The sequence below is a fragment of the Lygodium microphyllum genome, chromosome 21, assembly GCF_053477565.2.
Source record: "Lygodium microphyllum isolate KBCC chromosome 21, Lygodium_microphyllum_v1.1.10, whole genome shotgun sequence".
NCBI classification, from domain to species: Eukaryota; Viridiplantae; Streptophyta; class Polypodiopsida; order Schizaeales; family Lygodiaceae; genus Lygodium; species Lygodium microphyllum.
This window is the reverse complement of record NC_141155.1, coordinates 32908260-32980348: the sequence shown is the minus strand read 5'-3', so window position 1 is coordinate 32980348 and position 72089 is coordinate 32908260.

Genomic DNA, 72089 nt, shown 5'->3' with positions numbered 1-72089 from the left:
TATGGCAACATGTCAGTATGGAATGAAATTCACATTGATTTTGAATAGACCCTCAAGGTCACTTCCTTCAACTAAATCTTCCTTCAGCTCCCTATAATCCACAAGACATTCAACAATGCCTTGCAACTTCGATGACTTACTCCTAATTTTGTAGTCAAACTCCTACAAAGTTATTAGCCACTTTTCTAGGTGGTCACACAATTGCAACTTATTCAACAATAGCCTCACTCTAAAAATTGTGTCCTTATCCTGCAAGACCTCAAGAAGTCACTAAGCTCATTAGAAAGGGGATCTCCCCCTCCATTAACCTCAAGAACTTAACTTTCAAGCATATTTCTCCATGAGGGAAGTGACATAGTTGCAAAGGTAATCATGTAGCAAAAGCTAGTGACAGAATGACTTCAAGGCATCACAAATAGAAGACTATATAAGGAGCAGAGAGGAAGAGATGAGAGTTATAGATAGACCTACACGCACATCGATATATACAATCAGTTGTTACACAATGAAGATATCAGAAGATACTTAGTCAATACTATCCGTCTACTATTGTAGACGCCATGATTATCTAGTATGAGCCTTGTAGTTCTTCACAGTAGTACTCTATATGGTCCTTATGGTCAATCCTTGTATGTATTCATTGCTCGTCATTTATCTTTATTGTCTCCCAAGGAGACTATAGGCCATTGTATGGAGTTTGTAAATTGTAAGTTACTAAATATATGGACATTTTTTTGAATGTTCATTCTATGTAGTCACCTATTAAGGTATTTGATATTTTGTGAGTGATGCATATGCAATTTTAGCATATCTTTGTGCCGAGTTTGACTATATTAAGACTCTATAATCTCATAAAGAGCGTGCAGTCTAATTACACTAGATGATAATGATCTAGATGCAAACTCGATTACACATAGTAACCACGATGATCTTTCTAATGCACATAGGTCTACATGAGAACATGCACTTAGCACTCAACAAAGGATCTCCACCCCATTCTACACAATGGTCCAAGCTTAAGTAGTGACATTGGTCACTGTCTCTTGAGGGTACTATATTCCTCAGTGATGAGGAACTCCCAATAGAAAAGTCTACTCTATAGCCCCATAAACATAGCTCACAATTATGCAATCCCGAGATGTGCACCCAACTCCACCAATAGCTCTTTTGATGCCTCTAAAGATAGTAGGGTTGCTATTTGCGCCATCAAATTTAGTTGTCGTTTTACTCGTTTCGCCTTGTGGTATCCCAATTAGTACCAAGATGGCTGCGTGGGCATGGGTTCAATTTCTTAAGTTTTTTGGTTCATCAATCGCAGAATAGAATGCCTTTCTTTCACATTTTGATATGGCATATACTATCAATTTTCCCACCTAGATAGAGATTTCCCATAAGGTGGCCATATTCAAGTCAAGCATGCAAAAAATGATAGTTGTATGACTTGTAGTGAAAAATAATTGGGTAACTTTTGATGATACCAAGACAATATTCTGCTTGTAGTTTTAGCTAGACTAAGGTGATACCTATAATTTGGAGAGAGTCTACAATCTCAAGTAAGGAGATGCTACAATCCACAACTATCTAGCTCAATTTAAGATGCTAAAAGGAAGAAAGTCTCTAAACACACAACCTATTGGTGAAATGTTATACTCATTGTACATGCAAGATCTTTGAAAGTATTTCAAAGGCACTAAAGATTTTGGGTTGGTCCAAGTGATAAGATGATTGCATACATATTCACCAAAGGACTCAATGAAGCACAACTTGGAGTGAACTCAACTTCAATATTTGGAAATTAATATACTATGACATTGTAGTGCCATTGTATATACTTAGGCATGCACAATAATCCTTATTGATCATGTTTGTACATTTGTAAATAGGAACCCAGTCTTTTACCTTGTTCTCCCCAAGGGTTTTATCATCCGTAACTAGATACCTTTGTTTGAGTGGGGGTGTTGGAGCTATATATAGCTCATCCTATCTAGACTAGGTCTCACCTATATATATGTAGATTGTGATCAGTATGATATAGTCTTTGGGAGTGTATATGGTGTGTCTCTTATCTCTCTATCATGTCTCTACATATCTTCTCTCTCAACATTTCAACACATCTGAGGTTACACACTATTCTAAATAAGTCACAAAGTTGTATTGATTGTTGTCCAATAGTATTTCCCTTCTCGACTCCAACATAGGGAGTATCAAAGAATTCACATGATAAACACCTTGATTTATATACATAAAGAGCTCCCCCCCCCAAACAGAATGATATTGTGGCTTCTACAGCTCTCCTACACCCCAAGTATTGGCCCTAGATGCACCGTCTTATACATAAAACACAAACGTAATAGAGTCCTCTCATAATATAAACATAACGATCTAGGATACTAAATATATTCCTCACTTAAATGATTTCCCCAAGATATCGAACTACCCTACAACAAAGGGAAATCATTCACTTTCAACATCGGTCATCAATACCTAGGTATACAATTGCAATGCATCTAGGAATTTGTCTTGTGATACCATATATAGATTGCACATGCAAAGTATATGACACTCTGTGCTCAAAGAACTTAACTAAAAACGAGCCAATGTGAAGTGCACAAATAATCTTTTCATGATTTCTTTATAGTCGCATCTTGCTGCATTGCTAAGGAATAGTATTGAGCCATGCTATTAAACCTCTTAAAACTTATACAAACCATGGCCTAAATGCTAAGATATGAAAATAAATTATAAATTTAATTAAATATATTTCCATTTTAATCACACACCCCCTAATATCTACATTTAGATTGCTTGCACAAATGTAGGAAGATTTCATGGTAAATTTCCATAGAAATGACCTCTATAATATACACTTTAATATATAAGTAAAGAAAAGGTGAGGAAAATCCTCATACTTCACCTTTATTATACATTCACAAACACTATCCTGAATTGTTTGTAGAAAAAACTATTTTTTCTAGTTTCTCCCCTTCTTTTGACTATTTATCATGAGTTTTTCCATTTATTTCAATATAAATTATTGATTTTTTGAGTTTTTTGATTTGTATGACTTACATGAAGTATAATTCCTCAAAATATTCATTTTCATGCTATATGATCATCATTTGATCTACAAAAACAAAAAAAAAACTACTTTTCCATGAAATGCCATGTTTCAAGTATTACAGTTTTATTGTTTTTAATGTATGAAAAGGAAAATGAATGCATTTTTAGAATTGCAGACATTATCAATTATATTTCAATAATTTGAAATCATCTTTCCATCATATGCACTAATGATTCATTATAAAAACTAAAGAAAATTTTCTTACTCGAAAAATCACATACGTACGTCTCGTATTCTAATAAGGAAATGAAGCCATTGACACAATTTCCTAGCCACCATTGATGCATCCAAATTACTTGATCTATTTGCCATTACACTTTCAAACCATTCTTCATCATTGATTTGTCAAGTCAGCTCTCCCTCTATCTCTCATAAATAGCCATATGAACAAGGAACAAAGAAGAGAGAGAATAGGAGAGAGAAAGACTAAGTTTTGATATTGTTGATTACTACATCATTTTTCACACGGTCTAAGATGATTGTTTGTAAAGAATTGGAACACCTCAAGCCTAGGAGGATGTAGATGATCTCAATAGTCATAAAAAATCATTTTTTAAGGGGGACAAAGGGCCACCGAAAAAATGCACCCCCCTCCCATCACGTGATCTTTTTTGTAGTTTTTGGCCTCTAATCAAATACATTACCTTTTTGTCTTTCGCATTCCATTCTTTCCATGCATTTAATTCTTTTGCAATTGCAAGATTACTTAGATCTAGCTCCTTTTCTTCATCTGAAATGAACTTGTAAGAGCCTTTCCAATAAAAAAATTTGTCACACAAGACTTCCATGATGGATAATTGTTTTTGTTTAGCTTCTTTCTCGTGGGGTTTCCATTGTACATTTTTCACAAAATTGATACAAAATAATAATCAAGTGTGCTACAATCTTTTACAACAAGTGCATTTCAACACATTAAACAGTCTCTTTCACTAATTGCTCAATAGTATACATAATTTGTAGTCTGTTTGTAGATAAAACTTCTGTTTACTTTCTAGCATACACCTCCAAACTTAGAGATTTAAAATATATAACATGTGTAACCACTTTCGATAGATATAACCAAAATTGTAGTATGCTCTAAAATTGTTGTCCACAACCTTAAAGGTCTAAAACAGGGCGCAAAATCGCCTCAAATGGAAAAATATGAAAAACTTGAGATTTTTGCTCTTAGTTTTGCCACCATAGGCTCAATCTAAGAGAAAGAGTGGAAGAATGGAAGAGCTTTTTAGCTGTCGCTTTCTTGCTTGAATTCTTGCTTCTTCTCCTTCACTTTAGCCTTCAAAACTAGCCTTTCTCTGTGGCACTACTCTAATACTATATTAAGAATCATGTGATGGGGGGACTTGCTTGAGTTGTTGCGTCCAATACATACTATACCCACAAGAGGAAACTCACTCAAGAACACAAGAGAGATGGATGCTAAAAAAATTTCTTGCGAGTTTCTTATTCTTGTTTCACACATAATACAATGTACCCAGATTAGAGATAAGTTACACAACATAAAGAAAAGTGGCCTACTGAGTCAAACAATGCATACCTAACTATATTAATTGATGGTGCTATAGCTATGTTAGCTAAAAGCCCAGGGGGCCTACTAGGGTTTACCGTATGGTACCACGTGAGTGTAAGGAAGGAGGGTTATTTAAGGGAAGGAAGGTACATTTTATAAGGTAAGGTCCCATAAATAGGGGGTAGATAAGGGGTATTTTCATACATTTTTTGCACACAGGTGACGTCTCCTTCTTACTACTAGTAAATCCTGCATGGCTGTAGGTAGCTGCAACAAACTAAATATAATAAGTGGTAAGTTAGTGGTGGCTATGTGAGGATAGTAATGACCACCGATGTGTTAAGTGTAGATGTTTATACCCATCTAACCAAGTGGTCCATTATCAATGTCCACACATGTTGAGCTTGCCATCTTAACAAAGATGATTTCCATTATGCAATATGTGGTTCCGAATTTCCCATTTTCTATGGTGTAGTTTCTTGGCAAGTTCGCTAGCATGGACAACATATTTGTCTCATAGCACATATGGCCATTTCTCTAAATCAATTATACCATATTCCTAAATCAGTCTTCATATGGAATGAGATAGAAAATCTAGCATTCCTATATCTCCTACTATTACTTTCATAGTCTCAAATTCTAGCCCCTTTGGATTGGATCAACCATTCCATGTATTTGTGGATGTATTGGACATTGCAATCAATAGTATGATCATGCAGTGAATTCTCGTGGATGGTTTTAACCACCTTTTATGCTAGTAGATGACTCTCCTATGCTGATAAAAATAATCTTGAGAAAAACTATCCAATCACACTAAGTGAGAATGCCTTGGACTGATTTATTTAGTTGAGGAGTTTTGATATTATTTGCTTGGTCATTCATTTATTTTTCATGTTGATCATTTGGCCCTAATTTACTTATTCAAGCAATAAAATGTCACGGGATGGATACTCTTGCTTTAGGAGTTTGACTTTAAAGTGGTGCATACATTGGAAGCTCAGCATATCATTCTAGATTTCTCTCCCGACTAGATTTTGGAGAAGCTCATTCAAGTGTCAATGATGATTTCCTTGAAATTCAACTCTCTTCTACCACAATTGATAGTCAAGAATGTGATCCACCTAGCCCACATTAGACATGATACGAGGAAATGCTGATGTTCTTGGTGGACACAAGACAAGTCATGTGGACCACCTTCCAATGAACCAACACAAAGGAGTGGCTCTTCATAGAAAATGTTTTGAATCTCTGCTAGTCCAGCTTTATCATTGGACACTATCAAGAGTACTACAGCATGTGGTTTTGCCCATGGAGAAATATGATGTGCTTGAAGAAGCTCATCAAGGAGTTATAGGAGGTCATTTTGGAGGTGATGTTATTAATACGGAAATTTAGTAAGCATGATTATGGTGGCTTTTGGGAGCTCATGCTCAAATGCCAAGACCCATGGACTACTTATTATTGAAGCATTTCAAGTTGAGCACTAATGGCTACCTCTCACATAGCCGATGCGTATCTCTCTCTATAAGTATAGTGAGCTTACCTCCATGTCCTATCAAAATGCCTCCTCTCCCGAGCACTTGGTAACTCCACGATCAAAGTGCAAGATTCAAGCAAGCTCAATCCTCAAGCTCCATGCTCCAAGCTCCATTGCTATGAGCAAGACAAGAGAAGAGAAGAGAAGAGGGAAAGAGAGGAGAAGATGGAGAGCTTCTCCACCACAGTCCCTTACCCTCACACACTCACTCCCTCACACTCTCACACTCTCTCTCTCAAGCACAAGTTCAAGCAAGAAAGAAGAAGAACAAGAAGAGGAAGAGGAGAGCTACTTTTGGCCACACACAAGAATGAGCTTTTCATTCACTTTTCAACTTTATATACAAAACCCTAACCCTAATTCCCTTTTTGAGGTCATCCCCTTTTTTGTGTAAATCGTGGTGCGCCTTGCGCTCTTTTATAAAAATATTGACTTGCAATTTTTCTTGTGCACCTCTCTCCTTGATTTAGGACTTTTTTGCAATTCTTGTGTTTTCATATTTTTCTTGGCATGCCTTCATCTTTTGTTTCGCTTTTGCCTTCACCTTGTCTTCTGCTTTAGATTTTCTAGATTTTCCACCTTGTTCATTTGAAGGTTAACATTATCCCCTTCTAGATGAGTGCCACTCCCATGGCACTCTCGGTCCTAGGTAGCACGCTTTTGTATACACTGAAGACGTGGGAAGAGGGGACTACTGTGGCTTTCCTTGGAGGAGTTTTGGTGGTGGTGTGCATGAGGGAAGAGGGGACTACGGTGGCTTGCCTTGGAGGAGTTTTGGTGGTGGTGTGCATGAAGGTTGTTGGTGGCATATTGTTGGCTTGATTGGCTGGTGATAGGGTTATTGTAGTTGGTGATAGGGTTGTTCTTTGTTGGGAGTTCCACAAGGCTTGCGTGATGATAAAGGACAAGAGTTTAGAGTTAAGTAATGATGAAGAGCTGATGGTACTTTATGTTGGAGTCTTCAATACCTGCAATTGAAAACCTCTCATATGGTCTCTCCCTAGGGGTTAGTGCTAGTCTTCTTATCGTGCACAAGATGTAGTTTGATTAGTTTGGAAGACATGTCAAACTCTAATCAAGAAAAGAGTATTATCCTTCACTTAGGGACTCAAACAGTGTATAGATTGTGGTGCATATATTATGTGAGTGCACGTGCATACTTAGATAGTAGGTAGTTAGAGGACTGCTACTATGGTTCCTCGTAGCAATGTGTGAATGAAGCAAGGGTTCAATGGGGTGAAAACATTTGTCGATCTTGAGGAGAAGTACACTTGAAGGCTCGTTATGACATCATTTGTGATTTTGACAACATGAAATAGCATAATTGAGCTCATTGATGCCTTATATTTTGGTAGTTGGTGGCTACTTGTAGTGTTCGAAGAGTACGGTGTACTCTCCATGGTCTTTTGTGCCTTGCTCACCACTATTGATTGTGATGGTATTGAGATGGAGTGTAAAAAAGAATCATGTAGAAAGTTTAGGGTGACACGTCTAACCATAGGCAAGACAAGCTCCCTAGATATGTATTGCCCTTGATATGCCTTGAACAATTGTGGGCGATGTGTAAAGGGCTAGGGGACTAGGGACAGAGCTAGCTAACCAAGTTCACTAATGACATACCTAATTTGAGAATCCCTAGGTGCTATTCTGTGATCGTGGGTGCTTTTTTTTCTTTTTTTTTCTTTTTTGTTCTTTTTTTTTTCTCTCTTTTTTTTGGATAAAATGAATACAACAAATGCAATACATTGAGGCTATCAGTCTTTCATTTAAACTAAGAAATGTTAAGATCTAAAGGAGGTTGTGAAAAATGGATATTACAAGGATGATTGTGTTACTAGCCTCGATGCCAGAGATATAGTTGTTGAGATGAAGAGATACACTTGAGATTTCGCAAACCTCTTTGTAACATGTCAGACATCAGAACAATTGAGATAGCAACTACAGTGAGCCAAATGTAGAGTTTGGCCAAGAAAGAGAGAGTAGCCAATGACTATGCTTTAGGCCATTCTCAAATGCAATGTGTGCTTTACGTAGGGGTGATTTTCTTTTCTAGTGGGGCTTCCATCATGGCCCTTTGTTTCTTGGTATTTATATCGCTTTCTCCATAATGGTTCTTTGTGTGGTTGGTGGTCTTGTGGTGACATAGACATTGAACGCTTTTGTATAGAGACTTGTGTCGTCTTGTATTTACTTAGCAACTCGTGAGAGTACATAGAAGTCATATGCTTCAACCATAATGAAAAGGTGTAGCTCAAAAAGATATCACTTATCTGAATCGCATAGTGTTGACTTCAATGCATATCACCTACGCTTGATTATCATTACTTATGTGTGTGTTGGCTTTGTTTCTTCTGGTATTATCTATACACAGTCACAAAGCACATTGCTTATTTATGTGCATGTTTATGAATCCATGTCACTTTGTGAGGATAAAAACCAATGGTAGAACTTAATATTGTACTAGAGTGGGGCATACATATCCAATAATTGTGGCACCCTACTCAGTAACAATATATATTTTGCAAAATCGAGTAGCATGGTGCCTTGTCTGAGTCTACTAGCAACATGCAACTCCTCCTCACTGAGAATTGTATCAATCTAAGAGTTCTCTTTTCTATTTTGAGCTATGTCTATACCCCAAACAGTAGTCAGTACTCGAAATGAAGTTGGTGCCACATAGGTCGGTGGGTCTCTTTGAGATGGCCATTAGCCCAACTACTCCTCTGAGACTATCATAATCTTGATTTCAAGTTTGGCCATTGTAGCATGGTTTTCAAACCAACATTTTTCAAATTAACTTTAACCCTGTGATTGTCACTTTACTTGCTCTATCTCAAAGAGATTTGGCTGGCAAAGTGCTTCATTGAATGCCAAAGTTAAGGATAGTTCCCGTCGGCTTCCTCATGAGAGATGAGTTGCATGCGTTCATGTAGGATGTTGTCATAGTGCTCACTAAGATGTTATTGCTCTTCCCAAGATAGTAGATATGACAAATATTCCTCAAGCTGCTGACAAATGATTTTTAATACCGAGAAGTGCTTAAAACTAGCCAAAAATTACGAATATCAAGGGAAAAATAGACTTCATCGAAGGCGGCGGTGGCGATCAGGACAATTTTAAGAGGCAAATTGCGAAAGCGCTAGTGCTTATTTTCATGGAAAATAAAATGGTGGCAGATAGTCGAGCTGGAGTTTTCTTAGATGTAAAATGACATCAGGAATCCAACGCAAGTCGCGGATCTCCATTTCGAGATCGTTTGATCCCCCATTTAATCCCCACAAGGTTTGGGGTTGTGAAGCAACTACTCGATCTAGAAGCCAAAAAGAGCGCGAGAGGGCCCAGATTTGTAGATTTCGACATCATGGAGCCACTCGTCTAGATGGATCTCGATTCCGATGTCGTTTGCCCCCTCAAATCTGAAAAAACCACTTTGACGCGAGGGTGAATGCAAAAGCATGAACTAGTTAATTGTATTAGAGTTTAAAAGCTCTAACTAAAAGGGCTTAAGGCTAAAAATCCCACAATTTGAAAATGGGGGGGAGGGGGGGCGTCAATTTTTTGCGCCCCCTTTTTTCTCCCCAAATCATGGATTTTTGATTAGGTGAATCAGGAGGAATGCTCTTGGGCTTGGAATGCTTCTATCCTTCGCCCTCCATCGCCACAAACCCATCGAAGAATGATGCACTGAGTGAAGAGAACAAAAACCAATCTTTCTCTCTCCTCCCTCTCTCTCCTGCTTGCATAGAGGGAATTCGTGTGCAAGAATTCAAGAAGAGGAGGGGCTGAAGAATGCTTGTTCCGGATTGCTTCAAAATGAAGAGGAGGCTGAGGAAAGAGGTTCAGCATTGAAGAATGGTTGATGGTCGGTCTATGGGCTACTCATAATAGATATATTTCTATCAACAAGTACTAAATGGCAACCTATGGAAAGCTTAAGTGAAACCTTCCATGTGATTCATAAGGTGTTCAGAGACATTATCTATGCTGATCAGATTGTGGGTTCTTTTATTATGCATGTTTCGTGGTTTTGTGGAGGGGAGTCGGAATCAACTAGTGTGATTACCCTATCCAAAATCAACTCAATACATTGCTCCCTTATCCACCGCATATATGAGTTAGGGTAATCTTAGCACTATGAAAAAAAATGTAACAAGTTGGTAAACTAAAAAAGGGTCCCTAAAAAAATCAACAATATGAAACTTGAGACTTATATTCACTCCATCTATATTGAGTATCTTTGAATCTATTGTCCTGCAGACATTTGAAAAGCACTCTCTTTCCACAAGTATATGTATGGCTTTGCGATGGTACTTCTTGTTAGAGAGATATATATGGTTTTTTACGATCAAAAATATCCTCATATGTGGTGTCCAAGAAGGTAGTCACAAGCCTGTAGCACTGCAAATGGAAACATGTAACTAAAATAGACAATCAAATAAAATAAATAACTAACCAAAAAGCAAGCAGTATTCCATTCCACCCACATTCTTCCTTGGCCATGGATACCACTTAGAGAGTTCATGAGGATAATTTCTCTGGTGAGTGTATACGATGTAATGAAAAAAAAAAGGCAGTTTGTAATGGAATCAAAAGCTTTGAAAGACATTGCTATATTTGAACCAAATTTTGAAAAAAATTCCATTGATAACAGTGGATCAACAATACACATAATTTTAGAGATTTATTGGCTAAGAGATGCAATCAATGCCCTAAAGCTAATAGCAAAAATAAAGGCGTGTTATTTACAATCAATAGCACAATCATTCTATATATTAAAAATTTTGAGAGTCAAAATGCCTTACCTTATGCAACAATAAACTACAGAATCTATTAATTAAATATTCTTTTTACAACTAGCATGGACTTGTCCTCATGAGATATGCTAAGATAGTCCTCTTGCTCAGAAGTGCAAGAAACATTGATAACCATTTGCCCATACACCTCACCCATTCTCTTATAATTAACAGGGCCAAGTACATTGATTTTTCTCTTGAAAATATCATCCTCAATACCTTATTCTGCTAATCATATTAAAATTTTTGTTCATTAGGGTGATCTTATGAGCATGAGCAGCAACAATGTAAGCATAATTCATAAAGTCAATAACAAAGTCTTCAACGGCCTCCTAAAGAGAAAGAATCGCGGCACTACCATTTCTTTTGCAAACCAGTTTTAGTCATCATTCTTGAAAATCTATCAGAAATATCCTTGATTTGTTGGCTGATCAAGTACTCTAGGGGAGATTGGAACCTTGGCAGTTGTCTGCTTTGTCCTTGTCATTACTACTGCTTAAGAAAATAACAGGAAGAGTAATAAAAAAATATTCGCTGGTATGGTTGATACGACATGGAGAGGATAAGTTGATACAATGCGAGAGCAGCAAAGCCAAATCTTCACAGGGTCCTTCCTATTCCCGCCCTATCGTGGAGCAGCTGATACGGCGTGAGCGTGGCAAAGCATAATGTTTGGTACTATACTAGTATAACCCCCTTGTAATGACTTATTTTTTGTAAGATCTCGAATCCATAAAAAAAATTTAAAAAATTTTTATAAGGTTATTAGGCTCTGAAAAATAATAATAATTTTTTTAAGATTTTGTTGACCTCGTTTACTATTTTAAAATTATTTTTAAGCAAAAAATGGCCTAAAAATGACCAAAACAATCACAAAAAATCACCCAAAAATAGCATATCATGATACGGCATGAAAAGGGGGTGTTTGAGGACCTCAAACACCCCTTTTTCACGCGCCATATCAGGTTATCCACGATATGGAGCAAGAAGTATAGTACCAAATATTATGCTTTGCCACGCTCATGACGTATCAGCTGCTCCACGATACGACGCGAATAGGAAGGACCTTGTGAAGATTTGGCTTTGCTCTCGCATCGTATCAACTTATCCTCTCCATGTCATATCGACCATACCAGCGAATTTTTTTTTAAAACTCTTCCTGTCATTTTCTCAGGCGCAACAGTGATGACAAGGACAAAGCAGACAACTGCCAAGGTTCCAATCTCCCCTAGAGTACTTGATCAGCCAACAAATCAATCTAGATCCTCTTCTGCTCAAGGAAGTGAGCCTTCCAAGACAAGGAGAAAGAATATATATTGCATTTTATTATAGATTTATTTATAAAGTCATCTTTTTGTGGATTAAGGGGGAGCATCTTGTCATGCTTTGTAATCCAATGTGGCATTGAGGGGGGTTGGGGGGGTGGGGGGAGAGGGAAGGGGACGAGGTATTGAGAGTGTATACATGTGAATCTTCCTAATGCTATAGAGGATAAGACGAGCTGAGTGTGAATGTTCTTGAGGGAAAGGGGAAACCCTAACCCAAAAAAAGCACAAAGAAATCACAAAAAAGGCCATCATGGCTTATTTTTTGTGATTTTTTAATACTTTTTTTGGGGTTAGGGTTTCCCCTTCCCCTCAAGGCCACAAAAAAATAGGCCATCATGATATGGCATGAATAGGAGGGTTGGGTGATCATCACCCAACCCCCCTATTCAGGGCATATCATGATGGCCTTTTTTAAATGATTTTTTGGGGTTAGGGTTTCCCCTTCCCCTCAAGACCATTCACACTCAGCTCCCCTTATCCCTTACAACATATAAGGAGGATCCTCTTCTCCTTTTTTCCTTAAAATAGCTTTAAAATAACAAATGAGCTCAAAAATTTCTTAAAAACTTTCCAAAAATTTTTAAGTGTCTAATGCTTTTATGATTTTTTTTTGGATTTTTAAAATAGGTATAAGGTCTTATTAAAAATAAAGATTATAACATTATTAGAGAGTCACATGTGACTATTATCCTAAAGCTTAAAATTTTTTAGGCTATTTCTTTACTTTTTTTCTACCTATCATTACATAATTTGGATCCAAAATAGACTATCTTTTTGAATAGATATTGCATTAGTATATATTTGCTATAGATACTCTATCTTCTTTAAGATATTTAAAAATATATAAGAGGTATGAATAGTTATATATTTTTGAGATAATATATATTTTTAATAACTTATTTGCTAATCATTCTATCAGTTCACTAAAATATTTTTATTTTAGAGAGGGTATCTTCTTGAAGAGTTATGAAATATAGTTTATCTTTACTAAATAGTATATTCTATCCTTTTGAGCTATAGAAAAAGATTGGAGAGATATTGAATAATTATATCTATTATCATGAAATATAGTTCCATTAGGACATGGCAAGAGGTGTACAGGATGGCAGACAAGGAGGTGCTACAGCGAGTATCAGGGTGCACGAGAGGACTAGAGTTGAGGAGAAGAGAGATAGACGCACCAATACCTTCGGAGTGGCTTGCCCCCCTGATACGAGAACCGATAGAGGCCGGGGAGGTATGGGCAGCCAGGTTCTCTCCAGTAGGCATCCCTCTTCAGGTGGCAGGTAGAGTGGGTGGCACCCCTTAGCGGACCTTCTTTACCATTCAGGAGGGGGGACGTCTGGCCCTTGACAGAGGGCAACAGGATGAGGGGATTGCCACCCTTTCATGGAGGAGGATTCGGGTGGTGGGTCTTCAGGGGAAGACTTGGCGACTCGACTCCTATGTTTTCTAGATGGAGCTCAAGGAGTGGCACCTTTGGATCTAGGAGGGTAGACCACTTGATGAGCTGGAGTGGGACCAAGGAGAGTGGTTATGGCCAGCCTCTGCAGTTGCAAAAAAGCCACCCAGACTCCTAGAATACACTGCTAGGATTGGCAGACATGTACTGATGCAGGAGGATATAGACTGGGCACCGTCATGCAGCAGGCAATGGGCGAAGCACAACACCACAGAGCCCTTCTGACGGACCTTCTGGCACCATCTATGGGATAGCTGGAGGCCAAGGAGGGTGTCATATGTTTTATGGTTGGTGACACATGGAGGATTGGTGGTGGGAAGCTGGCTTGCCCAAATGCAAAAGGAGGGAGGTTGTAAGCGCTGCACGCAGCAGTTTCTAGAAACCCCAAAGGACTGCCTTTGGTCTTGTGAGGAGGTGCAGCTAGTGTGGATTCGAGCATGCCGTATCCTTTGACGTATAGCCCCCAGCCTCGAGTGTATTTCTTGGGGAGCTTTCTATTGGCAGGCAGTTAGCCAGGGCCGTCACCTTCTGTATGAGGCCGGGATGTAGGACACGATTTTCATGATCAAGGAAGGGTCACGTGTAGTGGTTGGTCTAGAAGCTCTACCTATCCAACAGGTACTGGAGCCCACAGTAGACTGCTCAGAGATATGGGAGATCATAGGGAGTCTTACTGGATGGCATATCTGGAAAGCGCGATGCCAGGTGGCCTTTGACAGTGAGAGACTCTCAGCACCTGCGACCTTAGTAGAGCTATGGACCTCCATCATTCACTCCCTCCGCGGACGATGGGATCAGGTGCAGGGCGAGTCCAGGGCACGTTAGGAGCTCCGTGGTCACTTCATGTGTACCTGGGGCGGCCAAGGCCTATTTTTCATGATGCAGGCTAGCAGTCCCATTTGGCAATATACCCCTCCCCCATGGCTTCTTGCCCCCATCCTCCCTAGACTGCCTTGAGACACTTGTATACATGATGTAGTGGTGACTTTGCATCAGCTCCAGTTTACTTTGTTGAGCATGAGCACTCTGTTGTAATCAATTTTTTGAGTAATATAATCAACCATATTCTACTGGAAAAAAAAAATCAGAGTTCTGAGAGAAAGAAATAGAGTCAACTCCTTTCTATTTCTTCTTACAAATCAAGGGAAGAGATCTTAAGAGATTTGCTAGGATATGATAGCATGAGTAGTATCATCCCATGACATCAAGCCACCATTTAGGTATCGAAATCTAATAGTGCTAATAAGAATCGCAATTGAGGATATTGAAACTTGAAACCCCATAGTGCTAATCATAGTTGAGGGTATGATGAGAAAAAGACTCCCAAGAGCTAATATCAAGTAAGAAGTTGTATCCTTCATATTCTTTGAAGCATCTTGCACACATAAAATCGTCTTAGTCCTAAAGTTGATATGATACACAATATCACTAATACTTCTATCTATTACTTGTTTAATGTTTTTTATATTTTAAGAGACTAAAAATTGAATAATAAACATTTTTAATCTATTACTAAGTAAATATTTTTGTCTCCCAGAGATCAAAGTACTTCCTTTCTTCTAATTATAATATATTATCATTGTCTTATCCATTAGTGCTTTCTAAAAAGTTGATATTACAACACTGTATAATGAAGATATTCTATTTTCAAGTGCCAAGATCAAGGTAAAAATTTTCACTTTCTATTCTATTAGCTTGAGGATTATCCTTAGTATATCTATCCCTACTAATTTGTATTAACACCATGGGACTCTTTTACCCATTTTCTTATGAATCAAATTGAAGAGATTGAAGAAAAAGCTTGGATTTAGTAAATCTTACATAATGGATGTCTTAGGGGTTGAAGTAAAGATTCGACTTGGATGTCCCAACCTAGTTGGGTCTATTGAAAACTAACGAGATGATCTCATCTCAGGTTCATGGAGGACCATATCTCTATAGCTCAATTAGCAAGTAAGTGGTATTGGTCCTCTGTGTAGAGACTCTTTTGATTGTTGATCACCTTCTCAAGATTTTGTGAAAGGAGATGAAGGGAGACCAATGCAGACTGCTGGTAAGAACCGAACGTGATTTTGGTGAGAAATTTTACGACAGAGTAAAATCTACTTTAAGAACTAAGAAACAAAGTGAAGAGGAGAGAACGATGATTCAAATGAATGCAGACAAAAAAAGAAGCATGATTTTGGTGGAAAACATGATAGTAGAATATTCAAAAAGAAAGAATAATGACCGAAAAGTGACCTCTAACATGAGTTAACGTCCTTAGGTATTTAATGGCTGACCTCTTAAATGAATAATAAATTCTCTCATTAATCATGTCTGAATGGCCAAATTGGAGGGTTCATTATTTTAAAACCTCAACTAATTAGTAACTTAATCATTTTCTTACAAGTGCCATTTTTAAAACATTTTTGGCCCTAATGAAATATAAAAAGTAGAACGTGCTGAGAGGACTAGACGGCAGTTGGAGATTGTAAGACACTATTCTCCTCAAAGGAGCAGCCCATTATGCATAAGTGGCAGTGGTTTTAGTAACCTAGGTGTTACGAGTAGCTCTTCGAGTGCAAGTGAAAGTCTTGGTACTTCCCTATTTCCAGTTAATCAACCCACAACAAGTGGGGGTGTAGTGTTGCCTACACAAACTCCTATTATCAATCCGGTTGTAGCCATGGCACAACCTATCGCATTTCTAGTAGGTACACCAGATTTACCAGCATTAGGAGCACCGTTGCCCATTTTCCATGGGTTAGTAGAAGAAGATGGAGAACTCCACATTAAGGAGTTTCAAACACTCATGTTCAACTATCAAATCCAAGATGAAGGAAACCTAATGATATTCTTCAACATGACGTTAAAAGGAAGAGTGGCAGTGTGGTGTCACGGTCTAGAAGCCCGAGCCATAGCTAGCAGTGCCCAATTCTTTACGGATTTCCGCAGGGAGTTTGCCCCTGAGAAGGGTGGACAATATTGGCTGCATGTTTTGAACGTAACACGCTAAGAGCCAAATGAGAATGTCCAGGCATATGCCAAGAAACTAAAGCAATTTCTTTCCAAACTTAACGCTTAGATTCCCATTCCAACGGCTGCACAGTTATAATATTTTCTACATAGATTGGATTTCAATATCCAGGTGCAGCTGAGTAGTGTTGCTTTGGCCGATATCGACACTACCATTACCCAAGCAGAAGGAGTAGAGTCGTGCTTGCAAGCGGCTTATGCAGCAAGGATAAATTGGAATGGTAATAATTTGGCCTTGACCAATGGTAGTCAAGGGGATCCCATGTTAAATACAAGTGGCAGAGGGAGTATTATGTCGATTTTGCCTATGTTACCAGCTCCTCCTAGCATGACTATGCCTATAGATAGTTAGGCGGCCTCACTAAATAGTGGTGGAAACCAAACATTGAATCCTAATGTTGTCCCAGTTGGTCAATGGCCAATTCCTAATCAAGTGGTTAGGCCCATGGGGCGACAGACTGACGATTGCAGCTATGAGTCGAGTGCTTCTAATGCCCTTGGTGAAGTTAAGGACATGATGAAATACTACACTGATATGATTTCTGAAGACTATCAACAAATAGCTGTGGATGTCAATTTTTTTAAGAAGCAACAGAATTTGATAGGGAGGCGGTTTTTTCGAGTGCGATACTAAGCAGAATTTTAACGTGGCTTAGCTCTACCTAGCGTATTGAAGTGGTCATCATTTGAGTTACACCCTTACAACGAATTACCTCTACTTGATCCAATTGTCTAGCGACAAGAGGTGATCTTTCCTTAGAAGAGATGCCAATCCTTTTCCTAAGAGATGTAAATAATTACAAAACATAACATTCTATGCGATTCACAGACTTTTCCTTCTATGCAACTAAAAGATTTTCAATGATCATTTCTTTTCCCTTCGCTAAAACTATAATGATACAACGGAACCAAGCTTTAATGAATGACAATTTAGGACTAACTCATATAGAAACCTACGTTGAGTTTTAACAAGAACTATATCTATAAACCTTTTTTCCAATGCATTGAATTCATAATTTAATATGAAATGCATTTTTTTTAAACAACTTCGATAAATAAGTTCATGCATGACAAATGTCATAAGACTATTGTTGACTTAATCCATTCAGCGGCACTTAACCCAACTTAAAATTGCAAGAATCCTCGCATGCAATAGGTAAGTTCATGGTTTCCTTTTCATGCAATGCAATTCTTTGGACAATATTCAATGGTGTCTAAAATTTAACTTTTATACAAATCACATCCATGGATTTAAATCATAAGTGCAACGTGCGACAAGCTCTATCCTTCTTAGCATGATCCCTCTTCTAATTTATGCATTTTACATTCAAGGAGATTGCAACTTGGAAGTGCAAGTATTTTTCAAATGCATGACATGCACTAACTTCATAAACGAATGGATAATTGTGTTAAAAATTTTCTAAAACCCATCGTGCTCAATGCATCCCTTTCATGCAAGAAATATAGTTAGAACCTGGGCATGACCACTCGCAGCGATGTCCATGTGTAAACTTGGGTTGGAGGCTCCCGCATGTGCACCTTGCGTCTTTTGTTTGGGGGCCATTGATGATGTAGAATCTTGACTCTGCAAACTTGTCCTTGCCTTTATCCGATCTATGAACTCCCTCCAGCCTTTGGCAAATCAGTCTCAAAATCCGACTACTCCCTCCCTTGTGTAGAAATTATCCTTACAAGGCATGGTTATAAAAATCCGGGGAAGGCCGTGTGCACAAGGCTTATGGAATCCTAACTTTAGAAGCTTCTATACTTCTATCTTAGAAACATGACGTGGAGAGAGAAGCTAATAGTGGAGGAGATGATGATGAGGATAATGATGAAGATGTTGATAATTAGTGATGATGATGGCGATGGGGTGGGTAAGCGGCAGCAGCGCGGCAGTAGGCGGCAACAAGCGGCTGTGGTGTGGCAGATGGCGGTGACCTAGGCAGCATGACTGCTTCCTTCCCTCTCTCTTCTCTCCCTCTCCAAGCTCTAGGGGGGTTTCATATAGTGTGTAAGGGAGGGGGGGGAGATCCACACACGTGGAGGGAGGCATGATCCCCTCCCCAATGTCAAGAATCGCGTGGTGGAGGGGGTTGTTCAAGATGCTGCGCTGAACACCCACAAAATGCACAAGGAGAAGCTCACTCAAGAGACAAGGAGAGAGATGGATACCAAAACGTTTTCTTGCTGATTTCTTCTTCTTCTTCCACACACTTTACAATGTTCACAAAGTATAGATAAGATACGACATAAAAGGAAAGTGACCTACTAAGTCAAACAATGCATAACCGACTACACTAGTCGACTGGCGCTATAACTATGCCAGCTATAAATAGGTGTAACAACCTGAATATAATAGGTAATGAGTCAGTGGTCATGTGAGAGTCATAATGACCACCGACGTGCTAAGTGTAGACGTGCGGACCCATCTAACCAGGCGGTCCATCATCAATGTCCGCATGTGTTGAGCTTGTCATCTCAACACTCCCCCTCAAGCTCAACTGTATCTCTGCAACTCCAAGTAAACTTCGAAACTTTTGAAGCTTCTCTGTACCCAATGCCTTCGTGAAGATGTCAGCTATCTGATCCTGTGTGCTGACATACACCAAGTCAATCTCACCTGCTAGTACCTTCTCTCTCACAAAGTGGTAGTGTACCTCAATATGTTTTGTCCTAGCATGGAACAGAGGGTTCCTAGCCAACTGTATACTGCTCATGTTGTCACAATAAATGACAACTGGACCTTCCACTTGCACATCCAAATCAGCCAATAGCTTTTGCAGCCATACTACCTCACATGCTGCAACAGCAGCACCTCTATACTCAGCCTCTGTACTCGACAAAGCAACTGTAGATTGCTTTTTCCTGCTCCATGCAACTGCTGCACTACCAAGAGAGAACATGTATCCACTGGTAGATCTTCTATCAGACATACTACCAGCCCAATCTACATCTGTGTATCCAAATACATGTACATCTGTACCTGCCTCATAGAAAAGTCCATAATGTAATGTGGACTTCACATATCTCAATATGCGTCTGACTGCATCCAAATGTGGCTTTCTAGGTACTTGTATAAACTGACTCACAAGACCAACAACGTAGCTCAAGTCTGCCCTTATAATGGTCATGTAGATCAAACTCCCCACTATCCTCCTGAACATAGTAGGGTCTTCTATCTCATCCCCAACATCAGCACTCAGCTTTACATTTTGCTCCAACGGGACTGAAAGTGGTTTGCATGCAGTCATACCATACTTGGACAACATATCCAAGCCATACTGTCTTTGGGACAGCCATATACCATCATCACATCTGATCGCCTCAATGCCAAGGAAGTACCTTAGCTCACCTAAATCCTTCATCTCAAACTTCATCTTCAAATAGCCCTTGACTTCAGCAATCCCACTATCACTATCACCTGTAATAATCAAGTCATCCACATAGATGACTATGATGACCAAACCTGCATCTCCCTTTCTCACATAAAGTGAGTAATCAACATCAGAAACATAAAAGCCAATATTGACAAGATACTCTCTAATCTTGTCAGACCATGCTCTAGGTGCTTGCTTGAGCCCATAGAGTGCCTTCTTCAACCTGCACACATACGTGGGATGCTCTAAATCTTCATAACCTGCAGGCTGATCCATATACACTTCTTCTTGCAAATCACCATGCAAGAAGGCATTCTTTACATCCATTTGCTACAACCTCCAACCTTTGGCTGCTGCCAAAGCAATCACACATCTGACAGTTGCCATCCTAGCAACTGGGCTGAAGGTTTCATCATAATCTATGCCATATGTCTGGGCATAGCCTTTTGCAACCAGCCTAGGTTTGTACCTGCTAATAGAACCATCTGCATTGTGCTTAATCTTATAAACCCACTTACATCCAATAGCTTTCTTTCCCTTCGGCAATGATACTAGATGCCAAGTCTTATTGGCCTCTAATGCAGCCATCTCCTCATCCATTGTTGCATCCCAATGAGCATGACCAATAGCCTCCTCAAAACATGTGGGCTCAACATCCTCAACTAGTTTCACCATATAAGCATAATGGTGAGCTTCATAACCTTCAAAACCAAATCTTTTAACAGGGTATCTCACCCTGCTAGACTTGCGTACCACTGGATCACTCAATGGAGTCTTTGCATTAACGCGTGCTCTCTGCACACCTGGAGTCCTCACTGAAGGAATGCCAAGCTCATCATCTAAGCTCTCTAAGCCACTGGAGTCTCCATCAAGAACTGCATCAATGCCTTTTGACACTTTATTCTTTCCTTTGTCTTTACCTGTAGTGCTACTAGATGCACCCAAAGATGTAGAGGTACTTCTTAGTCTCCCAGACCAAGGACTACCAGATGATGTCTCTGGTCCGCTAAGAGTTCGTGATTCTTGCTTTTTAGCCTGCACATGAGTGTCATGATCATCATCATCATCCAATGCATCACCACTAGATGCATACCAATTGCTCATTTCATCAAAGATGACATCCCTGCTCACTCTGAACTTACATGTGACAGGGTTGTAACAGTGATACCCTTTCTGCTCTAAAGAGTATCCAATAAAGACACACTTTTCAGCCTTTGGATCCAGTTTCTTTCGCAACTCATCTGGCACATGAACATACGCAATGTAGCCAAATACTTTCAAGTGTGAAACATCAGGCTTCTTACCTGTAAAACATTCTTCGGGGGTCATACCATGAACTGCAGCTGTGGGAGTTCTGTTCATAATATAAACAGCAGTATAAACAGCCTCAGACAAAAAATGCTTAGGCATATTCTTTTCAGCCATCAAGGCGCGTGCAACTTCTGCAATATGCCTGTTTTTCCTTTCTACAACCCCATTTTGCTGTGGGGTATACCTGCATGTGAACTGTCTCTTTATCCCATGAGACCTCAGAAAATCACTGAACTCATTGGAGAGGTACTCTCCCCCTCCATCTGACCTCAAGCACTTTACTTTCAAGCTTGTTTCTCTTTCAACTGCAACCTTGAAAGTTCTAAAGTGCTCAAAAGCTTCACTCTTTTCCTTCATAAAATATACCCACAGCTTTCTAGAACAATCATCAATGAATGTGACGAAGTATGAACTACCTCCAAGAGATACATTTTGTGTAGGCCCCCAAATGTTTGTATGCACAACATCAAGGATATTTCTGCTTACATCTCTGTCATGTGAAAAGGGTTGTCTTGCCTGCTTACCAAACTGACATGTTTCACATACCTTCTGAAATTCTACAACTTTAAATGTAGGCAAACCTGTAACCAACCCTTTGGACTGCATTAATTTCAGCCTTTGTACATTTGCATGTCCAATGCGTTTGTGCCAAATTTCAATGTCTGCAACAACATCTTTTCCTTTGGCATACATAGCAGCATTCATAGTAGGAATTCCAGCATCTAGAGTGAACATACGTCCAACTCTACTTCCCTTTGCTACCAACCTGCACTTGTCATTGAAGTCTTCTACAAAGCAGCCCTTTGCATTAAATCTGACTTGCAGCCCTTGCTCTACCATTTGACCGACTCACACCAAGTTCTTTGTAATAGATGGCATATGTAATACATCTGAAAGACTCTTTGTCTTACCATCATGCAAGGAGAAGGGAACTTTTCCAATGTGTGAAATTGGGTGGCATGAGTCATCACCTGTCTGCACATAACCTGCATTCTGCAAATCCTGCATCTCTCCAAACCATTCTGCATGGCTGGTCATATGATTGGATGCATCTGAATCAACATACCAAACATCTTCATGTGTTCCCTTTCCTGTAACAGCATTCAGCATATGCTGCATAACGAACAAACGTTCATTTTTGTCTTCATTCTGTCATGAAGACGATGCATAGTTTCCTTGCTGCAACTTACCACTGCGGATATCATCTTTCTTAGCATAACATTGGACTGCAATATGACCTATTTTGCCACAGTAGTGGCACACAATACCAGAGTTGTTAGAACCTCTGTTCTGCCATCCACCTCTTCCTCTAAAGCTCCCCCTGCCTCTAAAGTTACCACGACCTCCTGAAACCTGCATATCGCCAAATTGCTGATTCAATCTGTTTTGTTGGTTGTCACTACCACGTCCTGTACCACGGCCTCTTGAAGAGAACCTGCCACGTCCCCTTCCAGAACTGGAGTAGAAAGCTTGGACCTGTTCACCACTTCTTTCAGATGTCTCACTCTGCATGTTGATCTCTTCAGTGATCATAAGGGAGACCAATTCATCGAAATCTGGAAATGGCTTTCTGACATATATGGAAGTTACAAAAGACTTCCAAGCCTTTTCATTGTTAAGTCCACCCAAGGTAGACGACACCAAATCATCATCATCAGGCATTGCATCAATCGCTGCCAATGCATCTGCAATGCTTCTTACCTTCAGTGCATACTCATTGATAGACATCTTCCCTTTCTTTAATGTATCCAACTCTTGCTTGAGTTAAATCTTTCGTGCCTTTGTATTTACAGAAAACATACTTTCAAGTATGGTCCAAGCTGCATATGAATTCTCTGCATTTCTAATGTGTCCCAGCATATTATTGTCAATTACTGCAGACAACCAATACATGACCTTTTTATCCTTTGCATTCAATTCTTTCCGTGCCTTTGTCTCTTCTGCAGTTGGAGGATCACTTATCTCCGGCTCCTTTTCTTCACCTGAAACGAACTCGTAGAGGCCTTTTCCAATAAGAAAGTTCGTGACGCGGAACTTCCATGAAGGGTAGTTGTTCTTGTCGAGCTTCTCAATGATGGGGCTTCCACTGTTCTCTGCCATTATCACAAAATTAATACCAACAGCAAGCAAATCTTCTGCAACCCTGGACCTGTAGTGCAGAGCAATACACCGGACAACCTTTTTCATTGTCTGCTCAACAATACATGCAATCTGCAACCTATTTGCAGATAAACCTTGTGTTTACTCACTGGTAAACACCTTTGAACTTACAGATCTGAAATCTGTAACCTGCACACCCACTTTCGGTCAATATAGTCGAAGTCACAGCGTAACCTGAAACTGCTGTCCGCAACCTTGCGGCTCTAAAACGGGCCCTGAAACGGCCTCAGATGCCCAAAATAATGCGGGAAAGCCCTAAAAGGCTTATCTACACAATACACAGTGCTCTTTGCGCACACCAAATCTCACTGCAATTTGAGATTTTTGCACTGCCCTGCTTCCGGTGCCTCCACAGGCACTATCCAAGAGAAAGAGTTGAAGGATGGGAGAGCTTCTTACCCGTGGCTTGCTTGCTCGAACCTTGCTTCTTCTCCTTTGCTTCAACCTTCAAAATCAGCCTCTCTCAATGGCGCGGCTCTGATACCATGTCAAGATTTGCGTGGTGGAGGGGGTTGTTCAAGATGCTGCGCCGAACACACACAGAATGCACAAGGAGAAGCTCACTCAAGAGACAAGGAGAGAGATGGATGCCAAAAAGTTTTCTTGCTGATTTCTTCTTCTTCTTCCACACACTTTACAATGTTCACAAAGTATAGATAAGATACGACATAAAAGGAAAGTGACCTACTAAGTCAAACAATGTATAACCGACTACACTAGTCGACTGGCGCTATAACTATGCCGGCTATAAATAGGTGTAACAACCTGAATATAATAGGTAATGAGTCAGTGGCCATTTGAGAGTCATAATGACCACCGACGTGCTAAGTGTAGACGTGTGGACCCATCTAACCAGGCGGTCCATCATCAATGTCCGCATGTGTTGAGCTTGTCATCTCAACACCCAACTCCTCTCAACTCCACTTAACTTACTCCCTCTCCCCTGCCATGCATCGGCTGAGGGGGAGGGGTTTATAATATAAAAAATTTGCAAAATTTTGAACCATTATACTTTTTCCTTTCCCGTAAAGGGTGTTCTCATGCAGCCTTATAGTCTTCAAGCCGTGGCCTCTTATGGACTATACGTGTGGAGTTTATTAACATGCAAGGGTAAGCACTTGATCATTAACATTATTCCGTTGGATGAACTCACTAAAATCATGTGTGATCTTCATTTGAATCTTACAGAAATTAGTTCCAAGGTGGAGAAGTTGGATCCCAAAGTTGAAGAACGAGGACGATCATCAACTCAAAGACCCATGAGAGAATGCTTTAAGAGGCACTGTATTTGGTGTGATAGCCAACAATATGACAAGAGGGAGTGTTCTGCCTTCCGTGAGCCTTAAGTACAAAAGCTCGTCTTTTGGAAAGATGGAAAATTTCATGTAGTTGAAACCAGTCTTCCACTGGAGCCAAATTTTGGCAATGGTGGAATGAATAAAAGATTAGAATATTTAGCTGTAAAGAATAAATATGCAACAATTGATGTAGCTACCTATGGGCTGCAAATTGAGCCAACTAAATCAAATTTGAAAGCATGTAACGCTAATGTGCAATCTAAAGTATGGATGCAGATACTAGATCAAATGGAACATGGTAAAGTAGCCAAAGAAGATTTAGCTAACGCCAGTCAGTGCATTCGAGGAATAACTGGTTGGAAAGAACCGGTAGAAATTTTTTTTCCTTTGTACATTTAGTTGACATCAATCATAAATAAGTCTTGATTAAAGAAAAGAGAAGAAGAGAATATGAACAAGGGCCTTTCTCTTCTGGCCCTCCAAAATGGGTAACTAGAAGAATGCTTGAACACTCAAAGCTTGCTAAAAATATAACCCTTGATCAAGAGATGGAAGATGCACCACAAACAAAGAAGACCGAAGGAAAGAAGAAAGGCAAGCAGCAAGGCTATAAATTGCAGTCTGACATATAATCTGCAAAACTGATCTCAAACGAGTCCTAAAAGAATGAATTCTGGAAGCAAAATTGAATTCACCTTAGGCGAAATTCTTGGAATTACCAAACGTGAATTCCAGGATGTAATTATTAATATGATCAAAAGGAAAAGACAATATGTTGGTGAAGAAGCTAAAGAAATTGCAAGTTTTTCGAGTTCTTGTGCAGGATGAAGAGAAGTTGACTTCACAAGGAAATCATCTTGAAGTAGTTAAAGAATTAATTGCAGCAATTGATGCTGAAGATAAAGAAAGCATGAATGCAAAAATTAAAGAAGTGAAAGATGAAAATGTAATGGTTGGCTCGTCCAAACCAATTGGGCAGTCTATCTCTCAAAAAGAAGGCCGTATACAGCACATGCATGAGGAGGAAGAGGCTCCAAGCAGTCATTACTCCCATACGCATTAGGCAAGAGCAAAAATAGAGACAATTGTCAAAATTGGAGAAAAATAAACACCATGTATTGCACTCTTAGACCATGGCTCGGAAATAAACGTCATGGCAAGGAGTCTCTATGAAAGTGGCGCCTGGCCCATAGATGTTGATCCAGGTTGTTGAATGAGAGCTGCAAATTGTTAGCTATATATAGTCTACCTATATATAGCGCCTGTCTATATATAGATGGACGCTACATATAGACAGGCAGCTATATATAGACAACTGTCTATATATAGCGCTTGTCTATATATAGAGCCCGTCTATATATAGCTAACAGAAATAACTCTTCTAGAGAGTTATATGCTGCATGTCCTAATGTTCAGGTAACTATTGAAGACATAAAAGACAAGTTTCACTTTTTTATTCAAGACTCTTGTAGTTACCCTATCATTCTTGGGCAACCTTACATTTTTTAAGCTCTCTTGGAAATAAAAGATTTTGATGATGGTTCTTTCTATGCTCCAATCCGAAGCAAGGATAATGAACGAGCTGTCCAATTTCTTACTATGTGTGTTAACCATCATCGAAATAGAGATCGATTGCATGATTATCCTATGCCTCCTAATGCCCGAGAATTCAAGGGTTTTCGGGCTGCACTACTGTAAAAGAAGGCTACGGTAGTGCATCATGTAAAAATTTTGAACCTCCTTATACTACAGAAACTATGTCTCTAGCAAATTTGTATGTATGTACAACCAATAGTATGGGTTGTTATAAGTCTCTTCTAGCCATGACTAAAGCTGAAAGAAAATATTTATGTCATGTAAAAAGGGAGCTGAAAACTTATGACATGATGGCTGAAAATGAAGATATTTCGGGCATTTTTTTTTGGAACTGATTACTACTGACACATTGGTTGAAATATATGCAGCTACTCATACAAAAAATAAGGCTGAAAATGACTCCATAGAAATATGTACATTGGATTTTTATCAAGCAATTCAAGAAATTTTTGTGCAGGAAGACATTGGTTTAGTCAACAAGGCTGAAGTGCAAGTGGAGACAAAATACAAGATAGTGGATAAGAAAGTCAAGCAGTCCCACTGCCTCCTAAAAGTGAAGGGCTAGATGATAGGGTAGCAAATTAGTCAAGTCTTCGTGATCCTTCCAACATTGGTCACAAGTTCACATGTGAAAGTATAAAAGAGCTCAAAATAGGTGAAAATTATTTCCTTTCGCCAGCTCAAAAACACTCTTTTATGCAAATGCTAATGAAACATGGAAAAGCTTTTGCATTTTAGCCAAGTGAAATAGGATGTGTGGATCCAAATATTATGGCTCATATGGTCATTTTTACAATTCCACATGTGCCTTGGAACCTCAAGCCCATTCTTGTTCCAAGAGTGCATTTGCCCAAATTATTAGAACTTCTAAATGAGAATATCAGAATGAAGATTTTAGAACCTTATTCAACACCTTACTCAAATCAATGGTTTATTGTGCCCAAGAAAAATGGATCCTTACGATTCATTCAAGATCTACAACCTATTAATCGTGTCACAATCCAAAATGTTGGTTCGGGTCTAATTATTGACGAGTTTGCTAAAGCTTTTGCAAGTAGAGAAATTTATTCTATGGGCAACCTATATTCAGAATATGACCAATTTTAGCTTTCATTAGAAAGTCCAGACATTTCCACAATGAAGACACCTCTTGGATTGGTTTGCATGTGCACTCTACCACAAGGTGCAACAAACTCCGTAGCCCATATGATGAATGCCATGCAGAAAGTACTAAGGGACTTTATTCCACAACTTACTCTTCCATTTCTTGATGATGTACTTATCAAGGGATGTGAATTCAGTGAAAAGAATAAGGATCTTGACGAAGATGATTGCAGGACATTTGTAGTTAACCATATTCATGACTTTGCCCTCTTACACAAGGGGTGTGTTGGCTTACTGACAGATTCGTTTGACATGCTTGGGTGTTTGCTCGATGTCCGTATGACTATCATATGTTGATTTATGCCTACTTGATGCTGGTTATGCTTTGATAGTCAGTGGTTGACTTGGTGCATTGATTTTGCCTACAATTTTTTGCTCTCATTGTACATGGCTGTAATTTATTACAGTAAGCTATTATGTATGGACTAATGTGGAATTTTCATGCTGAATAAACTTGATTTTATGTAATTGTGATTGATGGTACTTGGTGGGCAGCATCATTAGCTATTCGTTCGTGGTCATTTTTCCTTGGTTTTGGTGGTATTTTGGCTGTTTTAGCATAAAACAACAAGCATTTTTAAACTATTTGCACTGTTATGGACTGCATTATGGGTTTTTCTTCCACTGAAAATGCTATATTCAACGTCACTAATCTTGATGGTACAAATTATGCCTATTGGAAGAGCCAAGTTTGACAGGTATTGGTGCAAAAATCATAGATAAAGCCACTAAGGATGCATGGTGAGCAACCTGAAACTATGATTGATTACGAATGGGATGAGCTTGATGAGTTATGCAAGTCCACCCCCATCTTGTCTCTCACTGAACAGGTGCATTAAAATGTGGTTGAGGAAGCACAGAGTACTTGGTAGCTTTGGGATAAAATTAATAACCTTTATGACAAGAAAAGTCCAACAAGTCAGATGTATTAGCTGAAGTAGCTTATGGACCTGTGCATGAAGGAGAATGTGACAATGTCTACTCATTTGAGCCAATTCCATGCTATTCTCAAGTGCTTGACTTCGCAGGGTATTGCCTTTAATAATGAGGTTATTCCATTGTTTTTGCTTGGGACTCTAAGTGAGTCATGGGATGTATTCCACACTGCCTTATGTGCTCCTGCTACTATTTTGAACTCGCCTGATGTAGAGAGTACTCTTTTGTAGGAAGAGATCAATCGTCAAAACTTTGATGCCTTTCATGTGTTGCATGCTTTAACTGTTAGAGGCAGAGATGGTAATGATAAGAATGATCGTGGGAATGGCCGTGGTAGAGACTTGTAGAAGTCTAGGTCTAAGTCACGTGGTAAGTCACGTAGCAAGTCTCGTGGGAGAAATGCTAATGTGACATGTAATCATTGTGGCAAGAAGGGTCATATACGTATATAGTGTCATGATTTGCGCAATGAGAAGCGCTAAGAGAAGGGGAAAAATAAAGTATATGAAAATTCCTCTGATCGCAACATTATGCTTACAAAATACAATGTGGAAATGGAGGAGATAAATGTCATGCAGACTGATGACTCCGATGGGGAGTACATACTTACAACTAGTTCTTGTGATGCTACATCATTGATCGATGTCCACTCTATGTATGCACAATGCTAGCTTTTGGATTCTAGTGCTTCATTTCATGTTACACTATGCTGTGAGTGGTTCCACTCCTACCACATTGTCTCTTGTTGAGTTCGCCTGGGTGATGGCAGGTCACTTGCTATTGTTGGCATTGGAGATGTATGGTTGCAATTCTCTATTGGCAGTACCTTTCTGTTACACGATGTACGTCATGTACCTGTGCTTACACGCAGTATTATGTCTGTAGGGTAGCTTGATGATGTTGGGTTTCATGTTTCATTTGGAGATTCTTCCTGAAAGATCACCCGCGGCAGACTTGTGCTTGCTAGAGGTGCCAAAGCTAGCAGCCTCTATCCACTTGTAGTTGATAGGTCCTCTATTGACCATGTTTTGTCAGTGGGTTCCATCCCACATGTATCTCTTTGGCATGCCCATTTGGGCCATATGTTCTTAAAGGAAATGAAAATGATTTCTGGTTTGCACTACTTACCGCCCCTTGACTATGCATGTTTTGATTCATGTGAGCATTGTCTTTATGGAAAACAGACTAGGAATACATATAAGAAGTCTGGCACAACACGTATGAGTGAGCCCCTGGCATTGGTACATTTGGATGTCTGTGGGCCCATGCCCTGTCATTTTATGGGTGGTGCAAAGTATTTTGTGACGTTCATTGACAATTTTTTGCATAAAGTCTGGGCTTACCCCATTAAGCTTAAGTCTGATGTCTTGGCTATATTTCAGAGATGGCTCGCATTTGTTGAAAACTAGACTAGGCATAGGCTGAAATGCCTTAGGAATGACAATGGGGGAGAATGTGTGTCACGTTATTTTGAGCAACTATGTGATGAGAGGGGTATTCAGTGTCAATTGAACGCCCCCTATATTCCACCCCAGAATGGTTTGGCTGAGCGGATGAATAAAACCATCCATGAGCGTGTACACAGTATGCTTAGCCATGTAGGCTTAACATAGAGCTTTTGGGCGGCTGAGGCAATCAGTACAGATGTGCATGTCATAAATAGATCACCTTCTGGTGGTGGTTTGGATTTTCAGGTTGTTGCAAAGGAGGTATGGACTAGGAAACCTCCATCTTATGCGCATCTACCTATCTCTGAATGTGAGGCATTATGCCATGTGCCCAAAGACAAGGGTACTAAGTTGGATCCTAAGAGTGTCAAATGCATTTTCCTTGGCTATGGGGATGCAAGCGAGATGGGTTACCACCTCTTGGATCCGCAAGCATGGAAAGTCATCCATAGTCATGATGTAGTCTTCCATGAAGACAAGATGCATAGATAGCCTGAGAAGGTGGTAGAGATACGCATGGTTATATTCCAGGAGGAGCCACGTGCTCCTACACAGCCAATTGGATAGCTTGCAGAGTAGTAGTTGGTACAAATGGCCAGGGTGACCCCGGCCATAGAGCCTGCCGTGAGACGGGTCTACTAGAGAAAGACATCCACTTGATAGATTTGAGCCCTCAATGCATTATGTCTTGGTGGTTACATATGCAGGAGAGCCTCTCACCTATGATGAGGCTATGTGCAGGGGTGACAGTCACTCTTGGGAGAGGGCTATGTAGTTTGAGATAGACTCCCTGCACAAGAATATGACATGAAATTTGGTTGCACTACCTCAGGGAAAGAAGGCTTTGCTGTGCATATGGGTGTATAAGCTCAAAAGTACCCCTGGAAACCCCAAGCCAGCTTATAAGGCAAGACTTGTCGCTAAGGGTTTTAAATAGGATCATGGAGTTGAGTTTGATGAAGTCTTTTCTCTTGTGGTCAAGATGACCACCCTACGCTTGGTTTTGGCCTTAGTCATGTAGCTTGACTTGGACTTGTACCAGATGGATGTCAAGACTGAATTCTTACATGGGGATTTGCATGATGAGATATACATGGAGCAGCCTAAGGGCTTTGCAGAACCTGGCAGGGAGCACCTAGTGTGCAAGTTGAAGAAAAGTTTTTATGGCTTGAAGCAGGCACCAAGGGAGTGATATCATAAGTTTGATGCCTTTATGTTGTCAGAGGGCTACATCATAAGTGCCATGGATCCGTGTCTTTACACGAAGAAAGCTTGTCATGGCTCATTGCTTATTTTGGTACTTTATGTGGATGATATGCTGATAGCAGGGAAAGCTCATGATGAGTTGGATGCTCTTAAATCTCAGCTGAAGAAGAGCTTCGAGATGAAGGATTTGGGGCAGGCCACTCACTTTCTTAGTATGTGCATTAAGCGGAACAGGCATCAGGTACTACTCTACCTCTTCGAGAGGGAATGCATTCATAAAGTCCTTGAGAGTTTTTGCATGTAGGATGTAAAGCCTATTGGCTATCTTATGTGAAGGTTTCATAGGCCGATTGTCCACAAACGGATGAGCAGAGGGCCGAGATGGTCAAGATCCCTTATCCATCAGTTGTGGGAAGTTTGATATATGCCATGATAGCCACTCGTCTAGATATTGCCTTTGCAGTTGGTGTTGTGGTGCGCTATATGGCTAAACCTGGCAAAAAGCATTGGGATGTGGTAAAGGGTATTATGAGATACTTGAAGGGCACATCAAATATGTGTATTGGCTATGGCATCCAGGATACAGGAGTTGCGGGCTACACAAACTCCGATTATGCACCACATGCAGATAGTACGAAGTCCTCTTCCAACTATGTCTTTACCTATGCTGGAGGTGTTGTTTATTGTATGTCCAGGGTTCAGAAGTGTATGACTCTCTCTACCACTAAGGCCAAGTATGTTGCAGCTCCCCACTGAGGCTTGAAAGGAGGCCGTATGGTTGGGCCGTTGGTTTGTGACCTTGGGATTGATACTATACCTACACTCCATTTGGATTCTATGAGTGCTATTCAGCTAGCCAAGAATCGGGTCTTCCATGCGAAGATGAAACACATTGAGGTGAGGTATCACTTCATACGTGGGGTTGTGAAGGAAAAGTCTGTTGACCTTGTCAAGATCTCCACTGACAAAAATCCTACAGATCTGCTCACAAAAAGCCTCACTACTGAGCACTTTTCCTTCCTAAGGAGATTGATGGGCGTTGGATGAGATGACATTTTTCCTCATCATGTTGTACATGTGTACATTTGTACCATCTTTTATTTTTCTTTTCACTCCTCACTTGGGCAGAGTCACCTTTAAGTGGGAGGTTATTGGGGGTAAAGGCGCCTCTGCCTAGACACCCGTGTATTACTACACTGACACTACCTGTCAGTGTAGTTACTGTACACTGCAAGTGGCGGGCGGCCGTCATTATTTATTCTTTTAGTGATAGTTTGAATAAAGGAAGGCCTAGTCACACATTGTGACTATTAGAGTTCCCATTTGTCTCTCTCTCTCTCTTCTTGCTCTTGCTCTCCGCCATAACTCAATTCCAAGAAAGCTTAGATCCTTCTCACCTTTCATGTTGCTCCAACCCTTATCTATGTTTCTCTCAACATGGTATCAGATCCATGAATGGACTCTGTGGTGGATAACATTTTGGAACAAGACTTGAAGTCTGAAGGTCAAGGGTTCCTTTGAATTGCAAGTGGCCTTCCATTGTTGTTTTTTCAAGGTATGTATTGATTCATATGCCTCCATTGCTTCATGAACTTGGTCAAGGCTTGTCTTAGAGTAATTGAAGGCTCCATTGAGCATATGTAAGCCATCTCAAGGGTCTTCTTCATAAACACATGCTGTAGCACACTCATGCCAGGTCTTTGTGATTTCACTTGCTGTCAAAATGGATCTCCATGGCTGCTAATCAAGACAATAATCACTAGTCAAGTGATCTACAGCTTGCATACATACTTTGGAAGGTACTTTGATGACCTGACATACCAATTCTTGACTTGGAGATGAGATATGAAGAACTAATCTATAGGTACATAGACCTAGAACAGAGCATGAACTACTATAAACAGTGAATGTACAACATATATTGACATTGGAAAGAACTTGGAGTTCTTGGATATGCTTGGAAGGTCTCATTAGAGCATAGATATGCTTAGGAAGACATATGTACTGTGTCGTATGCATTTGAGTTGAAATTTCCTGAAGAAAATACTCAGATCTGGAAGCATATGAAGGTTGAAAACTATCATCAAACTGTCAACAGCAAGCACTCATTGGTCCTAAATTATTACATAACTTTAGTTAGCTTCTATCAAATGTATGGCATGGCATATGTCTATTGAATGTCTGGAGGATTGAGATGAGCATTGAATGCTCATGAAAGCTGAAGTTTGAAGCTAGAAACAAATGCATTGATATTATCTTGGCTGGTTATAAACAGAAAATGCATTCTATGACATTTCCTATTGAAGATAGAGTGCCTATAGTTGTCTGTATGGTCATGTATTGACCCCTACACTTGATAGCACATGTATGAAGTAATTTAAGGACATTTTGGAGTTGGATAAACCTATTTTGACTGAGTGTTGGCTGACTACAACCTATAAGAAAGGTATTTAACACTTATACTTGATGTATATGCATTGAGTTGTGCTCGCATGATCATGTAAGGACTCCTACATGTACTCACAGATGTCTGAGAGTATTTTTGGAGCATGTATGACATGAATACATATTAGTTTTTGCCTTGAAAGAACTATTGGTCATTGATAGTTTGTAGATTTCAGACTACATGTTTGGTTAATTGTAGTAAGGTTTCATGATACAAAGTTACAACAACTACATGGTCTATGTGTTGATTGATGTATCTATAGGTTATGCCACATGTTTCTGGATGGTATTGAGATGTTAATGAGATAAAATACCCTAATTATAGTAGATAGTTAATTGCAAAAAATTGTCATAAATAGTCAAAGATTATAGTAGGTCAGTTAGACTTGTTGGCTTGTGGGAAGTCAGGAACTGAGTAGCCATTGTCTATTATAATATGGCAAATGCAGACAAGGCCGACAACATAACCCAGATAGTGGGGGAAAATCTTGATAGCAATAATTATGCCATATGTATGTTCTGCATGGAGAACTTCTTGATAGGTAAAGGACATTGGGACTTGGTGATAAGTGTTGAAGGTGAACCTAAAATCCCAAAGAGGAATCCTATAGCTAATCAAAGATGAGTGCATCGAGCTCGATTGGAAACAACTCGCAGGGTGCTATAGTGGTTATCTTTGTGTATCTTGAATGCTATGGTAATATAGTTTATGAACTGCAAGTCACTAGCAAATGCATGGAACATACTGACTAGGTATTATGGCACAACTACCAGTGCCAAGAAGATACAGTTAAAGAAGAAATTTAACAACATGGAAAGAAAAGGAAAATCTATACAGGATTATGTCACAGAGATTAAGACTATTGTGGATCGGTTGGCATCCATTGGCAAAATGTGAGATTGCATGGATGTCCAAGACTAAACACATTGAGGTCTACTACCATTTTATTAGAGAGATGGTTCTTGCAAGGAGAGTAGATCTTATGCATGTGAAGACTCACAAATAGGTTGCAGATATCTTTACCAGGTCTTTGGGTAAACATAAGTTTAGTGTTTTTCGACAACTACTTAGTGTACAGAGGTTGTCTTAAGCTTGAGCGGGAGTGTTAAGACTTGAAGCTCTTTTATCTTTAGTATGTGTGTAGCCGACTCTCTGTCTCTCTCTAGCTATATCAAAATGTGTGGGACATTAAATAAGTTGGTGACATTAGGCTATGTGTGAATGGTCTGTAGACCTTAGAGTGTTGTATTCACTTTAGTTATGTATGAAATGGAATGATGAAGAAAAGGAGATGAGAGTACACCACTCCTCTCTGTTGCTCCAACCCTTCTCTCTATTTCTCTCAACAAGCACTTCATTCTAGAAAGTTTCTCATCTGCTCAGGGCACTATTTCCTGGCATCTAAGAGTGCAACATTAGTCATCATAGAGGTCAGCATTGCAAATATTTGCCATCTCTACCTTGTTTGTGCATGTTGCTGCCATTTGTACTACTAGCATGTTGCATCTAAGTTGCAATCTGGCTCATGACCATAGAACTTTGGAAGTCCATTAGCCAAGCCTCGTTCCAATATAAAAAGTTTTGGAAATGATCGAGTACAGAAGCCACACATAGTGAAAAATGAGGCCCCTATTCCTAGAAACCCTAAAACTCCATAGCCAACTCACTTGAAGCTTCATCTTTCCTTCATTTTCTCTATCATGGCACACAAATCAAACCTTTTCCACTCTAAATAAGCAAGAAAAAGGTTCAAGAAAAGATCAAGCATCCATAGCCACCAAGCTCAAGTTCTTCTTCACTTCATTTTCTAGTACTCATTTGTCACTTTGATATATTTAGTGCTTCATTCAAATCAACAAGGGAAAGGTTAAATCAAGCTACTCAAAGTCAAGAGCAATCTCAACAAGAAGATCAGCATCAACAAGACTCATCAAGAATAGTATCTGTTGATACTACAGAGTGTGTTTTTCACACTACCTTCACTTGTGTCTTTTGACACATTGAAGATCAACTTGGTTATCAATTATTCATAGATTTGAAGCCGATTCCTTGTCATACTAATGCCAAACATGAAGATCTTTAAGTGTATGTCTCTCATGAAGAGTAGCATTACTCTTGCTACTCATTTCAACTACATAAAAGACTTGTTTATTCCACTTGTAGGGATGGTTGGATTTACTTGTTTTAAAGTGCAATTATGAATTTATTTGAAGAATTTGAAGACAATGTAGCTACCTTGGATATCATAAAATGCTAAAAAATGATGATATCTTTGCTTGAGGGGGATATGGACATGAAGACCAATACAAGCAACATAAATGAAGAGAAGGACCAAATGATCAATATAAGGAAAGAAGTGGAGAATGAAGACCAAAAGATCTATGCTAAAATAAAATAAAAAAATGAAAAAAACCACAAGGGCTTGTCAGTCCTTGTCTCTTTTTTTCACTAGATATTCTAATTGTATGTACTTTCCATTGATGCTCCTATCATAATCCTTGTAGAATTCCTCATGTAAGCCTATGCATAATAGCCCCTACACAATTACTGAGGCCTTGTGACAACCCCTGGATGTTAGCCATGTTTTTTGGTACCCAAACTTAGCCTTTTCTGTGACAACCTCAGGTATTTACCATGTTTGTGGCACACCCACACTTAGCAAGGTTCTAATCATGACAGCCTCTGTACACTTAGTGCTTTCTTTACAGTTGTGATTGAGGAGTGGTGTTGAGAAATATGTAATCAAACTTATGTGATAGCCTCTTTGTATAGAGTAGTGGGCAAGGGAGATACTACCAATCTAAGAAGAGATCCTAAATACCATAAGCACAGTGGTACAAAATGTAACCTATTGAGCTTCTATAAAGCATTATACTTGACTATCACTTTTACAACAATGAGTAATGCAATATCATGATGCTTTCCTCTTTCAGTTAGTGTCATTGTTATTGTCAATCCCATACATAGGATTGTCTTTATCATTTCAAGCTTCCAACTTGGAACCAAATTCAATTGTGTAACAGTTGTCTACTCATTATCTATGTCAACATGAATCTAGCATTCATCTTCCATCCACCATAGGTCCTGCCATGCTCTAGATCCATGCCTTTAACATTTAGGTGATGGTCTTCAAAGTGCAAGCTTTCCCTAACTCTTCAAGATTAACAAGCTTAGTCTCTAAATCCCACATATTTTTTATAAGTTCATCCATGGCACTATCTTTTGAAGATTTTGTAGAATGCATGTGAAGTGGCTCTAACACCTATGATTTACTAGGCATGGACCAATGCATGGCCAACAACTCTCTTATTCTCTACCTTCACTAGTTTAGATAGAGCAAACCACACATCTTGTAGCATCCTCTAACAGTTTCTCCATATGTAACTATAAATACCATATTAGAGAATTTGGGAATCTCCCGAGTTCAATTTTCAAACAAGGAAAAATATTTGACCAAATGGGTAAATCTTAACCTCATATTTGAGAGTGGGACTTGGGGGGTTGCTTATGTAGTATCTAGGGAAATTTTCATCTTCAAGTAAAAGGATAAGATTTGACCATGTGTCCATATTAATCACATTAGGAATTCCCAAACTTTATGTAAATTCTCAAATTCTTGAATATGTGGTTTATAGTGGGGGATCCGGTACTTGTAAAAAGAAAACAAATTTTCTTTGTAAAAGTAAAGATAATTGCTCTGTACTATCTAATTGATCAAACTTCATCTCAAACGCTCTTTTTAGTTCTTTATTAGAAAGGCTATTTGTAGGTTTATGAACCCATTTTAGGAATTCTTGCTTGGTTATTCTATTTGCATCCTCTATAAAATACTTATATATTAGGACTCTCTTAAAACCAGTCCATGTATTTCAAAAATTTGTGCAGATGAACTCTATGCTACTCTGAGTTGGATAAGAAATAGCTTTGGTGAAATATCTTGGCATTTCTTCTACTAATGTACTAGCTAGCTTTAGCTTCTTTGCATAGAAGCAAAGAAACCTGAAAACATTTGTCTCATCATACTTCTTTCTCTCTAAAATCACTCCTTCTTGCAAAGCCTTGGTAGTATATTATTCATATTTAATCAATTCATAAGTCCTCATGAAATCTTTGAAATCTATAATACTAACAACAACTTTATCTTTAATTGGTTCTTCCATCTTCTAGACTCTAAGATAGACCTTCGACATCAAGTTCACCTAATATCAGGGGTTGGAAAGGTTTGGGCCTAGATCCACTCAAGATCAAGAAAAAGAACTTATAGATGGAAGAAAGAAATACTAGAATAAGAACTCTTGAATATATTGTAGTACACAAGAAACATATAAACTCAACACAAAACCGTCTTGGAAACTCTATACAACTACAATAAATCCCTTCAAGTTGAATACATTATGGCTAAGATGATATCTTAGAAGAACTCTTTTTGGCAACAATAGCTTAGTACCAATCTTTCAGCCTAGAAGTAATTACCACAACAAACACAAGGAAATATTGTCAAACACTCTACTAAGATAGCTTAGATATGCATAAAATAGACCAAAATCACTTCAACCCTCCTTCTCTCGTAAAAACCTATGAGATCTATTCAATTATGAAGCACAAAACTACTCTTAGTTCTCACCTACATTAGTAGATAAACATATCTTCATATATGCCCCAAAAATAACCTCTTACAAAGAGGCCTTTCTAGGCTAAATGCACCCATGAAAAGGTAGAATTACTTGTCTTTTACCTAAACCCATGTTAATCACAATAGTATAATAATTTCAAATCTTTCTAGTATTTGTCACAAAAATTCATTCACAAGCATATGTCATATTTCTCCCTATTTAATTCACTGGTTTTCTTGAATTCCTATTTTTTGTGTAGGCCTTGTGTTTGGCTATAACTTATTTTGACCATAACTTTGTCATATCAACTAGAATAGGGTCATCCAAGTCCTCAAATTTAAGTGAATATTCCTAATCAACAAATCCACGCAAGTGGAGTTGCAAAAACCTTTCAAACGTTTTAGTTCTTTATATTAGTTCTTTATACTTTTTTGTAAATGTATTAGTTCGTTATATTTTTAACTTTGAACATCTTATACCACTCAAAATAAGTCCTTGCATGTATTTACATCCATCCAAATGTCTCATTATGTCATTAAAACTTAATATCAAATACTTGGACTATCTCAGAGCCAAGTTCTATTCTTAGAAAACCCTATAAAGACTCCCTACTCTGTTTCTTTATATGACTGACCTTTCCTATGTTTTTCCTTCACTCAACTTATAACCACATGAATTCGAGGCCAATGCCTTGATCCTCTTGGAGCATGGTAGAATGAGAATTGGCCAGTGAGCCATCTTTGCTAGAAAATAAGAAAGTGCTATATATATGATCATGGAATTGAAATACATAAAGGGAAATAAATGTGATTAATGTCTTATCTTTGAGGCATTTCATCCTAAGTGATAGGGAGCTAGATTGCGATCCATAATGAGCCTTATATATGGGTTGGATTGTCTCCTAGGTGTTTGTCTAGATAGTCTAGGATTTCCTAGAGATCGACTTCAATTCACTTGAGGGTGCAAATAGTTATGGAGTGCTATCCTCTTCTTAATGGAGACTCTTACTTTTTGTCTTTTTCTTGCCTACTAAATCCATGTTTGTGGGGCTGAATGTTTGATATTTTTTGTAGTTTATAGTTGTAACTTTTCTTGTCAATGTACTTTCACTCTTTTTTTGTTTTGACAAGCCTTGATTGTTGATTTGAGTGGCTAGGTTTTCCTATCCAGTGCAGCAACAAGAGGTGGTTTTAAGAGCAAAACTCAATATATTTTATGAGATTCAAGAGTGGGTTTTGAGGATTTAAAGCCTAAGAATAAAGGATGAAGACTCATATAAGGTCCATTTCACAAGGTCTCCAAGTTGGAACTCACTGTCCATGGTTTGGAAGGGAAATAGTTTTCAAATATTTGGATCCTCATTTTTTGTTTCCACTCACACATAAGTATTCCTTGCTTTCCTTATTATTCTTTGCATTTTCCTTTAACTACAATACTAAACCTCTTGCTTACAATTTTTTGGTGGATTCTCATGTGGAAGAAATGGCCCATGTTGGCATTTATGAATATAATGATGAGGATCAACTTAGAAAACAAAACAAGATATATATGGATCTATAGGAGGTATTTGAGAATGGTGATTGACCTTCTAGCTCTTAATTGGCACTAGCATTTCAAAGCAAAACCACATCATTGTACACACTTATTTGGCAACACTGAGGATCCATAAAAAGGGGAGATAATGTAGCTTCTACAAATCTTCTTCTTTTCATTTTGTACTTGATTGAATCACATTAGGGGAAATGGGAATGACACTTGTCACCATCACAATGTCATTGCAATTAGATATAACATCTACACATAAAGGGAAATGTTATGTGAAAATAAGAGTTTTGGCAAGAAAAGAGGAAGATTGCAATGTAGCTAAGGCCTCTTTTGAAGTGTGAAGGATTGTTTGCTAGGTCCCATTTCAATTAGAGTCCCTATTGAATAGATATTTGACACTTGATAATTAATTGTTCCCTCTCCCCCCATTCTCTCTCTCTCTCTCTATATATATATATATATATATATATGTATGTATGTATGTATATATATATACATGTATATATATGTATATATATATATATATACATATATATACATATATATATATGTATACATATATATACATATATATACATGTATATATATATACATACATACATACATACATACATACATACATACATACATACATACATACATACATACATACATACATACATACATACATACATACATACATACATACATACATACATACATACATACATACATACATACATACATACATACATACATACATACATACATATATATATATATATATATATATATATATATATATATATATATATATATATATATATATATATATATAGCAACTGCATTGGGCTACGGTGGTGGTTGTGTGAGGGAGGGAACTCTTTAGACATAAGAAATATATTTTCCTTCATTCATCTTGTATCTCCTTATCCCTACTAGTGTTTCTTGAGGTTTATCAATCTATTATGATATGAGAAAAAGACACAAGACCCTAATTTTTCTATACAACACATTTACAACTATTTCAAAGGTCATAAAAATAAAAGGGAGACATTGAAGAATACTCAAACAAAGAGATAACAACTCAGGTTATGCAACTTGATGCCCCAAACATCTTAATAGTGACTCACCTCAAGATATGTGAAATATAGGGAGATAAAACTTTTGTTCTCTTAAGCATATGTTGATATTAGTTTCCATCTAATAAGAATATCATGTTTTCCTTTGCACATGTATAAATATTTTGGATATCATGGATAAAGCTAGTGAATTGTGCTTGGTCTTATTATTGAAGTAAGTGCATGTGTTGGTGTGTTTTTTTTCCCTTCATGGAACAATGAGTTTTTATATCATGTCACTCATTCCAACTTCAACCTTTGATAAAATCTCAATTAGTATCTCTTTGATTGTTATCCCTCTTGCTTTATGGGAATCCTTAGTTGGCAAATTATTTTTCCAAGTTTTTGGCACTCTACATTGTTGCATCCTATTCGTCTTATCTATCTTTAGTACATTCCAGGTACTTCTAAGACTCAACACTACGAGTGAACCTCCTACTTATTTTCAAATCTCTAAATAAGAATCTCATGACAATGATATATACTTATCTTAGGTTTTCTCAAATCCAAAATCCTCTATAAAGTTTCTTTTGAGTCTTGGTGCAAGCTCTCCTTATACACTCAATATGTGAATATATAACTCTCTTTTCAAAAAATTTCTACTTCACGGTGTTGGGTTGCAAAATACGAGACTCTCTTGACTTATATAAAGGAGCTCTTGCTTATGGAAGTGATGATCTTGAGACTAATCAAGTTGATTAGATATATATTGAGGTAAAACATATCACTATTCTTTAAGGTTCCTTCTATTGGAACATCCTGAGTCGGTGTTTTAGGCATCGCTGATCTATAAGATGAGAAAGGGAGAAAATTTCTACTTATACAAGTAAAGCCAACTAAATTTAATGGTGAAAAAATGACAATAGAAATAAATGAGGATAGAAATAATCCATTTCATTGTTCAACGAATTAAGCAATGATGGCTCTGTTCAGACTTACAAGAGAAGCACAACTATGGTGGAGACTATTGCGTCATGATAAGGTTGTCTTTAAGTTGTTATGATATGGAGTCAAATCAAGGAAGGAGTCCAAAGCCAATATCTATCTCTCACTTATCAAACTCTAAAAATGAATGAGTTCTTCAGCCTCAAGAAGCAAGGGTTGACTCTTGAAGGCTATTATTATCCCACAAAAGTATGCAGCTCATGTGTGGATGAGCCAACAAGTGGTGCATTTTTGTAAGGGGCTGAATCCACCTCTCAATGGACAATTGGAAGCCACAAGGTCCATTGACCTAGAAGATTCTTTGATGAGAGCACAAACCACTAGTTTCTACACTTCTAAGGTACTACAAGAGGTTTAACCAATTTCCCTATGCCAAAAAAGCTAGAGTAAATTACTAGCATAACAACTTTAATCATGGCCACATAAATCTTGCTAGTACTCTCCAAAATCATAGGAACAATAACAACAATAGCAATAATATTTGGAATAACAAGTTGGGTTGCTTTAAATGCAACCAACCAAGCTACTTCCATGCTCAAAACCTCAACAAGGAAGTGAACATTTATGCTAACGCTCTTACAACAAGGAAATGAACATCTATGGTAACACTTGTAGAAACCCTCCCAAGGAGGCAAACTTTAATAATCAAGGATGAGGGCATGGATGAGGCATGGGGCTGGGGGGGACAAGGGCTAGATAGGGAGTAGGATAAGGAGCAGGGCATGGAGTTGGAACTCGTGTCTATGTCATCACAAGTGATGAGCTAGTCCCATCTCTTGATGAAAAGAAGTCTAAAGAGCATCAATTCACATCTCAATCAACAACCATAGAATTGGGCTGTAATTTTTTATAACTAACAACCATAGAATTGGGCTGTAATTTTCTATAATTCAATTTATAACTAAATATCAAGGCAATCCCTTTCAAATCATGATCAACTTTGGAGCCACACTTTCATTTATTTTTCCTAAATTTGCAAAAGGCTGAAGTTAAATCCCACAAATGGGAGGGAAACAATGTCAACTCAATCCATTAGTGTATCCAATTTAGATAAGAGGACAAGACCACAATAGAAAATTTCCAAGCCATACCTTTAGGAATATATGACCGTCGATTAGAAATGGACTCATTAGAAAATCTACATTGTAGGGAAGGTTGGGTCACATTTAAATAGCTCAAAAAAATGGTCCAATCACAAGGGGAACTCGGTAAACCTAATATCTAGTTCACCAAGAGTAGTCAAATCCTTAAAGGATTAAGGAAAGGACTTCATATTTACATTGTCAAACTTAATAAGATTGAGGATACCAAGGATGAAGATGAGTCCTCATGGTTAAGTGAATTATTTGAATGTCTTTTTTAGGAGTTAAAAGAGTTACATACTAAAAGGGATGTGGATCATGGGATCAAACAATTGATCCCTAGAGACGAACAAGTAGTAAAAAGGCTGTATAAAATATCAATTTTTGAAGAAATGGAATTGAAGTAGTAGTAGAAATAGTTGCATGATTAAGGATTTTCTCATCATAGCAACTCTACCTCTGGTATTAGTGTTCTACTCTATAAGAAAAAGGATGTTGTCGCACGCGAATCACACCGCAAGGGGTTCGTGAAAGTCACTCGCTGCAAGGACACTTTGAGATGAGAGAACTCAACAAATTAAAAATTATTCAAAATAATTTTGAATGAGAAAAACAAATTCTTGATTTTTAAAAAAAAGGGAAAATACAAGTTCATAGATTTCGAACTAAGAGAAGAGAAGATGGAATGTCGTGATTTGTGGAAAGATCTTCAAGGAAGGCGAGGAGCATCAAGCTCTAACTCAAGCGAATCTTCATAGCAATTCTTGATGATGGAAACTTTGATGTAGACGAGGGGCTTAACGCTTGTCCTCAAGCCTTCTCTCCAAAATTCGATGACGGTCTTCGAAGGAGGCGAGGGATATAAGCTCAACCTCTAGCCTCTCTCCCTTGATTTGATGATGGTCCCTCCTTCTCTCCTTGTCCTCCCTTTTATAGTTTTTCTCCACTTCCTTTCACTCATAAAAGCTTAAGGCCTTCAACTTTATAGCTTATGCTTTTTTTTATTGTTTTTCACTATTTTTGTTTGTTTTTCTATGTTCTTGTATGCAACTTGTTCGGATCATAACTTCATCATATGAACTCCAAATACAGTTGTCTAAGTACTCAAAGTGATTGCAACACATCTAGTCGATAAGACAATATGAGCAGAATTGTGAAAATCTATCAAAAATAGATGAAAATATTGATTTTCATAAATCACACTATTTTTGTTCATCTTTTTTCTTGGACGACTTATTCCCTTCAAAATAAGTCATAGTCACATGTTTGGATCCATCTAAAGTGGGAATTAAGTTATCTAAACATGATACTAGATATTTTAGGTTATTCTAGTAAACCAATCCTGCTTCCTAAAAATCATGTAGAGATTTTGCAGTTTTTTCATGTGCGGATGTGCAACACTATGACATCCACCCCCTCCAAACTTGCACATCCTGTGGCATGTGGTGCCAACTTGTTTACCACTTGCAACTTTGTTCCCACCAAGATCATATGTGTAATCATCTGGTTAATATGACAAGTAGGTAAGTTGACATAGGATATCATAGCATTCTTTTGGATCCTATGGACAAATCAAAGTAGGTAAGTCTTCATAGATCATCAGAGCATCCAATGGCATAGTCTTCTCTCCTGCAAAAACTTACTCCATAACTTTTACATCTTCTTTGGCTGGTTCATCATCAGACCATCCCGTGATTCCAATCTTATTCATATCCATCTCCATAAATTACATAAATATTGGCAAATCATCAATATTGTCCAAAGGTAACTTGAGCTTCTCCTCAACAGACTTATATTGTCTCTGTACTCTGGCTTCTTTGCTACAATCTGTAAATTTCAGCTCTTGCTGCAAATACCCTAGAAAATGAAAATTTTGTTGTATATAAATAGCACCCAATTATTTTGACTGAATAAAATCAACCATATCTTTTTCAGATTGCTTATGAATATCCCAACAGTAAGGCTCACAACTTACTTGAGCTGTAAATCCTATTTGCTGCTATAAATCAACACTTTGTAAATCTTTTTACAGAAATATTTTAGAAAAAAACACTGTTTGCTAAGAATTCTCAGCACCCAAATTTTCTTGCAACATGAAATCAGAAATTTTGCAATTCATCGCTAGAGAATGGACCTATAAGACATATGACAGCTCTTGATTTTTCGTTTTTAGCAATGCTGAAATATTCTCCATAGTGTCCGAGCATGATAACCCATCATAAAGACTATCAATAACGTCCTCATTAAAATCACTCTCCTCAATCTTCTTCAAGTCCATAGTCGTCTCAATGTCGAAAAGCGACTTGAATCCAGATTGATTTTTTGGCTTCAGATCTTTTGTCTTCGGGGCTTTTTGATCTTCTTATACTTTTTAGCTTCTGAGCTTCAGTCATAATCTGCTCTACTTCTAAATAAGAAGGCTGGAAAACTTGATCATCTTTTTTTTGCTTCTCCTCAACAAGTGCTTCGACTCCCTAAGTTTTCGCCATCATGGAAGAATTTCTAGGGGTAGATAAAGTTGGGGCTAAATCTGCAGCTGGCTGGTTTTGCTCCCTTCTAGTCTTCTTGTTTTGAAGGTCTCCACATATCTTCAATCATCGATTTTGCAAATGGTGTGACAACTACAACTGGAATAGGCATAGGAGTAGGCATAGACGCACGAGAGAAATAGAAGAAGAAGTGGATGGAACAACAGGAGAAGTAGGCAAAGTCGAGGTAAGAGAAGACATCGATGGTGGTGGTTGCATGCCATTTTGCAAGCGAGCCTTCCATCTCTGCCTTTTTGTCAATGTAGAGACCGCATCAACAACATCTTGCCAATCCGTCTTCAATCCCATGGGCTGCGTGCGGTCTTGAAGAAACTCTCCCAAGTCATCTTGAAGTGCAGGATCAGCTGTCTGCAAGAATAAATCCACTTTCTCCGAGTTTAGATATCTTTTCTCTAAGGCGTCCAATTGGTTGAATCACTCTTCAAACTCGTGCAACAACTTAGAAGCAACAAGGCCTTTGTTGGGCTAATAGACCCACTCTCTAAATGTCTTTTGCATAGCAATACCATAATCCTCCTAAAAATATTCATCTTTGAGCACTTTATGAAATCTTTCTTGTTTGAGTCTTGCACAAATAAATCCATCACTCTCACTCGCAAAGCAGGCACAACAAGTCATAGGAAGTAGTTGCTCTAGTTGGTAGGAACTCCAAAGAAGTGCATCTGGCATTGAAAGGATTTAAGATAGGCTGAAACATTCCGGTCATCAAATAATTTACACCCACTAACCACAGCCTTGATTTCTTTGGTTGCACTATGCGTATGCTCTTGTTTTGGATGCAGCATTCGTTGTTGATCCAATTGTTGTTGATGTAACGGTTGTTGCATAGATAATTGCGTGTGCTCATTCTGCATCATAATGGCTGAAGAAAGAGTTTGCAATAAAGTCTTCATCTCATCGATTGAAAAAGAAGAAGAAATCAATGATGAAAGTGGATTGTTCAAAGAGTCTCCCATCTCGAAGACCAGAAGGGACGCTTTGACATCGGGTTCACCATGTGTCACACGGAATTCACGTGGGGGGGAGGGGGGTTCATGAAAGTTGCTTGCGATAGGGACGCTTTGAGATGGGAGGAAGACGATGAAGAGTACTTAAGTTATGTCAAATTCATAGAGGAAAAGAAGATTAGATGCAATAAGAATTCTCAAAAGTTCATGAGCTAGGAATAACTTTGTTTGAATAGGAAGATGAATCCATATATGTTCCCTTCAAGGCACAAATTGACAAAAAGACACACTCATCCATTCATAAATCTTGTATGTTCATATACGTCGATAAATTCATGAAAATATTATTTGATGTTCTATGGATCAAGAACCAAAACATGGTGCTTTCACATATGTTGACTAATAAATGATCAAATTCGCAACATTAAGAATACCCATCTTTGAGCTACATAAACCCTTCACAAACTCAAGTTGTCAATTTTTGGACTTGGCATTAAGAATATTCATGGAAGAGATGACTTTTGAACTTCTTTGTTGTATCAACACAACTAGTACAAGATGCTGCTAATGTAGTGGTTTTTTATTATAATCATTATTCAAAAGAAGTACTGCAACAACAGTGGAGCAAATCCTAAAGAGATCAGCATAATCCTCTATAGATCCACTTCCTCCATAATTAAAATGTCTTCTGACACCTTAATATGGGGTGGGAAAAACCTTGGAACCCTTCTTTCTCACAAGCCCAGCCTAAGATAACATGGATCTCACAAGTGCACACTCTCCAAGTTGGTGCAACTGTCGAGGATGCATCAGAGCCCTTTACTTGTGAGGGTGTTAGATGCTAAGACCAAATGCTTGAGGTGCATGAAATATCTCGTAATAAAAAAAGACAGAACATCGTCAAAAAGACCAACTTTCTGTGAAACCTCGAGCCTGGTGATTGAAGGACAATTTCCGAAAGCTTCAAGCGTCTTAGTCATAGATAGGCGATAACCAAAAATATCAAGATGGGTAAGGTGGAATAGCATAGAGCAACCTTCCACAAATACTCCTCAATGAGAATAGAAAATAATGCATTGTTACAATCAATCAACCTACTTCCATGCTCAATACCTCAACAAGGAAGTGAACATCTATGCTAACGCTCTTACAACAAGGAAATGAACATCTATGGTAACACTTGTAGAAACCCTCCCAAGGAGGAAAGCTTTAATAATCAAGGATGAGGGCATGGGTAAGGCATGGAGCTGGGGGCCAAGGGCTAGATAGGGAGTAGGATAAGGAGCAGGGCATGGAGTTGGAACCCCAGTCTATGTTATCACAAGTGATGAGCTAGACCCATCTCTTGATGAAAAGAAGTCTAAAGAGCATCTACTCACATCTCAATCAACAACCATAGAGATGGGCTATAGTTTTCTATAATTCAAATTCTAACTAAATATCAAGGCAATCCCTTTCAAATCTTGATCAACTTTGGAGCCACCCTTTCATTTATTTTGCCTAAATGTGCAAAAGGTTGAAGTAAATCCCACACACACTATGAAACCCATTGTAGAACTAACAAATGGGAGGGAAACAATGTCAACTCATTCCATCAGAATATCCAATTTAGATAAGAGGACAAGACCACAATAGAAAATTTCCAAGCGATACCTTTAGGAATATATGACTGCCTATTAGAAATGGACACATTAGAAACTCTACATTGTAGGGGAGGCTGGGTCACATTTAAATATCTCAAAAAAATGGTCCAATCACAAGGGGAGGTTGGTAAACCTAAGATCTAGTTCACCAAGACTAGTCAAATCCTTAAAGGATTAAGGAAAGGACTTCATATTTACATGGTCAAAATTAATAAGATTGAGGATACCAAGGATGAAGATGAGTGCCCATGTTAAGTGAATTATTTAAATGTCTTTTTTAGGAGTTAAAAGACTTACATCCTAAAAGGGATGTGATCATGGGATCAAACAATTGATCCCTAGTGTCGAACAAGTAGTAAGAAGGCTCTATAAACTATCTATTTTTGAAGAAATGGAATTGAAGTAGTAGTAGAAATAGCTGCATGATTAAGAATTTTCTCATCATAGCAACTCTACCTATGGTATTAGTGTTCTACTCTATAAGAAAAAGGATGTTGTCACACGGGATTCGCGCAAGGGGTTCGTGAAAGTCACTCGCCCCAGGGACGCTTTGAGATGAGAGAAGAACTCAACAAATTAAAACTTATTCAAAATAATTTTGAATGAGGAAAAAAAATTCTTGATTTAAAAATATAGGCAAAATACAAGTTTATAGATTTCGAACTAAGAGAAGAGAAGATGGAATGTCGTGATTTGTGGAAAGATATTCAAGGAAGTCGAGGAGCATCAAGCTCTAACTCAAGCCAATCTTCATCTTCTTGATGATGAAAACTTTGATATAGATGAGGGGCTTAAAGCTTGTCCTCAAGCCTTCTCTCCAAAATTCGATGACGTTCTTCGAAGAAGGCGAGGGATACACGCTCAACCTCTAGCCTCTCTCCCTTGATTTGATAATGGTCCCTACTTCTCTCCTTGTCCTCCCTTTTATAGTTTTTCTCCACTCCCTTTCACTCATAAAAGCGTAAGGCGTTCAAATTTAAAGCTTATGCTTTTTTGAATTGTTTTTTATTATTTTTGTTTGTTTTTCCGTGTTCTTGTATGCAACTTTTTTGGATCATAACTTCATCTTAAGAACTCCAAATACAGTTGTTTAAGTACTCAAAAAGATCGCAATGTGTCTAATCGATAAGCCTACACGAGTAGAATTGTGAAAATTTATCAAAAATAGATGAAAATATTGATTTTCGTAAATCACACTATTTTTCTTCATCTTTTCTTGGACGACTTATTCCCTTCAAAATAAGTCATATTATATGTTTGGATCCATCTAAAGTGGGAATTAAGTCATCTAAACATGATACTAGATATTTCATGTTACTCTAGTAAACCAATCCTACTTCCTGTAAATCATGTAGAGATTCTGCAATTTTTTCATGTGTGGATGTGCAACACTACCACATCCGCTCCCTCCAAACCTGCACATCCTGTGGCATGTGGTGCCAATTTATTTACTACTTGCAACTTTGTTCCCACCAAGATCATATTTGTAATCATCTGGTTAATATGACAAGTAGGTAAGTTGACATAGGATATCACAGCATCCTTTTGGATCATATGGACCAATCAAAGTAGGTAAGTTTTCATAGATCATCAGAGCATCCAATGGCATAGTTTTCTCTCCTGCAAAAACTTACTCCATAACATTTACGTCTTCTTTGGCTAGTTCATCATCAGACCATCCCATGACTCCAATCTTATTCATATCCATCTCCATAAATTGCATAAATATTGGCAAATCATCAATATTTTCCAAATGTAACTTGAGCTTCTCCTCAATAGACTTATATTGTCTCTGTACTCTAGCTTCTTTGCTACAACCTGTAAATTTCCGCTCTTGCTACAAATACCCTAGAAAATACAAAATTTGTTGTATATAAATAGCACCCAATTATTTTGACTGAATAAGATCAGCCATATCATTTTCAGATTGCTTTATGAACAGCCCAACAGTAAGGCTCACAACTTACTTCAACTGTAAATCCTATTTGGTGCTATAAATCGACACTTTGTAAATCTTTTTACATAAATATTTCAACAAAAAACACTATTTGTTGAGAATTCTCAGCACCCAAATTTTCTTACATCATGAAATTAGAAATTTTGCAATTCATTGCTAGAGAATCAACCTATAAGACATATGACAGCTCTTGATATTCAGTTTTTAGCAATGCTGAAAGATTCTCCATAGGGTCCGAGCATGATAACCCATCATAAAGACTATCAATAACATCCTCATTAAAATCACTCTCCTCAATCTTCTTCAAGTCCATAGTCGTCTCAATGTCAAAAATTAACATGAATGCAAATTGCTTTTTCGGCTTCAGATATTTTGTCTTCAGGGCTTTCAGATCTTCTTATACTTTCGGCTTCTGAACTTCACCCATAGTCTTCTCTGGTTCAGAATAAGAAGGCTAGAAAACTAGATTATCTCTTTTTCACTTCTGCTCAACAAGTGCTTCGACTCCTTGAGATTTTGCCATCGTGGAGGAATTTCTAGGGGTAGATAAAGTTGGGGCTAAATCTGGAGCTGGGTGGCTGCTACTGCTCCCTTCTAGTCATCTTGTTTTGAAGGTCTCCATCATATCTTCAATAATCGATTTTGCAAATGGTGACAACTACAACTGGAATAGGCATAGGAGTAGGCATAGACACAGGATGAGAAATAGAAGAAGAAGTGGATGGAACAACATGAGAAGTAGGCAAAGTCGAGGTAGGAGAAGACATCACTCTCATGGTGGTTGCATGCCATTTTGCAATCGATCCTTCCATCTCTGCCTTTTTGTCAATGTAGAGACCGCATCAACAACATCTTGCCAATCCGTCTTCAATCCCATGGGCTACGTGCGGTCTTCAAGAAACTCTTCCAAGTCATGTTGAAGTGTAGGATCAGCCGTTTGCTGCAAGAATAAATCCAATATCTCTGATTTTAGATCTCTTTGCTCTAAAGAATCCAATTGGTTGAATCACTCTTCAAACTCGCGCAACAAATCAGAAGCAACAAGGCCTTGGTTGGGCTAATAGACCCACTCTCTGAATGTCTTTTGCGTAGCAATACCATAATCCTCCTAAAAATATTCATCTTTGAGTGCTTTCTTGAAAACATTCTTGTTTGAGTCTTGCACAAATAAATCCGTCACTCTAACCCGCAAAGCAAGCGCGGCAAGTTGTAGGAAGTAGTTGCTCCAGTTGGTAGGAACTCCAAAGAAGTGCATCTGGCTTTGAAAGGCTTTAAGATGGGCTGAGACATTTTGGCCATCAAATAATTTACACTCACTAACCACAGCCTCAATTGCTTTGGTTGCACTATGTGTATGCTCTTGTTCTGGATGCAACATTCATTGTTGATCCAATTGTTGTTGATGTAGCTATTGTTGTTGTTGCATAGATAATTGCATGTGGTCATTCTGCATAATAATGGTTGAAGAAAGAGTTTGCAATAAATTCTTCATCTCATCGGTTGAAAAAGAAGAAGCAATCAATGATGAAACTGTATTGTTCGAAGAGTCTCCTATCTGGACAATCAAAAGGGACGCTTTGACATTGGGTTCATCATGTGTCGCACGGAATTGGTGTGAGGGGGAGGGGGGTTCGTGAAAGTCGCTCGCCACAGGGACGCTTTGAGATGGGAGGAAGATGATGAAGAGTAATTAAGTTATGTCAAATTCACATAGGAAAAGAAGATTAGATGTAATAAGATTTCTCAAAACTTCATCAGCTAGGAATAACTTTGTTTGAATAGGAAGATGAAGCCATATATGGTCCCTTCAAGGAACAAATTGAAGAAAAGACACACTCGTCCATTCATAAATCTTGGACTTTCATATACGTCAAAAAATTCATGCAAAACTTCTTTAATGTTATATGGTTCAAGAACCAAAACATGGTGCTTTCACATATGTTGACATATAAATGATCAAATTTGCAACATTAAGAATACCCATCTTTGAGCTACATAAACCCTTCACAACCTCAGGTTGTCAATTTTTGAACTTGGCATTAAGAATATTCACGGAAGAGATGGCTTTTGAACTTCTTTGTTGTATCAACACAAGTACGTACAAGATGTTGCTAATGTAGTAGTTTTTGATTCTAATCATTATTCAAAATAAGTACTACAACAATAATGGAGCAAACCATAAAGAGATCAGCATAATCCTCTATAGATCCACTTCTTGGAGAATCAAAATGTCTTCTAACACCTTAATATGGGGTGGGAAAAACTTTCGAACCCTTCTTTCTCACAAGCCCAGCCTAAGATAACATGGATCTCACAAGTGCACGCTCTCCAAGTTGGTGCAACTGTCAAGGATGCATCAAAACCCTTTACTTGTGAGGGTGTTAGATGCTAAGACCAAATGCTTGAGGCACATGAAATATCTCGTAATAACAAAAGACAAAACATCGTTATAAAGACCAACTTTCTGGGAAACCTCGAGCCTGGTGATGGAAGGATAGTTTCCGAAAGCTTCAATGTTCTCAGTCATAGATAGGCAATAACCAAAATTATCGAGATGGTTAAGATGGAATAGCATAGAGCGACCTTCCACAAATACTCTCTTCAATGAGAATAGACAATAATGCATTGTTACAACCAATCAACATACTTCCACGCTCAATACCTCAACAAGGAAGTGAACATCTATGCTAACGCTCTTACAACAAGGAAATGAACATCTATGGTAATGCTTGTAGAAACCCTCCCAAGGAGGCCAACTTTAATAATCGAGGATGAGGGCATGGGTAAGCCATGGGGCTAGGGGACAAGGGCTAGATAGGGAGTAGGATAAGAAGCAGGGCATGGATTTGGAACCTGTGTCTATGTCATCACAAGTGATGAGCTAAACCCATCTCTTGATGAAAAGAAGTCTAAAGAGCCATTATTCACATCTCAATCAACAACCATAGAATTGGGCTGTAAATTTCTAGAATTCAAATTCTAACTAAATATCAATGCAATCCCTTTCAAATCTTGATCAACTTTGGAGCCACACTTTCATTAATTTTGCCTAAATGTGCAAAAGGCTTAAGTTCAATTCCACACACTTTAGGAAACTCATTGTACAACAAACAAATGGGAGGGAAACAATGTCAACTCAATCATTAGAATATCCAATTTTGATAAGAGGACAAGACCACAATAGAAAATTTCCAAGCCATACCTTTAGGAATATATGATTGCCTATTAGAAATGGAATCATTAGAAAATCTACATTGTGGGGAAGATTGGGTCACATTTAAATATCTCAAAAAAATGGTCCAATCACAAGGGAATGTGGGTAAACCTAAGATCTAGTTCACCAAGACTAGTCAAATCCTTAAAGGATTAAGGAAAGGACTTCATATTTACATGGTAAAATTTAATAAGATTGAGGATACCAAGGATGAAGATGAGTCCTCATGGTTAAGTGAATTAATTGAATGTCTTTTTTAGGAGTTAAAAGAGTTACATCCTAAAAGGGATATGGATCATGGGATCAAACAACTTATCCCTAGAGCCGAACAAGTAGTAAGAATGCTCTATAAAATATCTATTTTTGAAGAAATGGAGTTGAAGTAACAGTAGAAATAGCTGCATGATTAAGAATTTTCTCATCATAGAAACTCTACCTTTGGTATTAGTGTTCTACTCTATAAGAAAAAGGACGTTGTCGCACGGGATTCCCACGAGGGGTTCGTGAAAGTCACTCGCCATAGGGACGCTCTGAGATGAGAGAAGAAATCAACAAATTAAAACTTTTTCAAAATAATTTTGAATGAGGAAAACAAATTCTTGATTAAGAAATATAGGCAAAATACAAGTTCATAGATTTCGAACTAAGAGAAGCGAAGATGGAATGTCATGGTTTGTGGAAAGATCTTCAAGGAAGGTGAGGAGCATCAAGCTATAACTCAAGCAAATCTTCATAGAGATTCTTGATGATGGAAACTTTGATGTAGATGAGGGGCTTAACGCTCGTCCTCAAGCCTTCTCTCCAAAATTTGATGACGGTCTTCGAAGAAGGCGAGGGATACAAGCTCAATCTCTAGCCTCTCTCCCTTGATTTGATGATGGTCCGTCCTTCTCTCCTTGTCCTCCCTTTTATAGTTTTTCTCCACTCCCTTTCACTCATAAAAGCTTAAGGCGTTCAACTTTAAAGCTTATGTTTTTTTTAATTTTTTTTCACTATTTTCATTTGTTTTTCCATGTTCTTATATGCAACTTGTTTTGATCATAACTTCATCATATGAACTCCAAATACAGTCGTCTAAGTACTCGTAACAATCGCAATTCATCTATTTGATAAGGCAACACGAGCAGAATTGTGAAAATCTATCAAAAATAGATGAAAATATTGATTTTTGTAAATCATACTATTTTTATTCATCTTTTTTCTTGGACGACTTATTCCCTTCAAAATAAGTCATATTCAATGTCTAGATCCATCTAAAGTGGGATTTAAGTCATCTAAACATGATACTAGAGATTTCAAGTTATTCTAGTAAACCAATCCTGCTCTTGTAAATCATGTAGAGATTGTGCAATTTTTTCATGTGTGGATGTGCAACACTATGACATCTGCCCCTTCCAAACCTCCACATCCTGTGACAAGCATGTAAGTTTACATAGGATATCACAACATCCTTTTGGATGATATGGACAAATCAAAGTGGATAAGGTTTCATAGATCATCAGAGCATATGGCATAGTCTTCTGTCCTGCAAAAAACTACTCCATAGCTTTTAGTTCTTTTTTGGTTGGTTCATCATCACACAATCCTGTGACTCCAATCTTATTCATATCCATCTCCATAAATTGCATAAATATTGGCAAACCATCAATATTGTCCAAAGGTAACTTGAACTTTTGGTCAACAGACTTATATTGTCTCTGTACTCAGGCTTCTTTGCTACAACCTACAAATTTCAGCTCTTGCTGCAAATACCCTAGAAAACGCAAATTTTGTTATATATAAATAGCATCCAATTCTTTTGACTAAAAAAAACAGCCATATCTTTTTCAATTTACTTTGGAACAGCCCAACAGTAAGGCTCACATCTTACTTCAGCTCTAAATCCTGTTTGCTACTGTAAGTCGACACTTTGTAAATCTTTTTACAAAAATATTTTAGCAAAAAACACTATTTGCAGAGAATTCTCAACACCCAAATTTTCTTACAACATGAAATCAGCAATTTTGCAATTCATCGCCAAAGAATTGACCTATAAGACATATGATAGCTCTTGATTTTTAGTTTTCAGTAATGCTAAAAGATTCTCCATAGTGTCCAAGCATGATAACCCATCAAAAAGACCATCAATCACCTCCTCATCACAATCAATCTCCTCAATTTTTGTTAAGTCCATAGTCATGTCAATGTCGAAAAGCAACTTGAATCCAAATTTCTTTTCGGACTTCAGATCTTTTGTCTTCGGGGCTTTCTAATCTTCTTGTACTTCTAGCTTTTGAACTTCAACCATACTCTGCTTTGGTTCTTAATAAGAAGGTTGAAAAGCTAGATCATCTCTTTTTCACTTCTCCTCAACAAGCGCTTCAACTCCTTGAGATTTCCCCATCATGCATGGAACAATTTGTAGGGGTAGATAAAGTTGGGGTTAAATCTAGAGCTGGCTGCTACTACTCCCTTCTAGTCATCTTGTTTTGAAGGTCTCCATCATATCTTCAATAATCGATTTTGCAAATGGTGTGACAACTATAGCTGGAATAGGTATAGGAGTAGGCATAGACACAAGATGAGAAATAGATGAAGAAGTGGATGGAACAACGTCAGGAGAAGTAGGCGAAGTTGAGGTAAGAGAAGACATCGCTGCTGGTGCTTGCATGCTGTTTTACAAGTGAGCCTTCCATCTCTGCCTTTTTGTCAATGTAGAGACCGCATCAACAATATCTTGCCAATCCTCTTCAATCCCATGGGCTGCGTCACGATCTTCAAAAAACTCTCCCAGGTCATCGTGAAGTGCAGGATCAGTCCCCTGCAAGAATAAGTCATCTTTCTCCGATTATAGAGCTCTTTGCTCTAAAGCATCCAATTGGTTGAATCACTCTTCAAACTCGTGCAACAACTCAGAAGCAACAAGTCATTTGTTAGGCTAATAGACCCACTCTCTGAATGTCTTTTGCGTAGTAATACCATAATCCTTGTAAAGAAATTTGTCTTTGAGCGCTTTCTTGAAAAGATTCAAGTTTGAGACTTGCACAAATAAATCTAGAACTCTAACGCGCTAAGCAGGCGTGGCAAGTTGTAGGAAGTAATTGCTCCAGTTGGTAGGAACTCCGAAGAAGCACATCTGGCTTTCAAAGGCTTTAAGATAGCCTGAAACATTCCAGCCATAAAATAATTTACACTCACTAACTAGAGCCTTGATTGCTTTGGTTGCACTATGCGTATGCTCTTGTCCTTAATGCAACATTCATTGTTGATCCCATTGTTGCTGATGTAACTCTTGTTGTTGCTGCATAGATAATTGCATTTGTTGATTCTGCATCATAATGGCTGAAGAAAGAGTTTGCAATAAAGTCTTCATCTCATCAGTTGAAAAAGAAGAAGCAATCAATGATGAAGGTGGATTGTTTGAAGAGTCTCCCATCTCGACGATCAGAAGTGACGCTTTGACATCGGGTTCACCAGGTGTCGCATGAAATTTGCACGGGAGGGAGGGGGGTTCGTGAAAGTCGCTCGCCACAGGGACGCTTTGAGATGGGAGGAAGATGATGAAGAGTAATTAAGTTATGTCAAATTCACATAGGAAAAGAAGATTAGATGTAATAAGATTTCTCAAAACTTCATCAGCTAGGAATAACTTTGTTTGAATAGGAAGATGAAGCCATATATGGTCCCTTCAAGGAACAAATTGAAGAAAAGACACACTCGTCCATTCATAAATCTTGGACTTTCATATACGTCAAAAAATTCATGCAAAACTTCTTTAATGTTATATGGTTCAAGAACCAAAACATGGTGCTTTCACATATGTTGACATATAAATGATCAAATTTGCAACATTAAGAATACCCATCTTTGAGCTACATAAACCCTTCACAACCTCAGGTTGTCAATTTTTGAACTTGGCATTAAGAATATTCACGGAAGAGATGGCTTTTGAACTTCTTTGTTGTATCAACACAAGTACGTACAAGATGTTGCTAATGTAGTAGTTTTTGATTCTAATCATTATTCAAAATAAGTACTACAACAATAATGGAGCAAACCATAAAGAGATCAGCATAATCCTCTATAGATCCACTTCTTGGAGAATCAAAATGTCTTCTAACACCTTAATATGGGGTGGGAAAAACTTTCGAACCCTTCTTTCTCACAAGCCCAGCCTAAGATAACATGGATCTCACAAGTGCACGCTCTCCAAGTTGGTGCAACTGTCAAGGATGCATCAAAACCCTTTACTTGTGAGGGTGTTAGATGCTAAGACCAAATGCTTGAGGCACATGAAATATCTCGTAATAACAAAAGACAAAACATCGTTATAAAGACCAACTTTCTGGGAAACCTCGAGCCTGGTGATGGAAGGATAGTTTCCGAAAGCTTCAATGTTCTCAGTCATAGATAGGCAATAACCAAAATTATCGAGATGGTTAAGATGGAATAGCATAGAGCGACCTTCCACAAATACTCTCTTCAATGAGAATAGACAATAATGCATTGTTACAACCAATCAACATACTTCCACGCTCAATACCTCAACAAGGAAGTGAACATCTATGCTAACGCTCTTACAACAAGGAAATGAACATCTATGGTAATGCTTGTAGAAACCCTCCCAAGGAGGCCAACTTTAATAATCGAGGATGAGGGCATGGGTAAGCCATGGGGCTAGGGGACAAGGGCTAGATAGGGAGTAGGATAAGAAGCAGGGCATGGATTTGGAACCTGTGTCTATGTCATCACAAGTGATGAGCTAAACCCATCTCTTGATGAAAAGAAGTCTAAAGAGCCATTATTCACATCTCAATCAACAACCATAGAATTGGGCTGTAAATTTCTAGAATTCAAATTCTAACTAAATATCAATGCAATCCCTTTCAAATCTTGATCAACTTTGGAGCCACACTTTCATTAATTTTGCCTAAATGTGCAAAAGGCTTAAGTTCAATTCCACACACTTTAGGAAACTCATTGTACAACAAACAAATGGGAGGGAAACAATGTCAACTCAATCATTAGAATATCCAATTTTGATAAGAGGACAAGACCACAATAGAAAATTTCCAAGCCATACCTTTAGGAATATATGATTGCCTATTAGAAATGGAATCATTAGAAAATCTACATTGTGGGGAAGATTGGGTCACATTTAAATATCTCAAAAAAATGGTCCAATCACAAGGGAATGTGGGTAAACCTAAGATCTAGTTCACCAAGACTAGTCAAATCCTTAAAGGATTAAGGAAAGGACTTCATATTTACATGGTAAAATTTAATAAGATTGAGGATACCAAGGATGAAGATGAGTCCTCATGGTTAAGTGAATTAATTGAATGTCTTTTTTAGGAGTTAAAAGAGTTACATCCTAAAAGGGATATGGATCATGGGATCAAACAACTTATCCCTAGAGCCGAACAAGTAGTAAGAATGCTCTATAAAATATCTATTTTTGAAGAAATGGAGTTGAAGTAACAGTAGAAATAGCTGCATGATTAAGAATTTTCTCATCATAGAAACTCTACCTTTGGTATTAGTGTTCTACTCTATAAGAAAAAGGACGTTGTCGCACGGGATTCCCACGAGGGGTTCGTGAAAGTCACTCGCCATAGGGACGCTCTGAGATGAGAGAAGAAATCAACAAATTAAAACTTTTTCAAAATAATTTTGAATGAGGAAAACAAATTCTTGATTAAGAAATATAGGCAAAATACAAGTTCATAGATTTCGAACTAAGAGAAGCGAAGATGGAATGTCATGGTTTGTGGAAAGATCTTCAAGGAAGGTGAGGAGCATCAAGCTATAACTCAAGCAAATCTTCATAGAGATTCTTGATGATGGAAACTTTGATGTAGATGAGGGGCTTAACGCTCGTCCTCAAGCCTTCTCTCCAAAATTTGATGACGGTCTTCGAAGAAGGCGAGGGATACAAGCTCAATCTCTAGCCTCTCTCCCTTGATTTGATGATGGTCCGTCCTTCTCTCCTTGTCCTCCCTTTTATAGTTTTTCTCCACTCCCTTTCACTCATAAAAGCTTAAGGCGTTCAACTTTAAAGCTTATGTTTTTTTTAATTTTTTTTCACTATTTTCATTTGTTTTTCCATGTTCTTATATGCAACTTGTTTTGATCATAACTTCATCATATGAACTCCAAATACAGTCGTCTAAGTACTCGTAACAATCGCAATTCATCTATTTGATAAGGCAACACGAGCAGAATTGTGAAAATCTATCAAAAATAGATGAAAATATTGATTTTTGTAAATCATACTATTTTTATTCATCTTTTTTCTTGGACGACTTATTCCCTTCAAAATAAGTCATATTCAATGTCTAGATCCATCTAAAGTGGGATTTAAGTCATCTAAACATGATACTAGAGATTTCAAGTTATTCTAGTAAACCAATCCTGCTCTTGTAAATCATGTAGAGATTGTGCAATTTTTTCATGTGTGGATGTGCAACACTATGACATCTGCCCCTTCCAAACCTCCACATCCTGTGACAAGCATGTAAGTTTACATAGGATATCACAACATCCTTTTGGATGATATGGACAAATCAAAGTGGATAAGGTTTCATAGATCATCAGAGCATATGGCATAGTCTTCTGTCCTGCAAAAAACTACTCCATAGCTTTTAGTTCTTTTTTGGTTGGTTCATCATCACACAATCCTGTGACTCCAATCTTATTCATATCCATCTCCATAAATTGCATAAATATTGGCAAACCATCAATATTGTCCAAAGGTAACTTGAACTTTTGGTCAACAGACTTATATTGTCTCTGTACTCAGGCTTCTTTGCTACAACCTACAAATTTCAGCTCTTGCTGCAAATACCCTAGAAAACGCAAATTTTGTTATATATAAATAGCATCCAATTCTTTTGACTAAAAAAAACAGCCATATCTTTTTCAATTTACTTTGGAACAGCCCAACAGTAAGGCTCACATCTTACTTCAGCTCTAAATCCTGTTTGCTACTGTAAGTCGACACTTTGTAAATCTTTTTACAAAAATATTTTAGCAAAAAACACTATTTGCAGAGAATTCTCAACACCCAAATTTTCTTACAACATGAAATCAGCAATTTTGCAATTCATCGCCAAAGAATTGACCTATAAGACATATGATAGCTCTTGATTTTTAGTTTTCAGTAATGCTAAAAGATTCTCCATAGTGTCCAAGCATGATAACCCATCAAAAAGACCATCAATCACCTCCTCATCACAATCAATCTCCTCAATTTTTGTTAAGTCCATAGTCATGTCAATGTCGAAAAGCAACTTGAATCCAAATTTCTTTTCGGACTTCAGATCTTTTGTCTTCGGGGCTTTCTAATCTTCTTGTACTTCTAGCTTTTGAACTTCAACCATACTCTGCTTTGGTTCTTAATAAGAAGGTTGAAAAGCTAGATCATCTCTTTTTCACTTCTCCTCAACAAGCGCTTCAACTCCTTGAGATTTCCCCATCATGCATGGAACAATTTGTAGGGGTAGATAAAGTTGGGGTTAAATCTAGAGCTGGCTGCTACTACTCCCTTCTAGTCATCTTGTTTTGAAGGTCTCCATCATATCTTCAATAATCGATTTTGCAAATGGTGTGACAACTATAGCTGGAATAGGTATAGGAGTAGGCATAGACACAAGATGAGAAATAGATGAAGAAGTGGATGGAACAACGTCAGGAGAAGTAGGCGAAGTTGAGGTAAGAGAAGACATCGCTGCTGGTGCTTGCATGCTGTTTTACAAGTGAGCCTTCCATCTCTGCCTTTTTGTCAATGTAGAGACCGCATCAACAATATCTTGCCAATCCTCTTCAATCCCATGGGCTGCGTCACGATCTTCAAAAAACTCTCCCAGGTCATCGTGAAGTGCAGGATCAGTCCCCTGCAAGAATAAGTCATCTTTCTCCGATTATAGAGCTCTTTGCTCTAAAGCATCCAATTGGTTGAATCACTCTTCAAACTCGTGCAACAACTCAGAAGCAACAAGTCATTTGTTAGGCTAATAGACCCACTCTCTGAATGTCTTTTGCGTAGTAATACCATAATCCTTGTAAAGAAATTTGTCTTTGAGCGCTTTCTTGAAAAGATTCAAGTTTGAGACTTGCACAAATAAATCTAGAACTCTAACGCGCTAAGCAGGCGTGGCAAGTTGTAGGAAGTAATTGCTCCAGTTGGTAGGAACTCCGAAGAAGCACATCTGGCTTTCAAAGGCTTTAAGATAGCCTGAAACATTCCAGCCATAAAATAATTTACACTCACTAACTAGAGCCTTGATTGCTTTGGTTGCACTATGCGTATGCTCTTGTCCTTAATGCAACATTCATTGTTGATCCCATTGTTGCTGATGTAACTCTTGTTGTTGCTGCATAGATAATTGCATTTGTTGATTCTGCATCATAATGGCTGAAGAAAGAGTTTGCAATAAAGTCTTCATCTCATCAGTTGAAAAAGAAGAAGCAATCAATGATGAAGGTGGATTGTTTGAAGAGTCTCCCATCTCGACGATCAGAAGTGACGCTTTGACATCGGGTTCACCAGGTGTCGCATGAAATTTGCACGGGAGGGAGGGGGGTTCGTGAAAGTCGCTCGCCACAGGGACGCTTTGAGATGGGAGGAAGATGATGAAGAGTAATTAAGTTATGTCAAATTCACATAGGAAAAGAAGATTAGATGTAATAAGATTTCTCAAAACTTCATCAGCTAGGAATAACTTTGTTTGAATAGGAAGATGAAGCCATATATGGTCCCTTCAAGGAACAAATTGAAGAAAAGACACACTCGTCCATTCATAAATCTTGGACTTTCATATACGTCAAAAAATTCATGCAAAACTTCTTTAATGTTATATGGTTCAAGAACCAAAACATGGTGCTTTCACATATGTTGACATATAAATGATCAAATTTGCAACATTAAGAATACCCATCTTTGAGCTACATAAACCCTTCACAACCTCAGGTTGTCAATTTTTGAACTTGGCATTAAGAATATTCACGGAAGAGATGGCTTTTGAACTTCTTTGTTGTATCAACACAAGTACGTACAAGATGTTGCTAATGTAGTAGTTTTTGATTCTAATCATTATTCAAAATAAGTACTACAACAATAATGGAGCAAACCATAAAGAGATCAGCATAATCCTCTATAGATCCACTTCTTGGAGAATCAAAATGTCTTCTAACACCTTAATATGGGGTGGGAAAAACTTTCGAACCCTTCTTTCTCACAAGCCCAGCCTAAGATAACATGGATCTCACAAGTGCACGCTCTCCAAGTTGGTGCAACTGTCAAGGATGCATCAAAACCCTTTACTTGTGAGGGTGTTAGATGCTAAGACCAAATGCTTGAGGCACATGAAATATCTCGTAATAACAAAAGACAAAACATCGTTATAAAGACCAACTTTCTGGGAAACCTCGAGCCTGGTGATGGAAGGATAGTTTCCGAAAGCTTCAATGTTCTCAGTCATAGATAGGCAATAACCAAAATTATCGAGATGGTTAAGATGGAATAGCATAGAGCGACCTTCCACAAATACTCTCTTCAATGAGAATAGACAATAATGCATTGTTACAACCAATCAACATACTTCCACGCTCAATACCTCAACAAGGAAGTGAACATCTATGCTAACGCTCTTACAACAAGGAAATGAACATCTATGGTAATGCTTGTAGAAACCCTCCCAAGGAGGCCAACTTTAATAATCGAGGATGAGGGCATGGGTAAGCCATGGGGCTAGGGGACAAGGGCTAGATAGGGAGTAGGATAAGAAGCAGGGCATGGATTTGGAACCTGTGTCTATGTCATCACAAGTGATGAGCTAAACCCATCTCTTGATGAAAAGAAGTCTAAAGAGCCATTATTCACATCTCAATCAACAACCATAGAATTGGGCTGTAAATTTCTAGAATTCAAATTCTAACTAAATATCAATGCAATCCCTTTCAAATCTTGATCAACTTTGGAGCCACACTTTCATTAATTTTGCCTAAATGTGCAAAAGGCTTAAGTTCAATTCCACACACTTTAGGAAACTCATTGTACAACAAACAAATGGGAGGGAAACAATGTCAACTCAATCATTAGAATATCCAATTTTGATAAGAGGACAAGACCACAATAGAAAATTTCCAAGCCATACCTTTAGGAATATATGATTGCCTATTAGAAATGGAATCATTAGAAAATCTACATTGTGGGGAAGATTGGGTCACATTTAAATATCTCAAAAAAATGGTCCAATCACAAGGGAATGTGGGTAAACCTAAGATCTAGTTCACCAAGACTAGTCAAATCCTTAAAGGATTAAGGAAAGGACTTCATATTTACATGGTAAAATTTAATAAGATTGAGGATACCAAGGATGAAGATGAGTCCTCATGGTTAAGTGAATTAATTGAATGTCTTTTTTAGGAGTTAAAAGAGTTACATCCTAAAAGGGATATGGATCATGGGATCAAACAACTTATCCCTAGAGCCGAACAAGTAGTAAGAATGCTCTATAAAATATCTATTTTTGAAGAAATGGAGTTGAAGTAACAGTAGAAATAGCTGCATGATTAAGAATTTTCTCATCATAGAAACTCTACCTTTGGTATTAGTGTTCTACTCTATAAGAAAAAGGACGTTGTCGCACGGGATTCCCACGAGGGGTTCGTGAAAGTCACTCGCCATAGGGACGCTCTGAGATGAGAGAAGAAATCAACAAATTAAAACTTTTTCAAAATAATTTTGAATGAGGAAAACAAATTCTTGATTAAGAAATATAGGCAAAATACAAGTTCATAGATTTCGAACTAAGAGAAGCGAAGATGGAATGTCATGGTTTGTGGAAAGATCTTCAAGGAAGGTGAGGAGCATCAAGCTATAACTCAAGCAAATCTTCATAGAGATTCTTGATGATGGAAACTTTGATGTAGATGAGGGGCTTAACGCTCGTCCTCAAGCCTTCTCTCCAAAATTTGATGACGGTCTTCGAAGAAGGCGAGGGATACAAGCTCAATCTCTAGCCTCTCTCCCTTGATTTGATGATGGTCCGTCCTTCTCTCCTTGTCCTCCCTTTTATAGTTTTTCTCCACTCCCTTTCACTCATAAAAGCTTAAGGCGTTCAACTTTAAAGCTTATGTTTTTTTTAATTTTTTTTCACTATTTTCATTTGTTTTTCCATGTTCTTATATGCAACTTGTTTTGATCATAACTTCATCATATGAACTCCAAATACAGTCGTCTAAGTACTCGTAACAATCGCAATTCATCTATTTGATAAGGCAACACGAGCAGAATTGTGAAAATCTATCAAAAATAGATGAAAATATTGATTTTTGTAAATCATACTATTTTTATTCATCTTTTTTCTTGGACGACTTATTCCCTTCAAAATAAGTCATATTCAATGTCTAGATCCATCTAAAGTGGGATTTAAGTCATCTAAACATGATACTAGAGATTTCAAGTTATTCTAGTAAACCAATCCTGCTCTTGTAAATCATGTAGAGATTGTGCAATTTTTTCATGTGTGGATGTGCAACACTATGACATCTGCCCCTTCCAAACCTCCACATCCTGTGACAAGCATGTAAGTTTACATAGGATATCACAACATCCTTTTGGATGATATGGACAAATCAAAGTGGATAAGGTTTCATAGATCATCAGAGCATATGGCATAGTCTTCTGTCCTGCAAAAAACTACTCCATAGCTTTTAGTTCTTTTTTGGTTGGTTCATCATCACACAATCCTGTGACTCCAATCTTATTCATATCCATCTCCATAAATTGCATAAATATTGGCAAACCATCAATATTGTCCAAAGGTAACTTGAACTTTTGGTCAACAGACTTATATTGTCTCTGTACTCAGGCTTCTTTGCTACAACCTACAAATTTCAGCTCTTGCTGCAAATACCCTAGAAAACGCAAATTTTGTTATATATAAATAGCATCCAATTCTTTTGACTAAAAAAAACAGCCATATCTTTTTCAATTTACTTTGGAACAGCCCAACAGTAAGGCTCACATCTTACTTCAGCTCTAAATCCTGTTTGCTACTGTAAGTCGACACTTTGTAAATCTTTTTACAAAAATATTTTAGCAAAAAACACTATTTGCAGAGAATTCTCAACACCCAAATTTTCTTACAACATGAAATCAGCAATTTTGCAATTCATCGCCAAAGAATTGACCTATAAGACATATGATAGCTCTTGATTTTTAGTTTTCAGTAATGCTAAAAGATTCTCCATAGTGTCCAAGCATGATAACCCATCAAAAAGACCATCAATCACCTCCTCATCACAATCAATCTCCTCAATTTTTGTTAAGTCCATAGTCATGTCAATGTCGAAAAGCAACTTGAATCCAAATTTCTTTTCGGACTTCAGATCTTTTGTCTTCGGGGCTTTCTAATCTTCTTGTACTTCTAGCTTTTGAACTTCAACCATACTCTGCTTTGGTTCTTAATAAGAAGGTTGAAAAGCTAGATCATCTCTTTTTCACTTCTCCTCAACAAGCGCTTCAACTCCTTGAGATTTCCCCATCATGCATGGAACAATTTGTAGGGGTAGATAAAGTTGGGGTTAAATCTAGAGCTGGCTGCTACTACTCCCTTCTAGTCATCTTGTTTTGAAGGTCTCCATCATATCTTCAATAATCGATTTTGCAAATGGTGTGACAACTATAGCTGGAATAGGTATAGGAGTAGGCATAGACACAAGATGAGAAATAGATGAAGAAGTGGATGGAACAACGTCAGGAGAAGTAGGCGAAGTTGAGGTAAGAGAAGACATCGCTGCTGGTGCTTGCATGCTGTTTTACAAGTGAGCCTTCCATCTCTGCCTTTTTGTCAATGTAGAGACCGCATCAACAATATCTTGCCAATCCTCTTCAATCCCATGGGCTGCGTCACGATCTTCAAAAAACTCTCCCAGGTCATCGTGAAGTGCAGGATCAGTCCCCTGCAAGAATAAGTCATCTTTCTCCGATTATAGAGCTCTTTGCTCTAAAGCATCCAATTGGTTGAATCACTCTTCAAACTCGTGCAACAACTCAGAAGCAACAAGTCATTTGTTAGGCTAATAGACCCACTCTCTGAATGTCTTTTGCGTAGTAATACCATAATCCTTGTAAAGAAATTTGTCTTTGAGCGCTTTCTTGAAAAGATTCAAGTTTGAGACTTGCACAAATAAATCTAGAACTCTAACGCGCTAAGCAGGCGTGGCAAGTTGTAGGAAGTAATTGCTCCAGTTGGTAGGAACTCCGAAGAAGCACATCTGGCTTTCAAAGGCTTTAAGATAGCCTGAAACATTCCAGCCATAAAATAATTTACACTCACTAACTAGAGCCTTGATTGCTTTGGTTGCACTATGCGTATGCTCTTGTCCTTAATGCAACATTCATTGTTGATCCCATTGTTGCTGATGTAACTCTTGTTGTTGCTGCATAGATAATTGCATTTGTTGATTCTGCATCATAATGGCTGAAGAAAGAGTTTGCAATAAAGTCTTCATCTCATCAGTTGAAAAAGAAGAAGCAATCAATGATGAAGGTGGATTGTTTGAAGAGTCTCCCATCTCGACGATCAGAAGTGACGCTTTGACATCGGGTTCACCAGGTGTCGCATGAAATTTGCACGGGAGGGAGGGGGGTTCGTGAAAGTCGCTCGCCACAGGGACGCTTTGAGATGGGAGGAAGATGATGAAGAGTAATTAAGTTATGTCAAATTCACATAGGAAAAGAAGATTAGATGTAATAAGATTTCTCAAAACTTCATCAGCTAGGAATAACTTTGTTTGAATAGGAAGATGAAGCCATATATGGTCCCTTCAAGGAACAAATTGAAGAAAAGACACACTCGTCCATTCATAAATCTTGGACTTTCATATACGTCAAAAAATTCATGCAAAACTTCTTTAATGTTATATGGTTCAAGAACCAAAACATGGTGCTTTCACATATGTTGACATATAAATGATCAAATTTGCAACATTAAGAATACCCATCTTTGAGCTACATAAACCCTTCACAACCTCAGGTTGTCAATTTTTGAACTTGGCATTAAGAATATTCACGGAAGAGATGGCTTTTGAACTTCTTTGTTGTATCAACACAAGTACGTACAAGATGTTGCTAATGTAGTAGTTTTTGATTCTAATCATTATTCAAAATAAGTACTACAACAATAATGGAGCAAACCATAAAGAGATCAGCATAATCCTCTATAGATCCACTTCTTGGAGAATCAAAATGTCTTCTAACACCTTAATATGGGGTGGGAAAAACTTTCGAACCCTTCTTTCTCACAAGCCCAGCCTAAGATAACATGGATCTCACAAGTGCACGCTCTCCAAGTTGGTGCAACTGTCAAGGATGCATCAAAACCCTTTACTTGTGAGGGTGTTAGATGCTAAGACCAAATGCTTGAGGCACATGAAATATCTCGTAATAACAAAATACAAAACATCGTTATAAAGACCAACTTTCTGGGAAACCTCGAGCCTGGTGATGGAAGGATAGTTTCCGAAAGCTTCAATGTTCTCAGTCATAGATAGGCAATAACCAAAATTATCGAGATGGTTAAGATGGAATAGCATAGAGCGACCTTCCACAAATACTCTCTTCAATGAGAATAGACAATAATGCATTGTTACAACCAATCAACATACTTCCACGCTCAATACCTCAACAAGGAAGTGAACATCTATGCTAACGCTCTTACAACAAGGAAATGAACATCTATGGTAATGCTTGTAGAAACCCTCCCAAGGAGGCCAACTTTAATAATCGAGGATGAGGGCATGGGTAAGCCATGGGGCTAGGGGACAAGGGCTAGATAGGGAGTAGGATAAGAAGCAGGGCATGGATTTGGAACCTGTGTCTATGTCATCACAAGTGATGAGCTAAACCCATCTCTTGATGAAAAGAAGTCTAAAGAGCCATTATTCACATCTCAATCAACAACCATAGAATTGGGCTGTAAATTTCTAGAATTCAAATTCTAACTAAATATCAATGCAATCCCTTTCAAATCTTGATCAACTTTGGAGCCACACTTTCATTAATTTTGCCTAAATGTGCAAAAGGCTTAAGTTCAATTCCACACACTTTAGGAAACTCATTGTACAACAAACAAATGGGAGGGAAACAATGTCAACTCAATCATTAGAATATCCAATTTTGATAAGAGGACAAGACCACAATAGAAAATTTCCAAGCCATACCTTTAGGAATATATGATTGCCTATTAGAAATGGAATCATTAGAAAATCTACATTGTGGGGAAGATTGGGTCACATTTAAATATCTCAAAAAAATGGTCCAATCACAAGGGAAGGTGGGTAAACCTAAGATCTAGTTCACCAAGACTAGTCAAATCCTTAAAGGATTAAGGAAAGGACTTCATATTTACATGGTAAAATTTAATAAGATTGAGGATACCAAGGATGAAGATGAGTCCTCATGGTTAAGTGAATTAATTGAATGTCTTTTTTAGGAGTTAAAAGAGTTACATCCTAAAAGGGATATGGATCATGGGATCAAACAACTTATCCCTAGAGCCGAACAAGTAGTAAGAATGCTCTATAAAATATCTATTTTTGAAGAAATGGAGTTGAAGTAACAGTAGAAATAGCTGCATGATTAAGAATTTTCTCATCATAGAAACTCTACCTTTGGTATTAGTGTTCTACTCTATAAGAAAAAGGACGTTGTCGCACGGGATTCCCACGAGGGGTTCGTGAAAGTCACTCGCCATAGGGACGCTCTGAGATGAGAGAAGAAATCAACAAATTAAAACTTTTTCAAAATAATTTTGAATGAGGAAAACAAATTCTTGATTAAGAAATATAGGCAAAATACAAGTTCATAGATTTCGAACTAAGAGAAGCGAAGATGGAATGTCATGGTTTGTGGAAAGATCTTCAAGGAAGGTGAGGAGCATCAAGCTATAACTCAAGCAAATCTTCATAGAGATTCTTGATGATGGAAACTTTGATGTAGATGAGGGGCTTAACGCTCGTCCTCAAGCCTTCTCTCCAAAATTTGATGACGGTCTTCGAAGAAGGCGAGGGATACAAGCTCAATCTCTAGCCTCTCTCCCTTGATTTGATGATGGTCCGTCCTTCTCTCCTTGTCCTCCCTTTTATAGTTTTTCTCCACTCCCTTTCACTCATAAAAGCTTAAGGCGTTCAACTTTAAAGCTTATGTTTTTTTTAATTTTTTTTCACTATTTTCATTTGTTTTTCCATGTTCTTATATGCAACTTGTTTTGATCATAACTTCATCATATGAACTCCAAATACAGTCGTCTAAGTACTCGTAACAATCGCAATTCATCTATTTGATAAGGCAACACGAGCAGAATTGTGAAAATCTATCAAAAATAGATGAAAATATTGATTTTTGTAAATCATACTATTTTTATTCATCTTTTTTCTTGGACGACTTATTCCCTTCAAAATAAGTCATATTCAATGTCTAGATCCATCTAAAGTGGGATTTAAGTCATCTAAACATGATACTAGAGATTTCAAGTTATTCTAGTAAACCAATCCTGCTCTTGTAAATCATGTAGAGATTGTGCAATTTTTTCATGTGTGGATGTGCAACACTATGACATCTGCCCCTTCCAAACCTCCACATCCTGTGACAAGCATGTAAGTTTACATAGGATATCACAACATCCTTTTGGATGATATGGACAAATCAAAGTGGATAAGGTTTCATAGATCATCAGAGCATATGGCATAGTCTTCTGTCCTGCAAAAAACTACTCCATAGCTTTTAGTTCTTTTTTGGTTGGTTCATCATCACACAATCCTGTGACTCCAATCTTATTCATATCCATCTCCATAAATTGCATAAATATTGGCAAACCATCAATATTGTCCAAAGGTAACTTGAACTTTTGGTCAACAGACTTATATTGTCTCTGTACTCAGGCTTCTTTGCTACAACCTACAAATTTCAGCTCTTGCTGCAAATACCCTAGAAAACGCAAATTTTGTTATATATAAATAGCATCCAATTCTTTTGACTAAAAAAAACAGCCATATCTTTTTCAATTTACTTTGGAACAGCCCAACAGTAAGCCTCACATCTTACTTCAGCTCTAAATCCTGTTTGCTACTGTAAGTCGACACTTTGTAAATCTTTTTACAAAAATATTTTAGCAAAAAACACTATTTGCAGAGAATTCTCAACACCCAAATTTTCTTACAACATGAAATCAGCAATTTTGCAATTCATCGCCAAAGAATTGACCTATAAGACATATGATAGCTCTTGATTTTTAGTTTTCAGTAATGCTAAAAGATTCTCCATAGTGTCCAAGCATGATAACCCATCAAAAAGACCATCAATCACCTCCTCATCACAATCAATCTCCTCAATTTTTGTTAAGTCCATAGTCATGTCAATGTCGAAAAGCAACTTGAATCCAAATTTCTTTTCGGACTTCAGATCTTTTGTCTTCGGGGCTTTCTAATCTTCTTGTACTTCTAGCTTTTGAACTTCAACCATACTCTGCTTTGGTTCTTAATAAGAAGGTTGAAAAGCTAGATCATCTCTTTTTCACTTCTCCTCAACAAGCGCTTCAACTCCTTGAGATTTCCCCATCATGCATGGAACAATTTGTAGGGGTAGATAAAGTTGGGGTTAAATCTAGAGCTGGCTGCTACTACTCCCTTCTAGTCATCTTGTTTTGAAGGTCTCCATCATATCTTCAATAATCGATTTTGCAAATGGTGTGACAACTATAGCTGGAATAGGTATAGGAGTAGGCATAGACACAAGATGAGAAATAGATGAAGAAGTGGATGGAACAACGTCAGGAGAAGTAGGCGAAGTTGAGGTAAGAGAAGACATCGCTGCTGGTGCTTGCATGCTGTTTTACAAGTGAGCCTTCCATCTCTGCCTTTTTGTCAATGTAGAGACCGCATCAACAATATCTTGCCAATCCTCTTCAATCCCATGGGCTGCGTCACAATCTTCAAAAAACTCTCCCAGGTCATCGTGAAGTGCAGGATCAGTCCCCTGCAAGAATAAGTCATCTTTCTCCGATTATAGAGCTCTTTGCTCTAAAGCATCCAATTGGTTGAATCACTCTTCAAACTCGTGCAACAACTCAGAAGCAACAAGTCATTTGTTAGGCTAATAGACCCACTCTCTGAATGTCTTTTGCGTAGTAATACCATAATCCTTGTAAAGAAATTTGTCTTTGAGCGCTTTCTTGAAAAGATTCAAGTTTGAGACTTGCACAAATAAATCTAGAACTCTAACGCGCTAAGCAGGCGTGGCAAGTTGTAGGAAGTAATTGCTCCAGTTGGTAGGAACTCCGAAGAAGCACATCTGGCTTTCAAAGGCTTTAAGATAGCCTGAAACATTCCAGCCATAAAATAATTTACACTCACTAACTAGAGCCTTGATTGCTTTGGTTGCACTATGCGTATGCTCTTGTCCTTAATGCAACATTCATTGTTGATCCCATTGTTGCTGATGTAACTCTTGTTGTTGCTGCATAGATAATTGCATTTGTTGATTCTGCATCATAATGGCTGAAGAAAGAGTTTGCAATAAAGTCTTCATCTCATCAGTTGAAAAAGAAGAAGCAATCAATGATGAAGGTGGATTGTTTGAAGAGTCTCCCATCTCGACGATCAGAAGTGACGCTTTGACATCGGGTTCACCAGGTGTCGCATGAAATTTGCACGGGAGGGAGGGGGGTTCGTGAAAGTCGCTCGCCACAGGGACGCTTTGAGATGGGAGGAAGATGATGAAGAGTAATTAAGTTA